This window comes from Erinaceus europaeus, chromosome 21 (genome assembly GCF_950295315.1).
Source record: "Erinaceus europaeus chromosome 21, mEriEur2.1, whole genome shotgun sequence".
In the NCBI taxonomy this organism is placed as follows: Eukaryota; Metazoa; Chordata; class Mammalia; order Eulipotyphla; family Erinaceidae; genus Erinaceus; species Erinaceus europaeus.
Genome location: NC_080182.1, coordinates 21,797,457 through 21,869,545, shown reverse-complemented (window position 1 = coordinate 21,869,545; position 72,089 = coordinate 21,797,457). Strand labels below are relative to the sequence as shown.

The following is a 72,089-nucleotide window of genomic DNA, read 5'->3' as shown; positions in this document are numbered from 1 at the left end:
TTTTGTTCCAGTGCCGCACTGTTTTAACTTACTGCTTTGTAGTATAAACTGAAGTCGCGAATTGTGCTACTTCCATTTTTCTTCTTTTTCCTCAGGAGTCTTCCTGTCATTCATGTTTATTTCATATTATTTATTAATAGTTACTTCTATATTAGTTATTATTTCTTAAGGTATTTATTTTAATAGCGCAGAAAGAAATTAGGGGTTGGGCAGATTAAGAAGCCTGCAACATTGTTTCACCACACATGAAGCTTCCCCCCTTAGGTCTGGACCAGGGGTTTGAACCTGAGTCTTTGTGCATAGTAATGTGTGCACTAAGCTGGGTGCACCACCAACTGAAGCCCACCCCACCCAAAATAAATTCTTTTAAATATATCTATATATTCATTTATTTATTTTTAAAGAGATGGGGGGCAGGTGGTGGCACACCCAGTTGAGTATGCACACTGCCATGCACAGGGACCTGGTGAACCCTCAGTCTCCGCCTGTAAGAGAAGCTTTACAAGTAGAGGTGCAGGACTGCAGGTGTTTCTCCTTTTCTCTTCCTCTCTGTCTCCCCTTTCAAGTTCTCTATATACTATCAAATAAGAAGAAAGAAAAATAAGATTAAATAATAAAAAAAATAAGAATCAGAGAAACCATTGCACAACTCTGGCATAAGATGGTGTTGAGGTTTGAATCTATGCAGGTTAAATACTCTTTATCAGACTGAGCTATCTCCATAACCCCAATTAGCTACAATTAGTTCTTATTTAGAAATTCTACATTACTTGAAATATTGAAAATTAGGTTGAAACTGATAGCAGGGTTTGTGGTTTTTTTTTTTTTTTTAATCCTTAAATTATTTCATATAAGGGGAAGAAGTAGAATAACTTGCAGAGCATCTCAGTGCCAGAGTGGTAACCTGTGTTGCTTTTAAAAATATTTTTATTTATAAAAAGGAGACTGACAAAAACCATAGGATAAGAGGGGTACAGCTCCACATAGCTCACATCACTGGAACTCTGTGTCCTGTGTTGCTTTTTTTCTTTCCTCTCTGCATCATATGAAACTCTTGTCTCTCTCGCTCTCCCTTTTTTTAAAAATATTTATTTATTTCCTTTTGTTGCCCTTGTTGTTATTATTGTTGTTGTTGTTGATGTCGTCATTGTTGGATAGGACAGAGAGAAATGGAGAGAGGAGGGGAAGACAGAGAAGGGGGAGAGAAAGATAAACACCTGCAGACCTGCTTCACTCCCCTGCAGTTGGGGAGCTGGGGGCTGGAACCGGGAACCTCATGCTGATCCTTGCACTTTGCACCACATGCACTTAACTCACTGCGTTACCGCCCGACTCCCAAGACTCTGTCTCTCTTATATGTAATCAATTAAAATGTTGGTGTGGTGGCATACCTGGTAGAACACTCATGTTACCATATTCAAGGACCTAGTTTCAAGCCGCTGGTCTCCACCTGCAGAGAAAGCTTCACTAACAGTGAAGTAGCGCTGTAGGTGTCTGTCTTTTACCCTCTCTCCCTGCCTGCCTCCCTCTTGTCCCCATTGAATTCTGTCTCTACATAAATTCTGTCTCTAAATAAGTAAATAAAATATTTTTTTAATAAAAAAAAATTCCTTCCTATTTTGTTTTTGTTTTCCAGAGAACTTATTGACTCTGGCTTATATAAGGTGGTGCCAGGGGTTGAATCGAGAATCTCTGAACCTCAGACGTGAAAGACTGGTGGATAACCACTGTGCTATCTCCTTGGCTCATACCCTAGAAAATTCTTACTTGTGTTGGCTTAAACTTGTTATAGAAAAATTGACCACTAAACATTGTTTCTGTTATGTGTTGTTATCCATTCATGTCAGTTTCACTTGAGAACTCCTTTTAGCAAAATAGCCCGGCAAAACAGAAATCTCGGTAGTTTTCTTTCTAGTTATAAAATAGGCTCTATTAATAAAGAATATTTCTTAGAGCAGTTTCAGGTTCATAACAAAATTTAGTTGAAAGTATAGAGTTTCTGATAATCCCTTTTCCACACATATATAAATGTCCTCCATAATTGGCATCCCACAGATTGGTAGTACACTTATTATACTGGACAGACCTATAGTGACGCATAACCCAAAGTCCATAGTTTACAGGAAGGTTCACTCTAGGTGTTATGGGTTAGACTTTGGTAAGTGTATAACAACTTGAATCTGCCATTACAGTATCATACAGAACATACAGATTTCTGCTCTGAAATCTTCCACTCTGCCTGTTCAGGTTCTCTTTGAAAGCAAGTTTTCATAGATCTCTTCATATGGTGATTAAATTGATATCCCCCCCCCCGTTTTGTTGCTGGGGTTCAGTGATTGCATTGTGATAGGGCAGAGAGAAATTGAAAGGAGTAGAAGAGATAGAGAGGGAGAAAAATAGAGACACCTGTAGCAGATCAGAAGAGAAAACACAATTAGAACCTGAACTGGAATTGGCCTATTGCACCAAGGTAAAAGACTCTGGGGTAGGTGGGGGGAGAATACAGGTTCAAAAAGGATGACAGAGGACCTAGTGGGGGTTGTATTGTTATGTGGAAAACTGGGAGATGTTATGCATGTACAAACTATTGTATTTACTATTGAATGTAAAACATTAATTCCCCAATAAAGAAATTAAAAAAAAAAAAGACACCTGTAGCACTCCTTCACTTGTAAATCTCCCTTCCTTCATTTGGGAACTGGGGGGCTTGAACCAGGGTCCTTGCACATAATTTGTACATTCAACTAGGTGTAGAACCACCAGCCTCCTATTTTAAATTTATTATATCTAAAATTCAGGCCTATGGTCCATAAGGTGGTGCCTGTGGGTAAAGCACTGGACTCTCAAACATGAGGTCCCAAGTTCAATCCCTGGCAGTACATGTACCAGAGTCATGTCTGGTTCTTTCTCTCTCTCCTTCTATCTTTCTAATTAATAAATAAACAAAATCATTAAAAAATAAAATAAATAAAATTTAGGCCTGCTGAAATGACTAGATATAAATTTAACTTCTTTTCATTTATAGTTCTTGAGCAAATTCAAATCCAAAACAGTTAAATATTAAATGTGTAAAAGATTCAGAATGAATATAATTCAAATTAGTAATATAACAAGTGATATTTTAGTGAAATTAAATGCCAGTGTTAATGCCTAGCTGTAAACAGAAAGAAGTATTTATGTGTTGTAGCTTTGCTTTTATTTCTATGTAAAGTGTGATTATGGGGATCATGTCATAAATACTACTAAAAGTCTAGACTCTTATTTTGATGGGCCTCTGAAAAAAATAGTACTGAAAAAAAACCACTCATTTAATTATAACTTTTTAAAGATTTATTTTATTTTATTATGATTTTAGATAGAGACAGAGTTAGAGCACAGAGCACCAAAGTTTCCTTCCGTGCAGTGGGGGCCTGGCGTAAACCTGGGCTATTTGTAGTGCAATCCAGCACACTAGCCAAGTGAATGTTTTTCTAGCCCTTAATGATAAATGTTGGGAGATGGCTCATAAAAAGAACCAGTCTGCCCAGTAGACTGGAATAAAATATTCTCTGCTCTGGGATGCTTTCTTTTGGGTTTGGCATGGCTACGTGCCTGTTTTCTTCTGTGTTCAACCCGTATCATTTGACCTCAATTTGGCACAAAAAGGTATGTATATATAATAGTGCAGAGGTGGGTACTACAACTTTGTAGCAGCATTCAGATATAAAAATGGTTACTCAGAAAATCCAAGACATAGCATACTTTCCCAAAAGCGTAGCATGAAGATGAAAACCAATTTAGAATAAGTTCTTGGGGCTATGCTATGACATGTCAGGGAGAGCACACAAATTACCATGCACAAGGATCCAGGATCAAGCCCCCGGCCCCTACCTGTAGGGGGGAAACTTGATGAGGGGTGCTGCAGGTATCTTTCTCCCTCTCTATTTCTCTCTGTGAGAAAGGAAAGATTAAAGGAGGGGGCCAGGTGGTGGTGCACCTGGTTAAGTGCTCACATTACAGAGCATAAGGGCATGGGTTCAAGCCCCTGATCCCCACCTGCAAGGGGGAAGCTTCATGAGTGTTGAAGCAGGGTTGCAGGTATCTCTCTGTCTCTTTCCCTCCCTATCTGCCCCTCTTCTCTCAATTTTGCTGTTTCCTATCTATCTAATAAATAAAAATACATTAAGGAAAAGATTAAAGGAAAGAATAAAGACTGGCAGGAGTGGTAGAGATGTTGTGTAGAGATGTTGTGTAAGCCAGAGCTGAGTAGTGCTCTGGTAAAGAGAGAAAGAGGAAGGAAGGAAGGAAGGAAGGAAGGAAGGAAGGAAGGAAGCCAGCCAGCCAGCCAGCCAGGCAGTGGTGCACATAGTACAAAGTACATGAAAGAAGCTCACATAATTAAATTTTTTTCACCAAAACATCAAGTGGCCTCATATTAAGCTTTCCAAAACAAGTTGTGCCAAGTTTAAGTTCTATTATTTCTTGCTATTAATGTTTATGTCTGTGTTTTGTTTTTATTCTAATTTCTGTTCCCATTACACTGTCCTTTCCCACCATTCTATTCCCAACACCTACCCCTCTCTCTAGCACATATTTCTTATGACTTCCAAGTTTGTTGCAGCTACAGTCACAATTCCCTATGCTGGGCAGTTTGGGTGTACTGTCTGTTTTCCATGAGTAACATGTGAATGGGCACATGATCCACACAGGTCTAATTAAGAGTCTTTACTTTCTTTCTTTCTTTTTTAATATTTATTTAGTCCCTTTTGTTGCCCTTGTTGTCTTATTGCTGTAGTTATTGTTGTTGTTATTGATGTCGTTGTTGTTGGATAGGACAGAGAAAAATGGAGAGAGGAGGGGAAGACAGGTGGAGAGAAAGAGAGACACCTGCAGACCTGCTTCACTGCCTGTGAAGCGCCTCCCCTGCAGGTGGGGAGCCGGGGCCTCGAACCGGGATCCTTATACCGGTCCTTGTGCTTTGCACCACTTGCGCTTAACCCACTGCTCTACCGCCCGACTCCCCTTTTTTTTTTCTATTGTTGTTGTAGTTGTTGTTGTTATTGATGTTGTCATTGTTGGACAGGACAGTGAGAAATGGGGAGAGGAAGGGAAGACGGGAGGAGAAAGATAGACACCTACAGACCTGCTATCACTTGTGAAGCCGCCCCCCTTCAGGTGGGGAGCCAGGGGCTCGAACTTGGATCCTTAAGCCAGTCTTTGCACTTTGCGCTTAACCCACTGTGCTACCACCCAGACCCTAAGAGTCATTACTTTCAAGCTGAAAGCCAGCAGTCTTCTGTTCCTTGTTGATTTAATATGGGATAACATAATAGCCAATCTTCCTGAAAAGTAACCATAGAGGAAACCATTTGTAATAGGATAGAATAAGATTTGAGAGGAATAGTCATGGGAAATAGAATGTTAGAGGTTAAGTTTGCATCTTCATATATAATAAACTGAGTTAGCCATCATCAGTTTACCGTTTTGGTCAAGGTTAGTTTCAGCTGGGTTATTACTTAGCATGAGAAAAATGTCTTTAAATAATGTGTATTATAATTTTAAATATTTATTTATTTTTACAGGTGAAGATGGAGCTGGGAAAACAAGCTTAATAAGAAAACTTCAGGGAATTGAGGAGTATAAGAAAGGCAGAGGATTAGAATATTTGTACTTAAATGTTCATGATGAAGACAGAGATGGTGAGTGTCACTTAGTTATGAGTTTCTTGAAGTACGCTGCTGCTCATTTAAGTCTTTGTTAAATGTACCTACAGTAGGTCATGCTAGTCAGTAAATTGTTATGTTAATTTTTATTTATAAAAAGGAAACACTGACAAAAACCATAGGACAAGAGGGGTACAACTCCACACAATTCCCACCACCAGAACTCCGGATCCCATCCCCTCCCCAGATAGTTTTCCTATTCTTTATCCCTCTGAGAGTATGGACCCAGGGTCATTATGGGGTACAGAAGGTGGAAGGTCTGGCTTCTGTAATTGCTTCCTCACTGAACATGGGCGTTGATAAGTCCATCCATACTCCCAGCCTGTCTCTCTTTCCCTAGTGGGGCGGATTTCTGGGGAATTGGACCTCCAGGACACATTGGTGGGATTGTCTGTCCAGGGAAGTCTGGTTGGCATCATGCTAGCATCTGGAACCTGGTGGCTGAAAAAAAGAGTTAACATATAGAGCAAAAAAAATTGTTGACTAATCAGGAGTCAGACAGTTGTGCGGTGCAGACAAAGCACAAGGACTGGCTAGGATTCCGGTTCAAGCCCCCGGCACCCCACCTGCAAGGGAGTCGCTTCACAGGCAGTGAAGCAGGTCTGCAGGAGTCTCTCTGTCTCTCTTCCTCTCTATCTCCCCCGTCTCTCTCAATTTCTCTCTGTCTCTATGCAATAACAAGTAAATAAATTTAAAAATTTGTTGACTAATCATGAACCTAAAGACTGGAAAAGTTCATATGAAGAGTTGGGGGGGGTCTCTGTTTTGTAGATAGTTAGTAGTCCTGTTTTAGTTTTATTCCAAAGAGCCCATCACTATACTAGTTTTGTTGTTGTTTTCCTAAGCCTGATATCTGATAATTGTATTTTATGATTGTTCTGCTGACTTTTCTTTTTACCATCTCATGTTTTGGGTTAAAAATAATGACCAACTTCCCAGCTTTTCTCATCTGATCAGCTTTTTTTTTCTTCTGAATATCACTTTCTTCTCATTTTTATATGTAATATTTTGAATAAACATGGCTCTACTAATGCTAAGAATAAAAAGCATGATATTCAGTCTGTGGTTTGGGATTGAGAAACATGAAGTAGAGGGTGTTGATATCCTTTGTGAGTAGCTAAAAATAATTTTCTGGAATATTCACTAGATTTTCTTTTACTAAATTGGTAGATATGACCTAAATAGTTGAACATTGTCAAAGCCAGGAGACATCTCCTGTGGAGATACCATAAGACACCAAGTAATTTTGTTAGTCAGATGATAAAATGACTATCTTGTTGCCTTGGTAACCCTTTCTTGTCTGTTTTAGATCAAACAAGATGTAATATATGGATTCTAGATGGAGACCTGTATCATAAAGGCCTCCTTAAATTTTCACTGGATGCCATTTCATTGAAGGACACTCTAGTTATGCTCATTGTTGATATGTCAAAGCCTTGGACTGCTTTGGATTCTTTACAGAAATGGGCAGGTGTTATTAGAGAACATATTGATAAATTGAAAATTCCTCCTGAAGAAATGAAAGAAATGGAACAAAAGTGTGAGTTTCCTAGAAATATTACTGTAAATTTCAGGTGAAAAATACTTTAACTATTAACATTATAATCTTTAAAGTTTTTTGCTGTGAGTACTATTTTTTGAACAAGTTAACTGATATGTTAAGGCTTTAACGTAGCTTTAAATGTTTCCAGTTTAAACATGGTAGATTCTTTAGTAGAAAGTGCCTTTTCTCCTTTGCCAAAAAGTCCATATGTGTTCCTTTCAGAAAGTAGTTTTTCAGGATAAAAAAAAAATTTTTAATCTTTTCAGCTGCTCATTTTCAGCACCTACATTTTTTTGATAAGTATAGCAATCATATCAACCCCATCAAAAGGAAATATGTTCAAAAAGATATTAACAACATAAACTTCAAGTTGTTAAGTGGGCTTTGTAATTTACATAATACATGGATTTGTTCCACTATTACATGAAAATTGGAGATTATAAAAATGATAGGGGTCACTTCTAACAGATTGTAAGCCAGTTGCCACAGTTCTTAATTTCACTGAGAGATCACTATTTGCCAGTGTTATTATATATTGCTTAACAAAATATAAAGATGGGGGGGCTAGGTGGTGGTATACCAAGTTAAGTGCACATAGTTCACTATCTGCAGGGGGGATGCTTCACAAGTGGGGAAGCAGGTCTGCAGGTATCTGTATTTTTCTCTTCCTCTCTGTCCCCCCTCCCCTCTCAATTTTTCTCTGTCCTACCTAAGAAAATGAAAAGAATGGCTACCAGGAGCAATGAATTTGTAGTGGTGGCACTGAGTCCCAGTGATAACCCTGGAGGCAAAAAAAAAAAAAAAGATACAATGCTGCTTTTTTTTTTTTTTTCCATTTCTAGCTGTTAATAACTTTTAGAGGGAAATAGACAACTTACTGGCATTTACATATATAAGGAAATAGTAAAAATTTAAGAGACTATTCTAAATCATTGCAAAAGATGTCAGATTGCTTTAAATTTGTATTTTTCTTTTCCTGTTGGCCACTGTCTATAAGTTGTTTTTTCTTTACTAAATTCTGCTAGAATAGTGGTTGTCAGTGTGTGGTTCCAGGTTCTTATACCAATAGTATAAGTCTGACCAGGAGCTTGCCAGAAATACACATTTCTTGGGACCCAACCCAGACTATTAAATCAGAAACCTAGCTGCATGCTAAACTTGAGGACCACTGTTTGATTTTAGTTTCTGATCTGAAGGGTAACAGTTACAAAAACCACCCTTATATTCTGGAAGAATTATGTTCAACAGTTCAGGATTCCCTTTTACTTAATCCCATCTTAAGTTTAGGACAGTTTTCCTCCAAATGAGTCACATTCCAAAGGGTAACTTTGTAATTGACATAGAGTCTTTATCTTTAGAAAATGAAAATATATTTTAAAATACTGTCCAGTTCTTTTGATTTCTAAGCTGTAATCAGACTTTGATTTTTTTCTTGTTTTTTTCAATGTTATTAAATTTTATATTTTGTATGATATTCCTTTTAGTAATTCAGTTCTGTGTTGTGAATAATTTGCTTCCAAAATTGTTTTGCATTTATACATGAAAATCAGCCCCATATGGAAACCCCTGTGTGTGTACCATTGATTGTTTCCTTGAGAATTTCTGGAAGAATAATTCCCAAGTCAGAATGAACATTGCTAAGGCTCTTGATATATGATACAAGTTAATTTTATTTAGGTGAAGGTTTTGACACTTCTTAGTTCTAAATGTCATCAGTTTGGGGAATATCCCATTAATTCTTACAAGGGTTACAGAATGAATGTTACAAGATTATTATTATTGTTGTTGTTATTATTGCAACTTGGTGGCTAAAAAAACATTAACATATAAAGAAAAGCAAATTGTTTAATAATCAGGAACCTAAAGGTAAGAATATAGCAGATGAAAATTGGGGTTTTCATTTGAAAGGAGCAATGAAGTCTATTTTAGGTCAGATCAAACAAGTTTACAGTTAACTGTATTTATATATATTATACCTAGATAGTGGGGAAGGGGTGCTAACAAAAGTTTTTAGAATAAGGAAATTCATTATTAAATCACTAAAAAAAAAATTTCATACTCCCAACACACATACATTTATACTTTCTATGCTCTTTGTGAATTACAGAAGGCAAACAACAGTAGACAGAAAATTAGGTAGGCAAAGCTAAATTGTCATTTATCCAAAGTGATTTTCAGACTGAACCAGACCTTTGCTGAACCCATTCTGCCCCCTTCAATTAATGTAGGTCCTGAAATTTTTCAAACCATTTTTTTGTTTTTTCTATTGTAAATGGCAAAGTATAACTGTGGTTAAGTGTTCATGAAATACAGAACTGCCTCCTGAAATAAAGCAATTTTAAAAAATTATGTCTTAAATTACTTACTTTGACTTTCAGTGATTAGAGACTTCCAAGAATACGTAGAACCAGGGGAAGATTTCCCAGCTTCTCCTCAGAGAAGAAATACACAGGAAGACAAAGACGACAGTGTGGTTTTACCTCTGGGTGCAGATACACTTACACATAACTTGGGCATTCCAGTACTAGTAGTTTGCACAAAGGTTAGTTTGCTTCCTAGAGATTTTGCTGTTGATATGAATGACTTGTTTTCCAGGTTCCTTTTAAAGTTGACATAGGAATTTTTCTAGATAATTTTTATAAGTAGAAATAGTAGTTTAAAATATTAAAAACTATCATTTCTTATTTGTGACTACATTTTACTTTTTCAGTCTCAATTAGAGTTCATTATAGAATCTGGTAGAAATAGTTACAGGTAAGAAAAATCTTTTTAGGCAGGGGTAGATAGCATAATGGTTATGCAAACAGATGGTCATGCCTGAGATTCCAAGGATTCCAAAGTCCCAGGTTCAGTCCTCTGTACCACTATAAGCCAGAGCTGATACAAAAAAAAAAAAATTATGCATTTAATGTAAAAGACATACTAGTCCATTAAATTGATTAAAATAATTAAAAATAATTTTTGAAAAGATAGCTTTGAAAAGGTGACTCATTGTGTAGAGTGAATTCTTTGAATGCATGACTCTGGTCTCAAAATAAATCTTTACAAGTGTTAAGTAAAATGAACTTTATTGAATGTTGGCACAGTGGCTAGAGTGCAATAGAACATAGAAGGCAGTGATTTGTTTTTTAAATAAATAAAGATATTCATTGTCTTAAGGCTTCAACTAAAATTCTAGATGTATTAAGGCTTCAGCTATCTCTAGATAGTTTATAGTAATCGATATTCTAGATTCTACTATTTAGTCAGTGGTAATGTTATAGTATTCTTCCACCCAAAATTTAACCATTTAAATTGTCTTATTTTTGCTTAGTATTAATCTTGTATTATTGTTTTAAATTTAACCCAACAGTGTGATGCAATTAGTGTATTGGAGAAAGAACATGACTACAGAGATGAACACTTTGATTTCATTCAGTCACATATCCGGAAATTTTGTTTACAGTGTATCCTTTTAATCTAATTGATGCTCCATTTTAAGAATTTGTTCCTAAGATTATTGAGGGGGCTCACAGTGGGTGGAGCACCAAACTTGAATGAGGTTTCAAGTTCTATCTCTGCCAAAGTGACCATTTGATTCTTTTAATATGTAGAAATTAAATTGATGAGCTTTAGGAATATCATAAACACTTTTTCCTACCAAATCATTTATATCTGGGTATTCTGTGATGTAAAGGCAAGTATTAAATGTTTAGCTTTGATTTGCTATGCTTAATAATAATTACCAGTCTTATGTGGAAAATCCAAATGAGATATGGACTGGGAGGTGGCGCAGTGGATAAAGTGTTGGACTCTCAAGCATGAGATTTTGAGTTCAGTCCCTGGCAGCACATGTACCAGTGATATCTGGTTCTCTCCTATCACTTTTCATGAATAAATAAAGTATTTTTTAAAAAATATTTTATTTAATTTTGAGAGAGATGCAGAAAGAGAGAAACACCAGAGCACTGCACCTGGGACTTCGGAGCCTCAGGCATGAGAGTCTCTGCATAACCATTATGCTATCTACCCCCTCCCATAAATAACATCTTTAAAAGAAAAAAATTTCAAATGAGTTGGTATTGGGAAAATTCTTTTTTTTTTTTACAATTTACAGAATTATGGCTATACCACCAACCAACCATTTTTAGAGTTATTAGACTTCTGGGCAAAAGTCTGGCTTTTTCTTAAAGTTATTTTATTAGTAATTTAATAATGATTGACAAGATTGTGAGATAGGAGTGGTACAACTCCATACACTTCCCACCACCAGAATCCCATGTCCTACCCCCTCCATTGGAACCTTCCCTATTCTTTATCCCTCTGGGACCATGGACCCAGGACTGTTCTGGGGTGCAGAAGGTGGAAGGTCTGGCTTCTCTAATTGCTTCTCCACTGTATATGGATGTTGACAGGTTGATCCATACCCCCAGCCTGCTTCTATTTTTCCATAGTGGGTCAGGGCTCTGGAGAAGTGGGATTCAGGACATATTGGTGTGGTCATCTGTGGGAATTCATGTTGGTGTCATGGTAGCATCTGCAGCTTGGCGGCTGGGGATAATTCTAATTAAAAATTAGTACTACAGGACCACTAAAAAATGAAAGGGAAAGAATATATATAGGGAGTTGGGCGGTAGCGCAGCAGGTTAAGCACAGGTGGCGCAAAGCACGAGGACTGGCGTAAGGATCCCGGTTCGAGCTCCTGGCTCCCCACCTTCAGGGGAGTCACTTCACAAGCAGTGAAGCAGGTCTGCAGGTGTCGATCTTTCTCTTCCCCTCTCTGTCTTTCCCTCCTCTCTCCATTTCTTTGTCCTATCCAACAACAACAACATCAGTAACAACAATAACTGCAACAATAGAACAAGGGCAACAAAAGGGAATAAATAAATTTTTTTTTAAAGAATATATATAATTTGTAGATATAGATAGTAACAGAATCAGCCTATATCAGTGACCTTGGGAAAACTGCTACAGTTTCCAATGGAGGGAATGGGACACAGAACTGTGGTAGTGGTAACTGTGGAATTATATCATCTTACAGTTTTATAAATGATTATTAAATCACTAATAAAAAAGGGGACTGGATGGTGGCACACCGGGTTGAATGCACATATTGCAGTGTGCAAAGACTCAGATTCAGGTCCCCAGTCTCCACCTGCAGGGGTAAAGCTTCACAAGTGATGAAGCTGGTCTGCAGGTGTCTATCTGTCTCTCTTCCTATCTCCCCTTCCCTCTCTGTATCTGTTTGCCTCTATCAAATAAAGATAATAACAAATTTTAAAAAATAAAGTAGTACTTGGGGGTGTCTGAGCAGTGAGGGAATATCAGTGTTTAGATTTGTGTGTTCTTGTTTAATATGTTTAGTATGTGACCATCTCCATAAGTAGTATAATGCAAAAATCTGACTGTGCCCATCTGAAATTTACTGATAAGGGACAGTCTGTGGTAAGGCTAGAGATCTCTACTTTTTTTTTCTTCTTCAAAGAAAGTGATAAGAGTTGTTTATAAGTCTGAGTTATTTCTGTTATAAACTAAAAACACATGGAACGATAAAGTAGTTGTCAGATGTAATAAATGCAGCAATCATAACTAGATAAAAAAAATTCAGCACTTAATTCTGGTCACTTATAGTACTAAACAGTATCTCTTAAAGAATTTTGGTCCATACTTCCAGGGGGATAAATAATAGGGAAGCTTCCAGTGGAGGATATGGGAGATGAGACATGGAACTCTGGTGGAGGGAACTGGAATTGTACCCCTGTTATCTTAGAATCTTGTTAATCACTATTAAATCACTAAGAAAAAACAAAACACTTTTTTTGGTTATCCTTATAAAAAGTAGAACATTTGAGAACAGCCTCTGTAAGCACTTATTTAATGCTGTACTAGAAAATGTAATCAGAAAGCAACCTGTCCACAGACCTTTACTTGTAGACCTATTGTGGAACCAGTTGATTTTTTTTTTCTAAAGACATTTTTTTTAATCTTTATTTATTTCCTTTTGTTGCCCTTGTTTTATTGTTGTAGTTATTGATGTCGTCATTGTTGGATAGGACAGAGAGAAATGGAGAGAGGAGGGGAAGACAAAGGGGGAGAGAAAGAGAAACACCTGCACACCTTCCTCACCACCTGTGAAGCGACTCCCCTGCAGGTGGGGAGCCGGGGGCTCAAACCAGGATCCTCTCAACGGTCTTTGCGCTTTGCACCACCTGTGCTTAACCCTCTGCACTACTGCCCGACTCCTCAGTTGATTTTTTAAAGAATAAAAATGTAAGACAGTATTTCAATTTAGTGTGACCTGTTTGCTGCAGGTATCTTTCTCTCCTTTGTTTCTCCTCTCACTTTTTCTCCATCCTATGCAAATAAAGGGGGGATGAGGCCACTCAGAGAGGTGGATTCATCATGCAGGCACTGAGCCCTAGTAATGGCCTTGATGACAATTAAAAATAAATAAATAAATTTTAGAAAAGATCATCTGTCTCAATTCAGGAATTACATGATTCCCAGCATTTCTTCTTGACCAAAGTCACCACCTCTAAGGACACAGTGACATGTACTAGACAACACTCCTTAACAGTGGTCATAAAATAATCTGGAAAAAAAAAAAAAGAATGTCTGATAACCACTAGCCACTGTGTGACTACACTATGCGTCGGGCCAACATTGTCCTTTTTTCCATATGCCTCTCTTGATCTTTTTTGATCTTTTTTGGATCTTTTGATCCATCACATTTCTTGCGTCAAAAGTTAGGATTTGCTTTAACTAACACATCCTTATGTAAGATTGTTGCTTTAAATTTTAGTCGTGTTTTTTTTTTTTTTTTTTGCTTTGGTTATTCTTAAAAGCTTCCTGATGAAAACTGCAAGAGACAGTACAAGCTATTTTTGTTGAAAATTTAAACAAAATAGTTGTTATTAAATAATACCCCTCCTTCATGAAGTTTAGGGAGATTGTAAATCAAAAAGTGTGTTTTTGTGTGCTTTAAAAACAAGAAGTAGAATTGTTAGTATTAAATTTACCTTTTAAAATTTTTTTTTTTCCCTTTTGTTGCCCTTGTTTATTATTGTTGTAGTTATTATTGTTATTAATGTCATCGTTGTTGGATAGGACAGAGAGAAATGGAAAGAGGAGGAGAAGGGGGGGGAGAGAAAGACCTGCAGACCTGCTTCACCACCTGTGAAGTGACTCCCCTGCTGGTGGGGAGCCGGGGGCTTGAACCCGGATCCTTAAGCCAATTCTTGCGCTTCACACCACATGTGCTTAACCCACTGTGCTACCGCCTGACACCCTTAAATTTACCTTTCTTAATGAGATTTGCTGTCCTAAGTGAAATCAACTATATGAAGATTGTTTTATATGCATTTAGCCTGTATAAGCATTTAATATTTTTGAAATTCTTAATTTACATATAATATGCCTTCCAAATTACTTTTGGAAAGAAGATGCATGTAAATGCATATGTTTTATAGTACCTGTTCAAGAAATTTGTCCAAAATTTCTTTAATGATGATATTATTCAGATGGTGCCGCACTTATTTACACTTCAGTAAAAGAAAATAAAAATATAGATTTGGTATATAAGTACATCGTTCAAAAACTATATGGATTTCCATATAAGATTCCTGCAGTTGTTGTGGAGAAAGATGCAGTATTTATGTAAGTATACTCTTAAATATATCATCATTTTTAGTTTTGAGGTAGAACCAACCCATCATTCCATGATGAGTAAGAATTTGTTTCTAGCAACCTGGGAAGTAATGCAGTTGATAAAGCATTGGGCTCACAGGCATAAGGTCCCCAACATTGCATATGCCAGAGTGATACTAATTCCCTGTTTCTCTTATAAATAAATAAATAGGACTGGGAGATAGCATAATGGTTATGCAAAAAGACTTTCAAGCCTGAGGCTTTAAGGCCCCAGGTTCAGTCCCCTGCACCACCATAAGCCAGAGCTGAGCAGTGCTCTGATCTCTCTCTGTATCTTTCCATCTACGCCTCTCTTACTAAGCAAAATAAAATAATTAAATGAATAATTTTAAAAGAGTCTGGTTCTAAATTTCTTAAGTTGTAAGGTGCTTTGATCTGGTTTTCATTATCTGTTAGATTTATAGCTGGCCTGAGTTCTTTCTGACTTCGCTGCTAGAGCTATACAGGGAGCACATGTATCAGTCTGTCTACCCTTTAATTGTGATTAGTTTACCACATAAAGGTTCCCGTTGGGGCCAGGTGGTGGCGCACCTGGTTAAGTGGACACACTATAGTGTGCAAGGACCGGGTTCAAGCCTCTGGTCCCCACTTGCAGAGGGAAAGCTTCATGAGTGGTGATGTAGAGCTGCAGGTGTCTCTCTGTCTCTCCCCTATCTCTTTCCCCACTCTCAATCTCTCTGTCTTTATCCAATAATATATCAAATAAATTTTTTAAAAGTTCCTGTGTATAATTTTAGATATGCTTTTTAAAAATTATCTGAAAGAGCAGAAAGAGAGTTCATCTGGTAAAGTGCATACTTTACCATGTTCGCACAGTTGAGTTTGAACTCCTGGCCACTGAGGAGTGCATGCATTGAGAAGCTTTAAGAGTACCTGCAGGGGAGTCGCTTCACAGGCGGTAAAGCAGGTCTGCAGGTGTCTATCTTTCTCTCCTCCTCTCTGTCTTCCCCTCCTCTCTCCATTTCTCTCTGTCCTATCCAACAACGACAACAACAATAATAACTACAACAATAAAACAACAAGGGCAACAAAAGGGAATAAATAAATAAAATAAAAAAGAGTAGTAGAGCAGTGTTGTTTTCTTCTCCTATCCACTTCTCTCTCTCTCTCCCCTACTCTCATTCTTTTAAAAAAGATGTCAACTAGGAAGTGATAAAATTATAGAATGGTGAAATTACAGAGCCCCAGTGATAACCCTGGCAGCAGAAAGAACGTTATCTGCATGAAATTGGGTGGCAGTAATTGCCGTCCTCCCCCCAAAACTATAATGTGATTATGGATTCTTTGCAAGAATTATTATGTAAGTGCTTAAGAATTTATCATTTGTGTTTCTTTCCAGTCCAGCAGGGTGGGACAATGATAAGAAAATAGGAATATTACATGAAAATTTTCAAACATTAAAAGCAGAAGATAATTTTGAAGACATAATCACTAAACCTCCTGTTCGAAAGGTAACAAGTTTTGATATGTAGTCTCAATATTTATACTTCTAAACTGAGGAGGATATCCGTAAAGTTAAGATTGTAGGGAGACAGGTAATGGCATCATTTCCTATCAGAGGGGTTTCTGAGTAACATTTTAATGTTTCTAATGTACAATTCAAAATTAAGGTATTACCAAATATAAAATGACTATTCAATCATTAGCCTCTGGTATATTTACATTAGTAAATATTAGTGCAGATTCTATCCTCTAATGGAAATCATACATTGGCATGAATTAATGTATGAATCTTAAATAGTTTGAGGACTGGGAAGATAGCAGAGTAGGTATGCAAAAGACTTTTCATGCCTGAGGCTCTTAAGTCCCAGGTTCAGTCCCCAGCACCACCATAAACTAGAGCGGAACAATGCTTTGATTTAAAAAAAAAAAAAGTTGGAGAAATTCACAGCATCTATCAAATCTAGAACTCAGCTGAAAACCAAGAATGCATTGCTAGACTGACTTTACTAGCTTCCACTTATTGAGGCAGATCTTGGATCTTCTCCACAGGCATTAATCTTCTCCACTAGCCTTCCACTATCCAGGAGGTTCCAGTTTCCTATATTCAATTTTAGTCTTGACTGTTACATGTCCTTCTTATGACTATTAAATCAGGTTCCAGAAGGTACCCTTCTTTCATGTTTTTATTTCATGTTAAGCATTAGATGATGCTCTGTATTTAGATATTGTAGATGTTTATGCAGTTTTATAGAAATGAGTGCGTATAGTGCTACTTACTAACTTTAAATTGGAACATGTTTCAGGAAACTTAATTTTGATTTAACATAAATTGTTCTTATTTAAGAAACCAAGCATTTACACTGAACATTGTGGGTAGTTCTTCTTCTAGCGTTTGCCCTTCTTCCGTAGCCAGTCAACAGCAAAGCTGTCAGGAGCTGCTTGTTGCTGGCTTTGAAAGTGACTGGGATCCATGTGGATTCAGTCAGCTAGGAAGGATCGTCAGTTTCCCCAATGAATGGGTACTCACGGGATGCACCACGAGAAGGTCGATCCAATGCAACCCATTGTGGGTAGTTAGAAATAAGAAAAGTAATGTCAGACGAGAAATCAGTTGTAGTGGTACACACAGGCATGCACATGCACTCATGGGCACACCCAACAAGTACTTGTAGAAAGACACAAAGAAACATATAAGCACAGTCTGGACAGTATGTTGCGACCTGCAAAATTTGCAAACAACCCAAATCTGGTCATGGGATAGCAAGCGAGAACCTGTGAGGTTCAGTGTCCCATAGTGGATTAGTAATGAACTTGGGAAGTGAGTTAACATTTATTTCAATTTTAAAAAGAACAAATAAAAGAAGTAACAATTTTCCTATTTTAGCAACAACATTTTGTTATCTTTTACTCATTCCACAAATACCAATTGAGCACCCACTCAGTTTAGGCAGTTAAGTGCTAAATAGGAAGTGATGCAGAAGTAAATTAATACATATGCCATCTCTGGAGGGTGATAAGTGCTGTGAAAATAAGGCAGGTAGGGAGAAAGTAGGGGGCTGTTTGAAGAAATTATGGAAAGTCTCTGTTAAGGCAGGGGGGGAGTAAATATATTCTAGGGCAGAAATTGGGAGGTAGGCACAGTGGGTAAGGCACTTGATTCTCAAGCATAAGGTCCTGAGTTCAATCCCTGGCAGCACATGTACCAGAGTGATGTTTGGTTCTTTCTCTCCCTGTCTCCTATCTTTCTCACTATAAATAAATAAAATCTTTTTTAAAAAAAATTCAGTTCCTCAGTCATGGTGGCCATATTTCAGGTGCTCAGTTAACACAGGTGATAGTAACTGCCACATTAGATAGTACAGAGAGAGAACATTTCTGTTATTGCAGGTTGTGATTACTCATCCCTTTCAGACTTGGGTAGAGTAGCTTGCTAGTATAAATAGGTGTTGTCCATATTCTTGAATTTAAAAGAAAAAAGATTTGTCTAATCTAGAGAATAAATTGTTGATGACTTCAGCATTTATTCATTGATCATTTCAGTTTGTGCATGAGAAGGAAATTGTGACAGAAGATGATCAAGTATTTCTTATGAAGCTACAGGTATGAAATTGCATCAGAAGCGGACTTGCATGTATCTTCTTTAAGAGCACAGCAATAGGGGCTGGGGAAGTAGCATGATGGTTGCGCAAATGACTTTCATGACTGAGGCTCTGAGGTCCTAGCGTCACCATAAACCAGAGCTGAGCAGTGCTCTGGTAAAAAATGATAAATAGATAAAAACATAATTAATACATGCTGTGAATGTCTAACAGAATTCTTTTGTGCTTCTTTAGACCCTTTTGGCTAAGCAACCACCAACTGCAGCTGGAAGGCCTGTGGTTAGTATTACAGATTTTGACAAAATTACTGGGATCTATTGTCTTACTCTTAATTATATATATCATCATAGGGATTTACTCTTATAAAATCTTGAATTCAGAATTCTTCGGAAATTTGTGAGCCTTTAAAAGATAGACTTTACCCTCAGGCAGGAGTAGATAGCATAATGATTGAATCCGGGTCCTTTTGGTTGTAACGTGAGCTCTACTAGGTGCACCACCACCCAGCCACCCTGGTGGACTTTTTGTTTTTTCTTCTTCTCCTCTTCCACCTCCCGCCCCCCCACTCCTGCGTGTCTCCCTGTCCCCTTTCCTCCCCCTTTTTCAGATAGATGGGAAGAGGTAGATGGAGAGAGATAGAAAGAGAAGAGATACCACAACTCTCCTCATGAAGAGGAGAGTCCCTTATGCATACTGCTCTGATGTGATGTCTGAGGGCACAAGCCTGGGTCTTAAGAGTATGGTAAAGTATGTGTGTATTGGTTGAGCTATCTTCTGCATCTGTACTGCACCATTGAATATGTGTTATTTTATAAATCCCCATATCAGCCCTATGAAACAGATGGGGAAATGGAGGCTTCAGTGGATATTGTGGTTTGCCCGAGATTATACATTTTGCATAGATAAATTTACCAGATTATATGTATAATAGTATATGTAAGTCCACGCTGGCACCCATACTTGAGTCCCAGTCTTGTACTCATAGCCACACTTTACTTATTCATTTATTCCCACTGAAGGGGAAAAAAATAAGTATTCTAAAGTAGGAGGGGCCTCTCATATATTCTAATAATGAAGAAATGGTTGTTAAATATTTTTGTCAATGACTTGCAGTATAAGAAGTACCAGTAGAGGGGCTGGGTGGTGACGTACCCAGTTGAGCACACCCATGACTATGTAAAAGGACCCAGGTTCAAGCACCTGGTCCCCCATTCTCCTCCTTCTCTCTCAATTTTTCTCTGTCTCTATTCACAATAAATTGAAAAGTAAGAATGAATAATGTATCAGTAGAACAATTAGAGTACTGTTGGGAAGTAATTGTCTTTTTGTACCAATAAGTTTTATGAAGTTAGAAGTTTCAGGTTTTAATAATTTTGGTTTTCCTGATTTTACATAGGATGCCTCGCCAAGAGTCCCAGGAGGCTCACCTCGAACACCAAACAGATCTGTGTCCTCCAATGTGGCCAGTGTATCTCCCATTCCTGCAGGATCAAAAAAGATTGATCCAAACATGAAAGGTACATCTTTCTCTCTTTCATGGACAAAGCAGCACAATACATCTTACAGTAGAAAGAAATCTACCTAGAATTCCACCTTCACCATACTTGGCATTAGATGTTTATGTTGTAGTTAATCATCTTGTGAAACCATTTACAGTACGGTTAATACATTTCATGTAAGCTCATGAAAGCTTGTGTTAATCCTTCTCCAATGCTAGGTCATTGAAGAAATCCACAAAATTTGTTTATTTTGTGAGAGAGACCAGAGCACTGCTCAGGCAATTGTGATGCTGAGGGTGAAACTAGGGCTTCACACATCTAAGTCCTGTACTCTACCCATTAAGCCACCTCCCCATCTGATAAGAATTTTTTATTTCTGTTAACTAAAAACAACCTGTAATGTGAAAATCAAGTGTGAATTTCTTGCAGGTGGGGTGGTAACGCAGTGGCTCAAGCACAAACCTTGTACACAGAAGGTCTTGCATTCTGGTTTTTTTATTATTATTGTTATTATTATTTTGCCCCCCCCAGGGTTATTGCTGGGGCTCAGTGCCTACACCATGAACCCACTGCTCCTGGAGGCCCTTTTTTTCCCCTTTTGTTGCCCTTGTTGTAGTCTCATTGTGGTTATTATTGTTATTGTTGATGTCGTTCGTTGTTGGATAGGACAGAGAAATGGAGAAAAGAGGGGAAGACGGGGGGGAGAGAAAGACAGACACCCACAGACCTGCTTCACCACCTGTGAAGCATCTCCCCTGCAGGTGGGGAGCCGGGGGGCTCGAACCTGGATCCCCTATGCTGGTCCTTGCGCTTTGTGCCACCTGCGCTTAACCCGCTGTGCTACCGCCCGACCCCTGGCCTTGCATTCTTTCTCAGTCACCAAATAGATTGGAGTAGTGCTCTGGTTTCTGATGCTCTCTCATTCATAAAAATAAATCTTTTTAAAAAAACCAAAAAAATAAATGTATGCATAATGGTTACTTCCATAGGCGTCATCTCAATAAATGATTTTAGTAGATCAAAATCTGTGCATTTTTGAGCCTTTTCACAATATTTTTCAAATGGATTCTTCACTTTTAGTGTCATCATTGGATGTTGCCATTTTACCATAAATCAAAATTCTTTGAATACTAACTCATAAGAGCTTTTATTCCCCTATTTTTAAAAAATTTTATAAAAGTACTTATTATTGGATAAGAGATAGAAATTGAAAAGGAAGGAGGAGATAGAGAGGGAGAGAGACAGAGATACCTGCAGCCTAGCCTCACCATTCATGAAGCTTTCCTCCTGCAGGTGGGGACCAGTGGCTTGAACCTGGGTCCTTGTGCACTGTAATGTGAGCGTGCTTAACCAGGTGCACCACTGCCTGGCCCCCTCCTCTATTACTTTCTATTTGCATTCTCTACCTTGTATTATTTACTACTACTCTTTGCCCGTTTATCTCCTGGAAATTCTGATTTTCATATAGGACTACATAACTTTTTATAGTATTGCAAGTAAATATTAATAATTATCTTCAACTCCTAAAGAATCTCATAATTTGTTTCATATATGAGTAAATTAGCGAAGTTAGACAACTTCCAGAGGTCATATTAGACTTTAATTTCTATAATAATGATATATAGAAAAACCTAATGCTTTGAGTGAAAGTTTTTGCTTTGTGTTTTTACAGCTGGAGCTACAAGTGAAGGTGTCCTGGCAAATTTCTTCAATAGCTTGCTAAGTAAAAAGACTGGCTCTCCAGGTGGTCCAGGTGTTGGAGGTGGAAGCCCTGGAGGTGGGGCTGGAGGGGGAAGCAGTGGTTTACCACCATCAGCCAAAAAGTCAGGTAAACCTGAGGCTTTTGTATTTTATAAAACTTCATCTTCCTCTACAAGGAAATCTTGAGCCTGTCCATACTTAACTCCTTCAGTTGCAGGCAACCACTTGTTTCTTCTCTATGGATGTGCCTGTTCCGAAATTATGTTTTTCCACCAGAGCGCTGCTCAGCTCTGGCTTATGGTAGTGTGGGGTACTGAACCTGAGACCTCAGAGCCTCTGGCATGAGGGTCTTTGCATAACCATTATGCAGTTTCTCCTGTCCCTTGTCCCAGGATTTGTTTTGAATGGAATCATGTTATGATATATACCTTCTTAATATATTGTTTTCAAGGTTTACTTATATTGTGGCATATATTAATACTTCATTTTTTAAAGATTTTTTAAATATATATTTATTTTCCCTTTTGTTGCCCATTTTTATTGTTGTAGTTGAGAGAGGAGGGGAAGACAGGGGGAGAGAAAAAGAGATACCTGCAGACCTCCCCTACAGGTGGGGAGCCAGGGGCTCGAACTGGGATCCTTATGCTGGTCCTTGCACTTCACACCACGTGTGCTTAACCTGCTACACTGCCGCCCAACCTCCCACTTCATTTCTTTTTATTGTTGATTAAAATTCCATTTTGTTGACATGCCATATATGCCAGGGTTCAAGTCCCCACACCCCACCTGCAGAGGGGACTCTTCATGAGCAGTGAAGCAGATCTGCTGCAGGTGTGTCTCTTCCTCTCTGTCTCCCTCTTAATGTCTCTATATCCTGTCAAATAAATTAAAAACTAAAAAAAAGAAAGAAAGAAAAATGGACACCAGCAGCAGTAATATGTTTGTAATGCCAGCACCCAGCCCCAGTGATACTCCTGGCATCAATAAAAAATAATATCTTACTGTTTTCTCTATTTTCTCCTGGCGGTATGCCTTCCTAAAAATTATATAAAATATGTAATATATAAATAATACATGCTAGTTTTACTTCTGCTTGGTAATGGTTTAAAATAAGGGGATCACTTAAAATAATTTAAATAAGTTAAGGATGTTTATGTAACATAGTGTATTCCATAAAGTTAATGAAACTTGACAGTTTTTTAAAAATATTTTTATTATCTTTATTGGATATAAAAATCAACAAAGTGGGAGATAGAAAAGGGGAGAGACAGAGAGACAATTGCAGCACTGCTTCACCACTTGCAAAGCTTTCCCCCTGCAGGTGGGGGCCAGGGGCTCGAACCCTGGTCTTTGAATATTGTAACGTGCAGTCAACCAAGTGTGCCACCACCCAGACCCTACTGTTGACAATTTTAAATGAAGAAATATTAGTGGAAAAGCTCTTTGTCTCAGTCTTGCTCCTTTTCCTTCAATGTAGGCCCGAAGCCCGTCATAGCAGACGTCCATGCAGAACTAGACAGGATTTCACGAAAACCAGTTGCAGTTTCTTCTACAACACCTACATCTCCTACGGAAGGAGAAGCTTCTTGAAGATACCAAATAAAGCTATCTCTTCAGTTTTCTGGGATAATGTAAACTTGCCTCTGCCATTTCCTTCAAAAACGGAATTAGGGAGCTTGAGTGCTTTTTTGGATGGACTAAACATTTTTTTGTTTGTTTTGGTTACCCATTTTTTATAAAAGGGAGCTATAAAGAAGAAAACGTATTCTACACTCTGTATGTAGGGTTTCTGTTTGCATTGCCACTTTGCATAAAGACGTAATTTTGGATTTTGAAAAACTCAATTTAGAGATGTGAAATAAAGCTGAGTGATCATATTCTAAAAACTATTTAAGACTTAGGAGGGTTTAAGGAAGGGCAGAAAACAATACGCTTTGGGCATTTGACTGAATTTGGATGTTGAAGCTTATTTTATTTATGACAATTAAAATCATTTTTTAAAATTATGTGTTAGTTTTGCCAACACAGAGAAGATGATCAGCGTCAGATTTTCCACACTAACGTAAACATGCCAGGACACATGTTAAGGAAGCTGTCATATAACATTAGTCATTGTCTCAATCCATGATCCTGAAAATTGTCATCAAAATATGAATGAATAATGTTGACCAAGATTTGTTTGTTTAACTGAGAAGAAAAGGAAGCACACTGCCTAAATGTGTTAAAGAAAAATGCAGAGGTTACTAAAATGTAAAGAAGTAACAGCCTTTGAATTTGTCAATATATGTATATCTTTCTATATATATGGCCCTGCCTTAATATGCCCCCCTTTTTGTTTGTGACTTTCAACTGTAATCAGTTAATAAAGTATTTATTCTCTGCATTCAGGTACAAATAACTTGTTGCATTCTTATATATCACAACTTTTATTTATCAGATAATTTTTTGAAGTATTTGGCTTAATAGGAATATTTTGATCTGCAGAATCTTATGACAGCATGCTTAGTAGGTAAAAATATAAGCTTCCAGTTGCTGGCATATAGCTTGATTGGTAGAGTACATGCTTTACCATGTGCAAGGACCCAGGTTCAAGCCCTGACCACCGCATGGAAGCTCCTTTGCAAGGGATGCTTCGTGAGCAGCAACACAATGCTGTGGTGTTTTGCATTCTCTTGCTTCTTCCTCTTTCACTCCCTGCCTCTTTTTTTTTTTTTAAGATGTATTTATTTTTGAGGGAGACGAAGAGAGATCAGAGCATTGCTCATTTCTGACTTCTGGTCTTGCTGAGGGGGATTGAACCTGAGACCTTTGAGTCTCAAGCATATAAGCACACTTATTTAATGAGAAGGTAAGAGGAGGTAGATAGCATAATGGATGGAGGTAGATAGCATAATGGTTATTCAAAGAGACTCATTCCTGAGGCTCCAAAGTCTCAGGTTCAATCCCCTGCACCACCATAAGCCAGAGCTGAGCAGTGCTTTTGTGAAATAAGTAAATAAATAAAGAATTTAGTGTTTGGGTGGTGACACACCAGGTACAGTGCACATGTCATGCACTAGGACCCGGCTTCAAGCTCGCAGTCACCACTGCAGGAGAGAAGCTGTTATGTACAGTAGGGTAGTGCTGCAGGTATCTCTTTCTACTTACCCCCTTCTCCCTCTCCTCTATCAAAAAGAATGGAAGAAGAGAAAATGGCTAATGGAAACAGTCATGAAATTGTGCAGCCACCAGACCATAACAAGAACCATGTGTGTGTGTTGAAGCAGGTCTGCAGGTATCTCTTTTTAAATTATCTTTATTCAACACACGGCGCGCAGAATGTTGGTCACATACACTGACATACAACTCTTTTTAAAATACTTTGTAAATTTTTTTCAAATATTATATTTATTAATGAGAGATAGGAAGAGAGAAAGAACCAGATGCCATGTACCAGAGTACATGGACTGCCGGGGATTGAACTCAGGACCTCAGGCTTGAGAGTCCACTGCTTTATCCACTGCACCACCTCCTGGACCACTTTAAATATTTAAATTACTTTTTTATTTTTTTTTGAGGGGAAGAAGTGATAGGGAGAGAAGAAACACCTGCAGTATTTGTTTTACTGCTTGTGAAGCTTCTCCCCTGCAGGTGATGAGCAAGGGCTCGGCTCAGACCTGAGTCCTTGCACATAATACTGTGTGCACTTAACCAAGTGTACCGCCACCCAACCCCATTATTTTGTTAATGGCGGGGATAGGGGGAGTAGCACATCATTACTGGCCCTTGGGGTAACAGGGATTGAACTTAAGATCTCATGCTTCATGGGAGTCGGGCTGTAGTGCAGCAGGCTAAGCGCAGGTGGCGCAAAGCACAAGGACTGGCATAAGGATCCCGGTTCGAACCCCGGCTCCCCACCTGCAAGGGAGTCGCTTCACAGGCGGTGAAGCAAGTCTGCAGGTGTCTTTCTCTCCTCTCTGTCTTCCCCTCCCTCTCTCCATTTCTCTCTGTCCTTTCCAACGACAACAACAATAATAACTACAACAATAAAAAAAAACAAACAAGGGCAACAAAAGGGAATAAATAAAATAAATATAAAAAAAATGTTTAAAAAACCAAAAAAAAAAAAAAAAGATCTTATGCTTCAGAGTCCAGTACTATCTACTGCACCACCTCCCAAGCCCATAGCTCGCCCATAGCTTACTCTTAAAGTAAGAACCTGTTACTCATTTTACCTTTTCAGTATTCAGTTTTCCTTTCAATTCTTGTTTTGGAACTCTCATAAGGGCAATTTGATAATTGTTTTTTTTTTTAAATTGAAGTTCAACTAAAGAAAACATCTATATTTGATGTGTTGAGTTCAGATAATTGGGGGGGGGGAAGGGAATGGTTGATACCCTTAAATTGGTCATTGTGGTTACTTTACAAACTACTACATCTTCCAAATATTTTTCTCAGCAAAATCTTTTTTCTTCCTCCAGTCACTGGGGCTCAGTCCCACCACTACAAATCCACTGCTTCTAGTGGCTTCCCCCACCCCTTGACAGAACAGACAAATTGAGAGGGAAGGGTAGATAGAGAAAGAGAGAGTAGTCTGGGAGGTGGCACAGTGGATAAAGCACAGGACTCAAGTTTGAGGTCCCTAATTCAATTCCTGGCAGCACATGTACCAGAATAATATCTGGTTCTTTCTCCTATCATTCTTCATGAATACATAAATAAAATATTTTCAAGAGAGAGAAAGGGAGAGAAATGGTCCAGGAGGTGGCATAGTGGAGAATGCATTGGAATCTCAGGCATGAAGTCCCGAGGTCAGTCCCCAGAAGCACATGTACCAAAGTGATGTCTGGTTCTTTCTCCTCTAAAATTTCTCATGAATAAATAAGATCTTAAAAAAAAAAAAGAGAGAGAAAGAGACATCTGCAGACCTATTTCACTGATTGTGAAATAACCCCCCCACACACAGGTGGGGAGCTGGGGGCTCAAACTGGGATCCTTGCACAGGTCCTCGAGCTTCATACTATGTGTGCTTAACCCAGTGTGCCACCACCCAACCCCCTCAACAAAATCTTTAAAGATACCTCTGCTGCTGCTACCTAGCATAATCTTGTGTGTGTGTGTGTGTGTGTGTGTGTGTGTGTGTGTTTTGACTAGGACAGAGAACTTGAGAGAGATGGCGGGATAAAGAAAGGGAGAGAAATACACCTGCTTCACCACTTATGAAGCAACCCCCTTGCAGGTATGGAGTCAGGTCTCCAGCTGGGTCCTTGCGTCCTTGCACTTTGTACTGTGCACTTAGGGAGAGCACCACTGTCTGACCCTCCCCATCGCAGCTTAATCTTTTCATTAGTGGGGCAGAACCTGGGACTATAGAGCCTCAGGTGCGAGAGTCTCTTTGCATAACCACTAACTAGTCTATCTCCTCAGCCTCTTCCTTCATCTTCCAAACATGTCCAGATAGTTTTTGCCCCCTAAAATACTCAGAATCAGTGAAAGTTAAATGAAAAGTATTATATTCTTAAAGATTTTGGAACCTCCCCAGAGCCCTGCCCCACTAGGGAAAGATAGAAACAGGCTGGGAATATGGATTGACCTGCTAATGCCCATGTCCAGCAGAGAAGCAATTACAGAAGCCAGACCTTCCACCTTCTGCACCCCATAAAAAAAGAGAGAAAGAAAGAAAAGAAAGGAAGAAACTCATAGCACAGTATACACAGAAAAGTTAGAACAAAGATATTCTTAGCATTATTTTGCCATTGTTGCCCTCTGGTGGTATAATTGAAATATGAAATTGAAGACACTATTGGTGTATGTAGCTTCGTTGAGAAAGGAACTGTGATGAGCTATCACTCCTAGAACATCTCTGGTGCAAACTCATCTTTGCTTATCTGAAACAGTCATCCATTATTGTGTGTTGAAAAATGCCAGGGCTGGGGGGAAGAAATGTTGATAAGGAAATTTTAAGACTTTCTTTGCCTTCCATTATATACTTCCTAAGTTCTTTTGCTCTATAAGCACTGTTTTAAAAATATTTTATTTATGTATGTATTTATTGAATATAGACACCTGGTTAAGTATACACAAAACAGTGTGCAAGGATATCGGTTCAAGCCCCCACCCTTCACCTGCAGGGGCAAGCTTCACAAGTGATGAAGCAGGTCTGCAGGTGTCTTTTCTCTCTCCACTATCTCCTCCTCCCCTCTAGATTTCTCTCTGTCTCTATTCAATAAATAAATAATAATAAAAGTTTAAAAAGAATTATAAAAAAGAGATTTCCCCCTGAAGATAGGGACCAAGGACTTGAACTTGGATCCTTAGCGTGGTCGCATGTGTGCTCAACCACCTGACCCTTTATGAGCACTCTTAAATTTATTATTATTTTATTTCAATGAAAGAGAGAGAGAGAGATACCGAGGGAAAGAAACAGAGAAAGACATCAGAGCACTGCTCAGCTCTGGCTCCTGGTGGTGCTGGAGATTTAAGCTGGGACCTAGGAACCTCAGGAATGAAAGTGTTTTTGCATAGCTATTGTGCAATCTCTCTGGCCCTCTAAGCAATTCTATTTTTGAAATAGATTTATTTTATTGATTACACAATAGGCAGAGAAAGTAAAGAGACAAGCAAAGAACCACTTTGGCACATGCATTGCTGGGAATTGAAACAGGGACTTCAAGCATGAAAATTAAATACTGAGGCTTGAGTTGTGGTGAACCTGGTTAAGCACACACATTACAGTGTGCAAAGACATGAGTTCAAGCCTCTAGTTCCCACGTGCAGGGGAGTGGTGAAGCAGTGCTGTGGTGTCTCTTTCGGTTTCTATCTCCCCCTTCCCTCTAGATTTCTCTGTCTCTATACAGAGTTAGTTACCAAATTAATTAAATAATTAAATAAATAGGAGCACTTTAAAAAGGAAGTCCAAATACTGAGGCCAGGTAGTGGTGTTCTTGGTTGAGTGCACATGGTACCATACACAAAGGCCTGAATTCAAGCCCCTGATTCCCACCTGTGGAGTATCCTATGGGGGATTCTGGAGAATGAAACTGTGCTACATTTCCCTCTCTCCCTATCTCCTCCCTCCCTCTCAATTTCTCTCATCCTATTAAATAAAAGGAAAAAATGGCCACTAGGGCAATGGATTTTTTTGTGCAGGCACTAAGCCCCAGCAAAAACCCTGGGGGTATGGGACAAATTCTGCTGAATGACTACTTTGTTTTTGTTTTGTTTTAAGTTTTGTTGGAATATGGTTAAGTTGTGGCATTCACTTATGTATCGTTATGGCTATTTTCACTTGATTCAGCAACTGAATTGAGCTGAGCAACTGTGACAGAGATATGATTTCAGAGGGCTGGGCACTGGTGCACCTGGTTAAGTGCACATATCAGCAAGCACACAGACCTAGGTTCGAGCCCCTGCTCCCCACCTACAGGGGGAACACTTCATGAGCAGTGAAGCAGGTCTGCAGGTGTCCCTTACACTCCCCTTTTCTGTATCCCCTCCCTTCTCAATTTCTCTCTGTCCTGTACAATAAATAAAAAAAAATAGGGGAAAAAAGAGATATTACTTCATTAACTATTTACCATCTAGTCCTTTACAGAAAATATTACCCAACCTTTGGACTACAGCATCATCTACCAGATCATTGTAAGGGCTAGCAATAGTCTTAGAAAAGGTAATTTATAATATATAAATATAAATATACATGCAGTGCGGGGCTGGGCTTAAACCTGCGTCACACACATGGTAAAGCAGTGTATTATCCAGGTGAAATGATTTGTTGGCCCACTGTTTATTACTGAGTTGGATCCAGAGTCTGTAAAGATAGGTGCTTATAACTGAATACAATCATGCTGTGATTTTTGAAAATATATTTTAATTTTTTTATTACTGAATAGAGACAGAGAAATTGAGAGGGGAGGGGTGATAGGGAGAGAGCCAGAGAGACACCTGCAGCCACGCTTCAACACTGTGAAACTCTCCCTCTGCAGGTGGAGACCAGGGGCTTGAACAGGGAACCTTGTGCACTGTAATGTGTGCACTTAATACATTAAAGCTACATTAGACACAAAGGCTACAATTTTTTTGTCCTTTAGTCAATAAAATTTGTCTAGACATAGCTTAGAATCACATTCTAACATGTTCCCTTCATTGTGATACACAGCTATCTATATACGTATGCACGTATACATATTAATTTGTGCACACACACCGTGGCTTCTCATATCTTCCTTTCAGCTATTCTTTAGTTCTTCTGATTAGTGATAAATAAACTTTTGAAGAGTGCTCACTATGCTTATATTAGAGTCAAGTTTTTAACTGCTAATAGCAGGTGTTTTGACACTGTTAAGGGAGCATTCCTTCCTACATTCCCTGTCACTGTTGTTATCTCCCTTCAATTTCCTGGTTACATGGACTTGAACCCTTGGTACCTGTTCCAATTCCTCCCACATCTTCAAATAAGCCACTGTTCATATCCTTCATAAGACACACACACACACACACACACACACACACACACGTTCCCTTGAAGTCTAAACCCCTGACACTATAAGAGTTTAAGCTCCATACCCTTTTCTGTAAACTTTTCTTTCTTTCTTCCTTTCTTTCCTTTTTTAAATATTTATTTATTCCCTTTTGTTGCCCTTGTTGTAGTTATCAATGTTGTTGTTATTGATGTGGTTGTTGTTGGATAGGACAAAGAGAAATGGAGAGAGGAGGGGAAGACAGAGGGGGAGAGAAAGATAGACACCTGCAGACCTGCTTCACTGCCTGTGAAGAGACTCACCTGCAGGTGGGAGCAAAACAAAACAAACAACAACAATAAAACAGAACTGAGGGCACTTATGTATCCTAAGATGGAATAGGGTAACCTGAGATTGTCCTCCTTCACCCCAATTTTTTCTAAGAAGTCACTCCAACCTGTATTTAATTTAATCTATCTCTTTGGGTTGGGTGGTGTTGCACTCAGTGGGGAGCACATGTTACCATGTACAAAGCCTTGAGTGCAAGTCCCTGGTCCCCACATACAGGGCAAAGGCTGCAGGAGTAGTGAAGCAATGTTGCAGGTGTTTCTCTTTCTCCCTCTTTATCTCCCCTTCCTCTCTCAATTTTTTTTTCTATCAAATATAAGAAAAGTAAATAAAAATAAATAAACCTGTATCTCTTTTATGGCACACATTACTTTCTGTTTTATGACATGATCCTTTGTAAACATTTCTTTGGCTTTATTGTAGGAATGTATTTATGACTCATTTTTGTTTCTACCTTATCACCCAACTGTAAGGTTTTCTGAGTAGGAGCTATTGGAAAATTGCAGCCAAAAATCAACCCCAATAATGATCCTGGGTCTGTACTCCCGGAGAGATAAAGAATAGGAACGCTAAGGAGTTGGGCTGTAGTGCAGTGGGCTAAGCGCACATGGCGCGAAGTGCAAGGACCGGCTTAAGGATCGAGCCCCTGGCTCCCCACCTGCAGGGGAGTCGCCTCACAGGCAGTGAAGCAGGTCTGCAGGTGTCTATCTTTCTCTCCCCCCCCTCTGTTTTCCTCTCCTCTCTCCATTTCTCTCTTTCCCATCTAACAATGACAACTCCAATAACAACAACAATATTACAACAATAAAAGGAAAAAAAGGGCAAAAAAAGGGAAAATAAATAAGTATTTTTTAAAAAGAATAGGAAAGCTTGTGGTCTGGGAGACAGTGCAGTGGATAAAACACTGGACTTTTCAAGTATGAGGTCCTGAGTTCAATCCCTGGAAGCACATGTACCAGAGTGATGTCTGGTTCTTTCTCTCCTCCTGTGTTTCTCATTACTAAATAAATAAAATCTTAAAAAAAACAAACAAACAGGAAAACTTTCAATGAAGGGGATAGGATGCAGAACTCTGGTGGTGGGAACTGTATTGAATTGTGCCCTTTTTATCCAATGGACTTGTTGACCATAATTAAATCAATAATAAAAAAATAAATCTCAACTGAGCAACTAGCACCAGATTCTTTTTAAAATCTCAAAAAAAGCTCACTAATGATATCCTCTCTCTCTCTCTCTGCCTCCAACCTTATCGCCAGGGCTCAGTGCCAGCACTACAAATCCACTGTTCCCAGCAGCTATTTTTCCTTTATTTTTTCCTTCTAATTTTTATTAGATAAGAAAAAGCAACACTGAGAGAAGACAAGGGGATAGAGAGAGGAAGAGAAAGGTGGACTCCTGCAGTCCTCCCCTCCAGGTGGGAAATGGACGCTCAAACCCGGGTCTTTGAGTTTGGTAATATGTATGCCACTGCTTGGTCCCCCTGAATGATATTTTCTTAATCTCTCTGTGTTAATATTATTTTAAGTTAATATTAACTTAAAAATATTATTTAATATTAAAGGAGGGGGAAAAAGAGTGCTCTTCAAAAGTTAAACAAATATTTTCTTCTATTTGATGTATCCTTTTAACATAAGTAAGGCTTCCCATTTCAATGTGGCAAGTGCTAGTATCTGGAGGGAGGTGTACCAGGTGGAGCACACACATTGCTGTGTGCAAGGATCTAGGTTAGAGCCCCCAGTTTCCACATGTAGTTGGGGAAACTTTATGAATGTGAGTGGTGGAATCGCACTGCAGGTCTCTCTCTGTTTCTGTATCTACCATACATAAATTAATAAATAAATTAATTAAATACTTTAAAAAATATCCTTGCAGCTTTCTCCTAAAGAAACTGACCATTCCAAGTGGGACAGATTTCTTAGCTCTTTCTAACTCACCGCTCTGTTTTCAACAAGAGAAAATAGTTTAAGTATTTGAGAAAATATCTATTCTATATCCCTGAACAAGAAGACAAGGTAACAACTTCCCAGCTGACTTCTGAAATCATACATGGCTACTATGCCTCCTCTCAGACAGCTGCTCTTTATTTTTATTCTTAAAAAGCTTTTAAAAAAAGATTATTTGTTTATGTGGTTAAGGAAAGAATCAGAGCATTGCTCTGCAAATGAAATGTCAAAAATTGAACTCATTACCTCATGTTTGAGAGCCCAACACTTAATCCACTGATCCACCTCCCAGACTGTTCCCACTAGTCTTTAATTTGTCAAAAGAACAAGTATGCACACTTTAAAATGTATATATTTTTCTCCACCAGGGCTGTCACAGGAACTCAGTGTCTGCATAATGAATCTAACACTCTCAGTCATTTATTTAAATTTGATAGAACAGAGAGAAATTGAGAATGGGAGGGATAGAGCGATACCTGTAGACCTGCTTCACTGCTCATGAAGTGTCCCCTCTGCATGTGGAGAGCAGGGGCTCGAATCCAGGTCCTTATACACGTTAATGTATGTGCTTAACCAAGTGCACCACCACCCAGCCCCCAATTCATATCTTTTAACTGAGAAGGACATTAGGTACCCACAAATCAATCAGGACAAAGGAAGTCACAACACACCTGCTTCCTTCTATCTCAGGGCTTTTGTTTCCATTTATAATAGTGCTCCTCCATTTCTCATGAGTTTGTTACAAAAACATATTCACAATCTGGGAAAAATAGCATAATAGACATGCAAAAAGACTTTCATATCACAAGATCCCAAACACATTTTTTAGGAGAATAGAAAAAATGCTACAAATGTTTATCTGGAACCAGAAAAGACCTAGAATTGCCAAAACAATCTTGAGAAAAAAGAACAGAACCGGAGGCATCACACTCCCAGATCTCAAACTGTATTATAGGGCCATTGTCATCAAAACTGCTTGGTACTGGACCATGAATAGACACACTGACCAGTGGAATAGAATTAAGAGCCCAGAAATGAGGCCCCACACATATGGACATCTAATCTTTGACAAAGGGGCCCAGACTATTACATGGGGAAAGCAGAGTCTCTTCAACAAATGGTGTTGGAAACAATGGGTTGAAACATGCAGAAGAATGAAACTGAATCACTGTATTTCACCAAATACAAAAGTAAATTCCAAGTGGATCAAGGACTTGGATGTTAGACCACAAACTATCAGATACTTAGAGGAAAATATTGGCAGAACTTTTTTCCGCATAAATTTTAAAGACATCTTCAATGAAACGAATCCAATTACAAAGAAGACTAAGGCAAGTATAAACCTATGGGACTACATCAAATTAAAAAGCTTCTTCACAGAAAAAGAAACCACTACCCAAATCAAGAGACCCCTCACAGAATGGGAGAAGATCTTTACATGCCATACATCAGATAAGAGTTTAATAACCAACATATATAAAGAGCTTGCCAGACTCAACAACAAGACAACAAATAACCCCATCCAAAAATGGGGGGAGGACTTGGACAGAATATTCACCAGAGAAGAGATCCAAAAGGCTGAGAAACACATGAAAAAATGCTCCAAGTCTCTGATTGTCAGAGAAATGCAAATCAAGACAACAATGAGATATCACTTCACTCCTGTGAGAATGTCATACATCAGAAAAGGTAACAGCAGCAAATGCTGGAAAGGGTGTGGGGTCAAAGGAACCCTCCTGCACTGCTGGTGGGAATGTCAATTGGTCCATCCTCTGTGGAGAACAGCCTGGAGAACTCTCAGAAGGCTAGAAATGGACCTACCCTATGACCCTGCAATTCCCCTCCTGGGGATATATCCTAAGGAACCCAACACATCCATCCAAAAAGATCTGTGTACACATATGTTCTTGGCAGCACAATTTGTAATAGCCAAAACCTGGAAGCCACCCAGGTGTCCAACAACAGATGAGTGGCTGAGCAAGTTGTGGTATATATACACAATGGAATACTACTCAGCTGTAAAAAATGGTGACTTCACCGTTTTCAGCCGATCTTGGATGGACCTTGAAAAAATAATGTTGAGTGAAATAAGTCAGAAACAGACAGATGAATATGGGAAGATCTCACTCTCAGGTCAAAGTTGAAAAACAAGATTAGAAAAGAAAACACAAGTAGAACCTGAAATGGAATTGGCGTATTGCACCAAAGTAAAAGACTCTGGGGTGGGGGGGTGGGGAGAATACAGGTCCATGTAAGATGATGAATGACATAGTGGGGGTTGTATTGTTAAATGGGAAACTGGGGAATATTATGCATGTACAAACTATTGTATTTACTGTTGAATGTAAAGCATTAATTCCCCAATAAAGAAATAAAAAAAAAAGACTTTCATATCAGATGTTCCAAGTTCAGTCCCTGACACCACCATAGAAACCAGGCCTGAGCAGGTGTTCTCGTTAAAAGGAAAAAAAAATCCCCAAGTTCGTTCTCCTACTCCATTCAGAAACACTAATTTAGAGTCTCCAAGAATATGTGTTTATTTACTTATTATCCCTGACTTAAATGCTTTCTGTCAGCTTTTTTAGATAGAGAATGAGGGAGAGAGAACAAAATACCATACCACCAAAAGATTCCCCCAGTACAATGTGGTTTAAACCTGGGTCTCATGTTTGACAAAGAAGTCACGCTACCCATGTGAGCTATTTTGTCAGCCCAGAATCTTAATTTTTAATGAACTTCCTATAGAAATCTTAATTCCCTGAAGTTTGTGAATCACAGGTTAAATTTTCCTCCTCCCCCTCTCCTCCCACTCCCCTCCTCCTCCCACTCCCCTTCCTCCTCCTTCTTTTGCCAGAGCACTGCACAGTTCTGGCTTTTGGAGATGTTGGGGATTGAATCTGAGACCTCAGAGCCCCAGGCACGAAACTTTCTTACATAACCATTATGATGTCTCTCTCCAGTTCCTTCACTGATTAAGTTTTTACCCTCTCCTGAATTCAGAGAGTAGAGACCCCTAGACAATTGTTTGCATGAATCTTTAACCAAGAAGGCTGAGGGGGGAAAAAATCAGTCTGTTCTTCTCTGGGCTCTTCAAAGATTGGACAGTAAATAAACAGATAGACAGAAAAAAAAAAGAGTAAAAACTAGGGAGTCAGGCAGTAGCGCAGCGGGTTAAGTGCACGTGGCACAAAGTGCAAGGACCGAAGTAAGGATCCCGGTTCGAACCCCCGGCTCCCCACCTGCAGGGGAGTCCCTTCACAGGCGGTGAGCAGGTCTGCAGGTGTCTTTCTCTCCCCCTCTGCCTTCCCCTCTTCTCTCCATTTCTCTCTGTCCTATCTAACAATGACATTAACAACAATAAGGGCAACAAAAGGGAAAATAAATAAATATAATTTTTAAAAAAGTAAAAACTATATATTTACAGAGCACTGCACAGTTCTGACTTATGGTGGCATGATGGGTTGAGAATTTTTAATAACATGTACACATGGGAAAGACTCAGCAATCCTGGTTAAGTCATTCATGTGTTTTTCTTTTCTTTCCTTTTTATTTTACAAAAGCACTGCTTAGCTCTGCTTTTTTATATTTATTTATTTCCTTTTGTTGCTCTTATTGTTTTATTGTTGTAGTTCTTATTGTTGTTGGATAGGACAGAGAGAAATGGAGAGAGGAGGGGAAGACAGAGAGGGGGTGAGAAAGATAGATACCAGCAGACCTGCTTCACCGCTTGTGAAGCGACTCCCCTGCAGGTGGGGAGCCGGGGGCTCAAACTGGGGCACCAGTCCTTCGCCGGTCCTTGTGCTTTGTGCCACCTGCTCTTAAGCCACTGCACTACCACCCAACTCCCTCAGCTCTGGTTTATGTTGTGTAGGGGACTGAACCTGGGACGTCTTTTCATGTGTGAGAGTCTTTTTCATCACCATTATGTTATCTCCCCTGTCCATCTACATGGTTTTCAAACTTTGCTTAAATCCTAGTTAGATTAAAAGTCAGATCAGCCACATGATTCAACAATTCCCTTCCTAGGTATCTAGCCACGTACATATACATTAATCTGAAAAGATATATACACACCTATGTTCACTGCAGCACTATTTCCACCCAACAGACAATGTATGGAAACCACCCAAGATAAGTGGACAAGGAAGCTGTGTGTGACATTGTAACTGGCTAGCTATGAGTTCTTCCCTTGAAACTGGAAATAAGAATTTCCAGATATGAGATCTACTGAATGAAATGATTTGGAGGATAGATTAGAAGGAAATACAGATTCAGGAGGAACAGCCACAGGCTCATGTGTCACATGAGCTTCATACTGGCTGATTTCTTTGAACTCTCTTCTTACCCAACAATCACATTAACATAAACATGTCACTTGGGATGGAAGAAAGTCTGTTTGGGAGGCTGGAGGAAGACCTAGTTTTTCCAGTTTCACAGGCTTTTTGCGAATGCAATATCCCCTTTTGGTTTGGAGAAAAGCAAGATGTTCAAGAGATGGATCTTCATAAATAACCTGCTCCCCTGAGGCTGTTGGCAATATTGCTGTCCTGGGATCCTGTTGGTGACTAAATCACTTCAGGGAGAAGGGAGAGGAGTGAGGGGTGAGGAGAAGGAGACTCCACATACATGGCTTTTACTGCTGGTTTTTTTTTTTGTTTTTTTTTTTGTCTTGTCATTACTGGGGCTTCACTGCTCTGGGCTGACTTTCTCAGAGGGGGGAGAGAAACCACAGCACTGAAGCTCCCTCCAATGTCGTAAGGTGCTGGGCTTTCACATGACAAAGCAACACACAACCCAAGTGAGATACTTTGCTGGTCCTTAATTTTTTTCCTCCTCTTGACCTAGGATATAACTCAGTGCACGTAGCATAGAACTCTCAGACATAAAGAAGTCCTGAGTTTAATCTTTTGTATCATGTGTGCCAGAGTGATTCTCTGATTCTTGCTCTTTCTCAGCTCTCTCTCTTTTCCTGTTTCCCTCTTTCATTAATAAATAAACATCAACTATCTTCTCTTGTATAAATTGAATAACACAACTCTCCTATACCCCCCATCTCTCTAGCTGTTCTGCCTCCATATCATACGACAGAAACATTCTTCATCATAACCTCTTATATAGTGATTTCTCTTTTCAAAAAGGAAATTATAGTGTGAGTATACACTATAGAATACTACTCAGGGAGTCAGGCAATAGCGCAGCGGGTTAAGCACAGGTGGCACAAAGCACAGGGACGAGTGTAAGGATCCCAGTTCGAGCCCCCAGCTCCCCACCTGCAGGCGGGTCACTTCACAAGCAGTGAAGCAGGTCTGCAGGTGTCTATCTTTCTCTCTCCCTCTCTGTCTTCCCCTCCTCTCTCCATTTCTCTCTGTCCTATCTAACAACAATGACATCAATAACAACAACAATAATAAATTCAACAACAATAAAAAACCAACAAGGGCAACAAAAGGGAAAATAAATAAATATACAAAAAATTTTAAAAGAATACTACTCATTACTACTCTGCTATAAGAAGAGATGAAATTCCCCCACACCTATGGACATCTAATCTTTGACAAAGGGGCTCAGACTATTAAATGGGGAAACCAGAGTCTCTTCAACAAATGGTGTTGGAAACAATAGGTTGAAACATGCAGAAGAATGAAACTGAACCACTGTATTTCACTAAATACAAAAGTAAATTCCAAGTGGATCAAGGACTTGGATGTTAGACCACAAACTATCAGATACTTAGAGGAAAATATTGGCATAACTCTTTTCTGCATAAATTTTAAAGATATCTTCAATGAAACAAATCCAATTACAAAGAAGACTAAGGCAAGTATAAACCTATGGGACTACATCAAATTAAAAAGCTTCTTCACAGAAAAAGAAACCACTACCCAAACCAAGAGACCCCTCAACAGAATGGGAGAAGATCTTTACATGCCATACATCAGACAAGAGTTTAATAACCAACATATATAAAGAGCTTGCCAAACTCAATAACAAGAAAACAAATAACCCCATCCAAAAATAGGGGGAGGACATGGACAGAATATTCACCACAGAAGAGATCCAAAAGGCTGAGAAACACATGAAAAAATGCTCCAAGTCTCTGATTGTCAGAGAAATGCAAATAAAGACAACAATGAGATATCACTTCACTCCTGTGAGAATGTCATATATCAGAAAAGGTAACAGCAGCAAATGCTGGAAAGGGTGTGGGGTCAAAGGAACCCTCCTGCACTGCTGGTGGGAATGTCAATTGGTCCATCCTCTGTAGAGAACAGCCTGGAGAACTCTCAGAAGGCTAGAAATGGACCTACCCTATGACCCTGCAATTCCCCTCCTGGGGATATATCCTAAGGAACCCAACATACTCATCCAAAAAGATTTGTGTGTACCTATGTTCATAGCAGCACAATTTGTAATAGCCAAAACCTGGAAGCCACCCAGGTGTCCAACAACAGATGAGTGGCTGAGCAAGTTGTGGTATATATACACAATGGAAGACTACTCAGCTATAAAAAATGGTGACTTCACCGTTTTCAGCCGATCTTGGATGGACCTTGAAAAAATAATGTTGAGTGAAATAAGTCAGAAACAGAAGGATAAATATGGGATGATCTCACTCTCAGGCCGAAGTTGAAAAACAAGATCAGAAAAGAAAACACAAGTAGAACCTGAACTGGAATTGGCATACTGCACCAAAGTAAAAGACTCTGGGGTGGGGGTGGGTGGGTGGGGAGAATACAGGTCCAAAAAGGATGACAGAGGACCTAGTGGGGGTTGTATTGTTATATGGGAAACTGGGGAATGTTATGCATGTACAAACTATTGTACTTACTGTTGAATGTAAAACATTAATTCCCCAATAAAAAAATAATAAAAAAGAAAGAAAAAAAAAGAAGAAGAGATCAAATCTTGCCTTTCACAACAACATGGGTAAAGGGTCATGCTAAACAAAAGAATTTTTAAAATGCGAGAGAGAAAAAACAACAGATAATCTCATTTAAAAGTGGAATATAAGAAACAAAGCAACCCCACAATAAATAAATAAAAAAAGAAAAGAAACAAAGCAAGGCAATAGAGCAGGTGAAATGCCTGCAGGTATAGTGGGAGGGGGTGGGGGAAGGGGGACTGAAGGTGAGAAGGCCCTCTGCTTGCTGGGGAGATGGCACTTTTGGTGGTGGCTGGGGTGTGCTAGCACTTATTTTGACATGGTGTGAAACTGTACCCCTGAAATACCAACAGCCCTACAGAGCACTATTTCCTCAGTTTAAAAAAGAAATAAAAAATAAAAGAGGAAAAATAAAACAACAAAGGCTTTTAGCTAAGAACAAAGGTTGGGGTGAAAGTGGAAGGTCAGTTAGGGCAGTTACCCCAGAAAGATTAAACAGAAGATACAGATGATGATGATGGTGATGATGATGATTACTAGGGTACTGCTCAGCTCCGGCTTCTGGTGGTGTTGGGGATCGGACCTAAGATCTCAGAGTCTCAGGCATGAAAGTCTATTGCATAAACCACTGGCCAACCCATCTTGTCTAAGAGTGCAGATTTAAATTCCATGCCCTCCCTCCAGGTAAGAGGATTAGATACAATGAGGAAGAAGCCTTTACAAAGTCAGCTCTCCCTTTATAAATGCAAATATTAGGGGCCATTGGTGACACACCAGGTTAAGGCACATAATATGAAGCAAGGACCTGCTCAAGGATCCTGGTTCAAGACCCCCATCCCGGGGGTCTACCTGCAGGGGGTTCTACTTCACAAGCGGTGAAGCAAGTTACCAGGTGTCTATCTTTCTCTCTCCTCTCTTAATTTCTCTCTGTCTGTCCTATCGAAAAAATGGCCCCAGGAGCAGTGGATTTGTAGTGCAGGCAACCAAGCCCTAGCAATAATCCTGGGGGACAATTTTTTTTTAAATGCAAATGTCTTTTTTCAAAAGCAACCTTGACCCAGTCTTCAGTGTTTCTTTCATGAAAGCACTCTTTTGTCAGTCACCTAGAAGGAAGCCTGCCCACTTTTCCAGCTCAAGTTCTGCACCTTTTTTCCTTTAGAACTTTTACTCAGTCTTTTAGTTTGTTTCTGTTATTACTATTTTGTTGTTAATTGCCACCGGGGTTCTCACTGGGCTTGATGCTTGAACTGTGGATCAACCACTCCCAGTGACCATTTTTTTCCTTTTTTTTTTTTCTTTCTATTTTATCAGATAGGATAGAGAGAAATTGAGAGGGCAGGGGGAGATAAAGAAGAATAGAAAGAGAGAGATGTCTGCAGACCTGCTTTACTCTCCCCTGCATCCCCCTGCAGGTAGGAAATGGAGGTTTGAATCTGGGTCCTTGCTCATAGTAATATGTGCACTCAACCAGGTGCATCTCTGCCAGGTCCCTCAGTCTTTTATTTTGAAAATGCTCAAACATTAAAAGTTGAATAATGGTACAATGAGCACCCATGGAAAACATTAATGTCATTACAGTTGGTCATACATGCTTTCTCTCCCTCCTCTTTACCTTCTCTTCTTCCTTCCTTCCTCCCTTTCTTCCCTCCCTCCCTCCTTTCCTTCTTTCCTTTTTATCATTCATTTTATTGCCACCAGAATTATTACTAGGGTTCAGTGTCTGCACCACAAATCCACCACAAATGCTACTCTTTCCTCCCTCCATTACTCTTTTGGATAGCAATAGGGAGAAACTGAGAGGGAAGATGTGACAGAGATACAGAAAGATGGGTCAGGTGGTGGCAGTGTAAAGAGCTGGGTTCAAGCCCCAGTCCCCACCTGCAGGAGGGAAGCTTTGCAAATGGTAAAGCAGAGCTGCAGGTGTCTCTCTATCTCTCTCCCTCTCTATCTTCCTTCCCATTCCCTCTTTATTTCTGTATTAAATAAATAAAATTTTTAAAGGACAGATATAGAATAACACCTGCAGCACTGCTTCACAACATATGAAGCTTCTCCCCTGACGGTGGGGACCAGGGATTTGAACAGGGGTCCCTGAGCAAGGTAATATATTCTCTCAACTTGTGCATCACTGCCTGACCCTGTTATACAATATTTCAAATCATTAAACCATCTTAGTTTTTTAGGTGAATTTCAAAGCAGAATTCAGACATTATTATCATTCAATTTCTGATGGCGGTGATTTGAAGATTCCAGGCCAAGGAATCCCAGCAGCCTTTGGGAAGACACTGTAGAGTCATCTTATCTGACAGGATTGATAGCTGCTTGGCCTTGAAAGGGCATTTACAATGGATTTGGTCAAGACAGAAATAGTTTTGGCTGGTGGTACTAACCCCACCCTGCCCCACACACTTCCCACAGAGTAGTATCTGAGTATCTCTGAATGGGAGGTTTTGTTATTATAAGAAAGGGAGGTCTGAGAGCCTGGGGAAGAGAAGATAAATGAATGAATGTTGCCAGTGGCAACAGTAACTCCCTCTCCTCCTCCAAAGGTTTGATGCCCTGTATAAAGATAGTTTAGAGACTAGATTTGTTAGGTGAGTGGTTATTAGCTAGGCTGCACTAATCAGACTGCCTAAGCCTGAATTCCAGCTGCCTCTTAGGAAATATGACCTTGGACTTGATACTCAGGTTTCTTGACCTCAGCTCTCTCACTTGCAAAATAGATTGTTAAAAAGAAAGACAAGGGCCAGGTGATGGCAAAATTGGTAAAGTGCACAAGATAACATGTGATAGGATAGGGGTATGAGCCCTGGCTCCCCACATGCAGGAGAGGAAGCTTCATGAGTAGTGGAGCAGGCTGTATCTCTCTCTCTCTCTCTCTATTTCTCTCTGAGTCTGTCATAATAAAAATAAGAAGAGAAACTGGCTACTGGGAGTAGTGAATTCATTATGTAGACACGATAATGTTAATGGCCAAAAAAACACAAAACAAAACAAAAAAAAAACAACCAAAAACCAACCAAACAAACAAAAAACCGGAAAAGATAGAAGGCAGGAAGAAATAAGCTTAAAATGGTGTTCCTGCTGGACCCACCAAGAGTAATTGCAGTTTGGGACTCTTCCAAAATGGAATTTTGTGCTACCTGGGATTTATGCATTGCACAATTCTACTGTTTCTGGCAGATTTTTTTTTATTCTCAGAGAGGGAGGGTAGGAGGGAGGGAGGGAGGGAGGGAGGGAGAGAGGGAGAGAGAGAGAAAAAGAGAGAGAGAGAGAGAGAAACTATAGTATTGCTCCCTTTACACTGTCTGAACTGGAAGACGCTTTGAAGAGGGTTAAACCGGGAACAGCTGCTGGCTATGATAACATCACCCCAGAACTCATTCTTAACCTGGGCCCCGCGGCAAAGAAGTGGCTCACTTCATTCCTGTCCCACATCTTGGAATCTGAGTCTATGACCAAAGTTTGGCGTCATGCGAAGATTATAGCGGTTTTGAAACCAAAGAAAGACCCAACACTGGCCGCCAGCTATAGACCAATTTCTCTCCTCTCTGTGTGTTACAAACTCCTTGAGAGGCTGCTTCTGTCACGTATTTCTCATCTTACAGAGAAATTCCTATCACCCGCCCAAGCTGGTTTCCGCCCAGGAAGATCTACCTGCGAACAAGCCCTGGCCCTCTCAACTTACATTGAAAATGGATTCCAGAAGAATTTAAAGACGGGTGCTGTCTTTGTTGATCTCACAGCAGCCTATGACACGGTCTGGCACCGTGGTCTCCTAGTCAAGATCTCAAGATGCCTGCCTCCATGGGTGGCCAACACTATATCGTTTCTTCTCCAAAACAGAAGATTCCGGGTGCATCTGGGTGACAAGTCTAGCAGATGGAGACTTGTCTCAAGTGGCCTCCCCCAGGGCTCTGTTCTGGCTCCTACGCTATTTAATATTTACATCAATGACCTCCCAGAAACTTCTTCAAGGAAGTTCATCTACGCCGATGACATCTGCTGTGCAACTCAGGCATCCAAGTTCGACATCCTCAAGGAAACACTCACGAAAGACATGTCTCTGATATCTGATTACTGTAAAAAATGGCGACTAATCCCTAGCACTGCAAAAACGGTATCATCTGTTTTCCATCTACACCATGCCTCGGCCTCACGTGAGCTTAATGTGCAGCTTGGCGATACGAGAATCCGGCATGAAGCCCAGCCAGTCTATCTTGGCGTTACTCTCGATCGCACTCTGTCATTTCACGAACATCTCATAAAAACTGCAGCAAAGGTGGGCGCGAGGAATCACATCATTGCAAGACTGGCCAGCTCCTCATGGGGCGTGAGTGCTTCCACACTACGATCATCATCTCTGGCATTATGCTATTCCACTGCAGAATACTGTGCCCCAGGATGGTTCCGTAGCCCCCATGTCCACTTGGTCGATTCCAAATTATATTCCTCCATGAGGATCATTTCTGGAACCATCCGTTCCACCCCGGTTCCATGGCTGCCAGTTCTTAGCAACATCGCCCCGCCAGATATTCGTCGGGATGCGGCATCATCTAAGTTCATTTCCCACGTCTACGCTCGACCGGACCTGCCAATATACGCGGATATCTTCGCCCACCCTGTCCAACGCTTGACGTCTTGTCACCCAATCCGGTCCCCTACGCCTACACTGAACTTCTCTGTTCCAGTCTCTTGGAAACAGAGTTGGCAGTCAGCTGAGGTAAAGAACAAACACCTCATCACAGACACCTGCAAGCGTCAACCCAGCTTTGACCTAGCACGTTATGATCGGGCCCTCCTCAATCGCTAGAACAGGCCATGGCCGGTGCGCCGCTATGTTCCATCACTGGGGAGCCAGAGACGACCCGAACTGCCCCTGCGGCTACAGACAGGCTATGACCCACATAGTCAATGACTGCCACCTCTCCAGATTCAAAGGAGGTCTCGATACTTTACATCAGGCTCAACCTGATGCTGTTGACTGGCTACGGAAGAAGGGCAAACGCTAGAAGAAGAAATTGCTCCAAAGCAGTGAAGCTTCCCCCTTATACAATGCTCTCCTGTGGTAGCTGGGGACTTAACCCTGGTTCTCCAGCATGTACACTCCATCAAATGAACTATTTATTCCCTCTCACTTGCCAAAATGGAATTTTAAAATATTTATTTATTTATTTTTCTCTCTTGTTGCCTTTGTTTTTTTTTTTTACTGTTGTTATAGTTATTATTGTTGTTGTCGTTGTTAGATAGGACAGAGAGAAATCCAGAGAGGAGGGGAAGATAGAGAGGGGAGAGAAAAATAGACACCTGAAGACCTGCTTTACTGCCTGTGAAGCGACTCCCCTGCAGGTGGGGAGCTGGGGGCTCGAACCAGGATCTTTAAGCCGGTCCTTGTGCCTCTCACCACATGCACTTAACCCACTGCTCTACCGCCCGACTCCATTTATTTATTTATTTATTTTTATTTATGAAGGAGGAAGAGTTAGAGAAGAAGAGGAGGACCAGACCATTACTCTAGCATATGTGATGCTGGGGATTGAACCCAGTAACTCATATTTGTAAAACAAGCAATCCACTGACTATGCCACCTTCCAGGCCACCAAAGTGGAATTTTAAACAATCTGCTTGGGTTTTCCCATCCAGCTCTGGTAAGGTCACACGTCATCCTACAGTGGAAGCTGCCTTTACCTGAAATAATCATTCTGTGTTTGACCATATTTTCCCCTTCCTTCCTTCCTTCCTTCCTTCCTTCCTTCCTTCCTTCCATTACAGGTGCACCACCACCTGACCTCTATCTCTTTCTCTCTCTCTCTCTTACTAAAGAAACCTTTAAAGTGATTGGGGAAATAGCATAATGATTAACAAAAGACTTTCATGCCTGAGGCTCAGAAGTGCCAGATTCAATCCCGAGCACCACCACAAACCAAAGTTGAGTAGTGTTCTGGGTAAAAAACAAAACAAAACAAAAAGTTACTCAGACCTTTGGGTTTAAAAGTAAAAGCATTGGGAGTTGGGTGGTAGTGCAGAGGGTTAAGCTCATGTGGCGCAAAGCACAAGGACCGGCATAAGGATCCCAGTTCAAGCCCCCCTTCTCTGTCTTCCCCTCCTCTCTCCATTTCACTCTGTCCTATCCAACAACAATGACATCAATAACAACAACAATAAAACAATAAAACAACAAGGGCAACAAAGGGAATAAATAAAAAAAAAAAGTAAAAGCATGACATCCCAAATTCAATCTAGCATTGTAAGTGCCAGTGATGAACTAGCACCTTCAAAAATATATAAGCATCTTAGTTCACCAAGCCAACATCAACTACAGACCCATTACTGGTGCTAAGAAAGATTTATTAATTAAAATCCAGATGTCAAAGCAAATGAAATCCATGCTGATTTTGGAGATCATACCCAGATCTGACTTTCCCTTTGTGCATCCCATTATATAGCTTCCTGGGTCCAGGAATGATTCTTGTTGCCTGTTGGTCAGGTGATAAGCCCTATGCCCTTTGTTATTCAGTCGGGATATGCAGCCTCTACTATCCAGACGTCTATGTAAATGCCCCTTTCTGTACTGCAGACCTCAGCTACAACCTTTTCCTACAATAGTTTCTTTTTCCTCAACAAGTAGAAATGTAAATTAATTAAAGTCTTTTCCCAAACACTTCTTCCTGTCCTGCTTTGATACTGTGGTTTTCACTCTTTCATGTTAATATTAAATAAATTTCTTTTAAAAGGAAAGATTTAGGGGCACATTTGGTAAAGTACATACATTAGAGTGCACAAGGACCTGGGTTCAAGTCCTTGGACTCCACCTGCAGGAGGTAAGCTTCCTAAGTAGTGCTGCATATCTCTCCCTCTCTTTCTCTCTCCCACACGGCCTCTCCCTCCCCTCTCAATTTTCCTCTCTCTGTCTTATCAAGTAAAATAAAGAGAAAAATTAAAGAAAATATTTATTTTTAAAGGTTAAAGTTATTAAAATAGACAAGTCAAGAAATAGTCATCAAGGGAGGTGACAGACAGTAAAGAATCAACTGCCAGTGGCAAAATGGATAAAGCATTGGACTCTCAAGCATGAGGTCCCAAGTTCAATCCCCGGCAGCACATGTACCAGAGTGATGTCTGGTTCTTTCTCCCTCTTCTGTCTTTCTCATGAATAAATAAATAAATAAAATCTTAAAAACAAAAACAACTGCAGGGGGCCGGGTGGTAGCGCTGCAGGTTAAGCACACATGACGCAAAGCACAAGGACCGGTCTAAGTATCCCGGTTCCAGCCCCTGGCTCCCCACCTGTAGGGGGGGTCACCTCGCAAACGGTGAAGCAGTGTAGGTGTCTTTCTCAATCCCTCCTCTCTTGATATCTCTCGTCCTATACAACAACAACAATAACAATGGCAACAATAACAAGGGCAACAAAATGGAAAAAATGGCCTTTAGGAGCAGTGGATTCATAGTGCAGGCACCGAGCCCCGGTGATAAACTTTGAGGAAATAAAATAAAATAAAATAAAATAAAAATAAAAATAAAAATAAAATAAAATAAAATAAAATAGGGGCCGGGTGATGGTGCACCTGGTTGAGCCCATGTATTACAATGCTCAAGGACCTGGGTTCAAGCCCTGGGTCCCCAACTGCAGGGGAAAGCTTTATGAGTGGGGAAGTGTTGTATGTTTTCATATTGGTTTGGTCTCCTTCTCCCCACCTCTGGGAGAAATTGGTTTGGCCCTTGCCTCACTTTCTCCCTGCCCCCTATGCTAAATAGTTCGGGAGTTCTTGGTGCAGCAGCATGAGGGGATGGAGGACAGATCTATGTGGTGATTAGTTTAAGGGTCTCTATCTGCCGCCAGAGCAGAAAGACAAGAGAGCGTATGTTTGCCCGCTCGTGAATAAAAGCTTCACTGCCCAGCCGTGTGTCAGCGAGTCTCTGTCTACTGCCGCGAAGCTAGCCTGGCCTGCTGGAGCCCCCGAACGTTAACAACAAATGGCGCCCAACATGGGGCTGACCTGCGCATCTCTCAGATAAGTGAAGACAATTTGGCTACCTATGCACTATGGCCTTCTCTTCTGCTTGTGAAAAGATCTCCAAAGGCCTCTGCCCTTTCTTCACGAGACTGTTTCGCTGTTTCTGGAACATTTATCTCTGGACCACTCTGTGGTTTCAACCCCATACCGCATCCCAGACTGCGAAGCTAGCCCGGCCTGCTGGAGCCCCCAAACGTTAATGACAGTGAAGCAGGGCTGCAGGTGTCTCTCTGTCTCTCTATCACCCCCTCCCTCTTGATTTATGGCTGTCTCTATCCAATAAATAAAGATAATAATAAATAAAAAAACTGTTTAAAAATAAAATAAAATAAAATTGATTGGGAGGGGCCAGATATTGGCACACCTGTTGAGTGCACATGTTACTATGTGCAAGGACTTGGGTTCAAGCTCCCAGTCCCCACTTGGAGGGGGAAAGCTTCATAAGTGGTGGAGCAGTGCTGTAGGTGTTTCTCTCATTATCTATCTCCCTCTTCCTCTCAATTTCTGGCTGCCTCTAGCTAGTAAATAAATTAAGTATAGTAAAAAACAAAATTAATTTGGTTAATGATCAGGAAGATAGTTCAGTGGGTAAAACACCTTCTAGTATGAGGTCCTGGCACTGCTTGTATCAGAGTGGTTGGTACTCAGGTATCTCTCTTATTGTTCTCTCTCAATAAGTAGAATACTTTTTTTTTTTTTTTTTGCATCCAGGATTATCGCTGGGGCTCGGTGCCTGCGCTATAAATCCAGTGCTCCTGGAGGCTGTTTTTTTCTCTTTTGTTGCTCATGTTGTTTATTGTTGTTGTTATTATTGTTGTTGTTGTTATTGCTGTCGGTGTTGGATAGGACAAAGAGCAATGGAGAGAGGAGGGGAAGACAGAGGGGGAGAGAAAGATAGACACCTGCAGACCTGCTTCACCTGCAGGTGGGGAGCTGGGGTTCGAACCGGGATCCTTGCCCGGTCCTTGTGCTTCATGCCATGTGCTGCGCTACAGTCCAGCCTCCAGTAAAATAACTTAAAAAACTTGGTTTGACTTGTCATTTATGATATGCCTACATTATCCTGCTGGGGACAAAAGTGTGCCTGACATGTTAACGCTGTCAAGTTCAGTAGCTAAAGTATCATTACATTCCTTGATTAGTGTCCATAAATTCCCAGACAATTAACATACGTGACCAGAGCAACTGATGAACAGGGAAGAGACAAGTAAACTCAATGATTTTGACAAGTGAGCCAAAGAAAAACGGATTTAGAGAAACACAGGAGGGCGAATTCTGAAAGTTCTTTCTGACAACCAACTATATTTATAATGAAATCCAACTTCATCTCCCTACGAGGCCCCTACCTCCTCAGGCCTCTGCCTGCCTCTCCCACTCGCCCCCTTCCTTAGCTCTAGTCACAGCAGCCTTTGCTTTCAGAATGAGCTCTGCTCCGTTCTCATAGGTGAACTTTAAAAAATATTTTTATTTATTTTATTGGATAGAATCAAGATAGAAATTGAGAGGCGACAGACAGAAAGACACCTTGCAGGTAGGGACCAGGACCTTGCACCTAAGACCTTGCGTACTGTAATGTGTGCTTTTAACCAGGTGCGCCAACGCCTGGCCCCCTCATAGATGAATTTATTGACCGCCTGGCCCCCTCATAGGTGAATTTATTGACCAGAAAGAATCATATTCATCTTCCCCAGGTGTCAGCTGAATCATATTCATCTTCCCCAGGTGTCAGCTGAATCATACTCAACTTCCCCAGGTGTCAGCTGAAAGGGTGCAGGCCAGGGAAAGGGGCGTGGCCGTGAGGGGGCGTGGCCAGAGGAGGGCCAGGGCGGAGTCGCCGGAAGCAGGGGCGGAGGCCCAGGAAGTGACGGCCCCCAGCTGGGATTCGTGGAAGTCCCCGACGGCTGCTCTGCCCCGCGGTCTCGGCGTTCCCCTACCCTGGGTGATGGAGAACGGATCGGTCTACGGTCCCACTACGGAGGCGAACCCGGGCTCTGCCAGGGGGGCCCGGCGTGGCTTCGCCGCGTACTGCTACCTCGGACGGCTGCAGTTGCCTCAACGCGTGTTGAAACTCCTGCAGCTGGTGAGTCCGCGGGAGACGCGGGGGGCTGGCGGTTGCGGGGGTTCGAGCCCCGGCGGCGGATGGGGCGCGGCTCGGGAGGTTGGCCGTCCGGCCGGCCGGACGGGCGTGGGGTGGGAGGGCTGCCGAGACGCTTCTGCTCAGCCTGGAGGATCAGGAAGCGGCCGTTTCCACACCCGAGTTCCTTCTCTCTTGTGTCTGGGGCGGAGGGCGCTCCCGTCCGCACCCTTTCGGTGGGGCGGATTCTCCAGCCGCCGCGTCTCCCTTCGGCCCCGGGACCGAGAGGCTCCGCGGCGCCGCCGAGCGCGTCAGGCGCGGCCAGGAAATGCGGAGGCGACCGGAGCCTGCGGCCGCACTGCTCTCGGCCCACCCTCCTCGTCCCCCCGCCGCTGCTCCACTTTATCTCTGAGTGTCTGCACTCAGACCGCTTTGGCCATTTTTTTATCTTCTTCTTTCTTGGGTTCCTGCGGATTTCCTGAAACGAAAGTGGAGCGGTATGTGGGGAGTGTGTATTACATATTCAAGTTATATGTAAAACCTTGTAAATGCTGTAAGTGTCCACTGTGTATGTGTTTTGTGTCCAATAAATGGGCTTTCCGGAATTTATTTTTTAATCTTTATTGGATAGAGACAGTCAGAAATCGAGGGAGGAGATAGGGAGAGAGGCAGAGGGACCGTCCCTTGCAGCACTGCTTCACCACTCGCAAAGCTTTCCCCCTGCAGGTGGGGCCGGGGGGCTCGAACCTAGGCCCTTTCAACCCGGTGCCCGGAGTTTTAAGTTGACCAGAGGGGAATATGCGATTGAGCAATACGTGTGCGCACGGCTCACAGCAAAGCAAGGTAGCAGGGCAAAGTTATGCATCTTTGTCCATTTACTTAAATTTCAGTCTCACTCAGGCATTTTAGTTATCTTAAACATTTTGGTGAAAACGTCAAGACATCGTTTTGAAAAATATTTTGTTATTGTTATTGTTGTTAATGAAAGAAAGAGATACCAGAGTACTGCTCAGCTCTGGCTTATGGTGGTGCTGGGGATCGAACCTAGGATGTCAGAGCCTCAGTCGTGAAAGTCTTTTGGCATCACCATTATGCTGTCTCCCCAGCCCCCAAAACATCTTTTGAGTTTTGAATTTAAATTGAGCTGAACTCCTAGGTTCTGTTTTTCTTAATTGTGAGCAGTATTGTCTGCAAAAGGGAAAATCAAGACTGTTCAGCATGTTCTGTTTTTTTTTTTTCTTCCTTTTCTTTTTTTTGGAAACCATCCCAAATAAAAATAACCAAATTGGTTTTTTTGGGAAGAACTTAAATTCTTAGAACGCATATAAGCAGAATCAAGATTCTCAGAACTCAGATGACCTACTTTCACTAAACAGGGAAAGAAAAAAAAAAGATTTCAGAAAACTGACACTGCTACTAGCCATCAAAATGGTCACATCTGGGAGTAATTGCAAAGCCACTAGAAGGCAAGTGATAGTGTGTTTTGTGGGACCCAAGCAATGTGGCCTGGCCCTCTGTCCAATCTCCGAAGTAGTTCACACTGGCAACCTCTAGGTTCTTACCAGCCCCACCCCCTATTGTTCTCAGCAAGACTGTTTCTTCCATCAAGTCTTTCCTTCTATTTCTCTTGTCAGCTCTCACAAGGCTTTTTACATATTCAGTTGTGTTTCTCTGCAGCTAAAAATCTTATTACACAAATAGTAGAAATCGTTACAATAGATAGGAATATTCATGGGCTGGCAAAATAGCTCACCTGGTGAGTGTGCTGCTTGCCCAGTACACAACCCAGGTTGGAACCTGGTGCCTCAACACATCAGAGGAAGTTGGTGCTGTGGTCTCTTTCACACCCTGTATCTGAAAAGTATTGGAGCATTGAAGCCCTGGCAGTGGCCAAAAATAAATAAAACAATAAAAAAGAAATGCCAACTTGAAGTTTATGCTCCTCAGGAGATGCTGGAATACTTGTTACTACTAAATCTCCTGTTCTCAGCTGTGTTTAGTTTTACCTTCTAATAAGAAATGGCATAACAAAAGTAAACATTTTCATTATTTTGGAATTAGATGGCATGATGGTTATGCAGAAACTTTCATGCCTGAGGCTCCAAGGCCCAGGTTCAGTCCTTCTCACCATTATAAACCAGAGCTGAGTATTGCTCTTATAAACCAACAACAATAAAAATTCATTATTTTGCTTGTAGCTTCCTAAACTGTAGTTTCATGTCTTTGTAATAGAATATGACTAGGAATATGGCAGGTTTTCTACTTGGATGGAAGAAGAGAGGAAGATAAATTTTCCTTGTAATAGTTGTTGGATTAGTTTGGTTCATTCATTCGTTCATTCATTCCTTCATTTCCCAAAGGGAGAAGGAGGGAAAGAGTTAAAAAAAAGTTTGGGTGGGGAGGGCAGTGGCATAATAGGTTAAGCTTAAAAAAATTTTTTTTCTGGTCTCTTTTCAAAATCCATTTATTTATTTATTTATTTATTTTAGATTTTTATTTATTTATGAGGGAAATAGAGAAAAAGAAAGAGAACCAGTTCACCACTCTGGGTACATTGGGTACATGTGCCATTGGGGTTTGAACTCAGGACCTCATGTTTGAGAGTCCAATGCTTTAATGCTTTATCTACTACCCACCTCCTGGACCATTTTTGGAGCACGTGTGATGTTACAAAAAAAGAGAAAAAACAGTCCCTTCTGGCTCCAAGTGTAAGGACTGGCGTAATGATCCTTGTTCGAGCCCTGGTTCCCCACTTGCAGGGGCTCACTTCACAAGTGGTGAAGCAGGTCTGCAGGTATCTATCTTTCTTTCTTCCTGTCTTCCCCTCCTCTCTCTATTTCTGTCCTATCCAGCAACAGTGACAGCAGTAACAACAACAACAACGATAAACAACAAGGGCAACAAAAGGGAAAAAATGGCCTCCAGGAGCGGTGGATTCGTAGTGCAGGCACTGAGCCCCAGCAATAACTCTGGAGGCAAAAAAAACCAACAAAAATACCCCAAAAACCCCAAACATTCTTTATATCCTTGTATCCTGGTGAGATGGCATAGTGAATAATGTGTTTAAATCTCAAATATGAGGTCCCTCTTGATTTTTGACAACTTTACTTTTATTAATTAGAACACTCTTTTGATGCTGGGAGTTAAATCTGGGACCTTTGGTGCTTCAGACCTGAGTCCTTTTTTTGGGGGAGGGGGATAGGACAGAGAAACTGAGAGGGGGGAGATAGAGAGGGAAAGAGAAAGATAGACATCTGCAGACCTGCTTCACTGCTTGTGAAGTGACCCTTCTGCAGGTGGGTCACTTCACAAGCAGTGAAGCAGGTCTGCAGATGTCTCAATTTGTCTGTTTCTATCCAAATTTTTTTTAAAAATACATATTTAAAAAGTGATTATCAGTATTATAGTTTTTCAGTAAAGAAACAACTGTAATGGAAACACTCACAATTAGAAGAGGAGGTACTTAGCGAAGACCTGCAAATTCGATGGCATTCAGAATAGTGGTAGTGTTTTTTAGGTATATTATTGTGAATCCATAAAGCTTACCATACTTTCAGACTCCCAAAAAGAAAGGAACTTATGTTGTTAAAATTAAAAACTAGACACTACTTGGGCCGTATCTACAGCCTGTGAAATCATTTAGATTTGGCCCTGCCAAAAAAGGCAACCAGAACTTTGTTAAATATATACACATATATTTAAATATTTTTATTTATTATTGGATAGAGACAGAAATTGAGAGAGGAGAGGGGAAACAGAGAGAAAGACAGAGATACCTGCAGCCCTGTTTAGTCACTCATGAAGCTTCCCCCCATGCGGGTGGGGGAACGGGAGCTTGAACTCAGGTCCTTGAGCACTCTTAATATGTGTGCTTAACCAGTTGTAACACTGCCTGGCCCCATCCAGAACTTTGCTCAGAGCATTAGTACTAATTTTTTTTAAAAAATTTTATTATATTTTAAATTTTATTTTCCCTTTTGTTGCCCTTGTTGTTTTTTATTGTTGTTGTAGTTATTATTGTTGTTGTTGTTAGATAGGACAGAGAGAAATGGAGAGAGGAGGGGAAGACAGAGAGGGGGAGAGAAAGACAGACACCTGCTGACTTGCTTCACCGCCAGTGAAGCAACCCCCCTGCAGGTGGGGAGCCGGGGGCTCAAACCGAGATCCTCACACTGGTCCTTGTGCTTTGCGCCACGTGCGCTTAACCCACTGCGCTACCGCCCAACTCCCAGTACTAATTTTTAAATTGTGTGACCCACAGATGTTATAAATATCCGAATGGCCGTTGGCAGGAAAAAAGGTTTCCCATCCCTGATTTAGGACATTTATAACTTAGACCCCTAGGAGGGTGAATTGGATTTTCTCTTGAGTTTCTTCTCTTTCAAGATTTTCACAAGTCTGTGAAGCTCTGTGGGGTTCAGTTCCTGATACAGACACTAAGGTTAGAGATAAGAATTAACATTTTGGGGGTCAGGTGGTAGCGCAGCAGGTTAAGCCACGTGACGCAAAGCTCAAGGAGTGGCATAAGGATCCTGGTTCAAGCCCCTGGCTCCCCACCTACAGGGGAGTCACTTCACAGGCGGTGAAGCAGGTCTGCAGGTGTCTATCTTTCTCTTCCCCCTCTGTCTTCCCCTCCTCCATTTCTCACTGTAATATCCAATAGCAGTGACATCAGTAACAACAATAGTAATAACCACAACAATGGTAAAACAACCAGAGTAACAAAAGAAAAAAAAAAAGAATTAACATTTTAACCCATGAGTTAACTTGTTTTACATTTGTGTCTACTACCCAGCTATGCCCTTAATTTTTGTCAAAGGTTTATAAAAAAAAAAATCATACATCTATTACCATCTATCCTTCCAGAGCTGAAGAAATACGTGAGTGGCCAGGTGGTGGTGTACCTGGTTAAGTGCACATGCTGCACTGCACAAGGACCTGGGTTCAAACTTCCAGCCCCCACCTGCAGGGGGAAGGCTTCACAAGTGGTGAAGCAGTGCTGCAGGTGTCTCTCTGGCTCTCTTCCTCTCTGTTTCCCCACTCCCCTCTATTTCTGTCTCTACCCAAGTAAATAAATAAAAATTAAAAAGAAATATGTGATAATTCAACGGAAAGAATTATTGCAGTTCTAGATCTATGCAGTCAGTTTATTCACTTATCTCTCTTTTTAAAATATATTTTATTTATTTTGATGAGAGAGAAAGACCAGATCACTGCTCAGCTCTAGCTTATGATAGTGCCAGGGATTGAACCTAGAACTTTTGAGGCCTCGAGCATGAAAGTTGTTTTCCATAACTATTATGCTGGCCTTGAGCCCTCACTTAGCTCTTTTTCCTTAGATTGACCCTATGCTTTGTTTTGTAAGGTTGATGTTGTTGGCATTTCTTTACATATTTATTTATTCCCTTTTGTTGCCCTTGTTTTATTGTTGTAGTTATTATTGTTGTTATTGATGTTGTTGTTGGATAGGACAGAGAGAAATCGAGAGAGGAGGGGAAGACGGGGAGAGAAAGACACCTGTAGACCTGCTTCACCGCTTGTGAAGTGACTCCCCTGCAGGTGGAGAGCCCAGGGGCTCGAACCGGGATCCTTATGCTGGTCCTTGAGCTTTATGTTATTGTTATTTTTGAAGGAGTTTATGTGGAAGCATTAACATTTGGCAACCCAGTTGTTGGGAAATGGTGCAATGATCTGAATATAAATGACATTCTCACTGCAGAAATCTAATGGATTTATGTTCTCAGACCTCATGGCTACACTGTATTATGATTATAATGACTCTTCAGGCAAGCAGTTTGATTTGGAATTCACCAGTGATTTTATTTAAATTATATAGTTAATTCTGAGCCAGGACACATTTCTAAATAAGTTATCTTGTGTTGGTGTTCTTACTGTGTAAACACAAAACTTGACTTGTGCTATACTAAATTGAAATGCTCTGCTTTTACAATGAGGATGATTCATAATGTCATCAAATTATATTGTTGAACCTTTGCAAGAATAAATTTTTTTTTAAGAAGGGAGATCTCACTCCAGATTGATGAATTTGTTTACTTGAACTTTACATATGACCCAAAGGTTCATCATAGTAACCTTTATTAAGGTTCATTAACTTACAAATTAGTATAATTTCATAGAGGGAACCTTCTAATTAGTAGCAAGCTTGAGAAAGTTCTTTTTATAAAATTCTTTTTAGTAGTAGACTGTTAAAGATAAGTGGAGACTAAGTATCTGATTATTTAATTTATAAAGGATAATTAAAAATTGTAATTTTTAAAATTTATTTTCCCTTTTGCTACCCTTTTATTGTTGTAGTTATAGTTGTTGTTATTGATGTCGTCATCGTTGTTGGATAGGACAGAGGAATGGAGAGAGGTGGGGAAGATGGGGAGAGAAAGATAGACACCTGCAGACCTGCTTCACCGCTTGTGAAGCGAGCCCCCTGCAGGTGGGGAGCCAGGGGCTTGAACCGGGATCCTTACACCGGTCCTTGTGCTTTGCACCTCGTGCACTGAACCCACTGTGCTACTGCCCGACCCCCAGAATTATCATTTTTTTATGAGAGAGAACAGAACACTGCTCTGTTACTTATGATGCTACATTTTTGTCTTTTGCCTGGTTTTTATGTGATGTTGGGGAATTGCATCTAGAACCTCATACTTCTATCACCCAGCCTTAACATGATTTATTTCTAACATCTTATTTATTTTATTTTAATGAGAGAGGTTTATTTTATTTTATGCAAAGTAGAGATAGAAACATACCCACCCATCCACCAGCGCACTGCTCAGGTCTGGCTTATGGTGGTGCTGGGGATTGAACTCTCAGGCATGAGAGTCTTCTGCATAATTATTATATTGTCTCCCTAGCCTTATTTATTTATTTGTTTATTTATTTATAGTTAACCAGAGTGTATTGACTTAGGTTAGGCCTGGGATTTGTGATTGTTTTAAGGAAGACTGGAATTTCAGAAAAGGTAGTGAAACTGAAATGGAAAGACATAGCTTAGTCATTTTCTGGTTTTAAAATCACCAAATGATCAGAACTGAAAGTCTTCAGACTCCCAGATATGTTGGCCATAGTAACTTGGTTTTAATGTGTGAGATAGTGCAAAAAGAGAATTGCACAAATGTTGCTGTGACTTTAAAAAAACAAGTTGTATAGAAAAACCTACACAAACACCCACTGCTGTTAAAAAGAAGCTAATAAATGGTTTGGGGAGAAGCATGCACAAAGTGGGAGTCAGGAGACCTGGGTTCTTGTCCTCTGCTAATTTCAGATTTACATTCTCAGGGATTAATTTCAGCATCTGTAACAATGATGAGTGGGAAGGTCCACACACTCTAAAGGCGCTCCCTACTCTAAGAGCTCAGCAACTCCCTTAATTATATTTGGACAGAATTTTATGTCATTAGAAGGAGCTGTATTGGTCACAGAGCTGTAAAGTATCTAACTTAATCATCAGTAAGCAATATTTAGTATGATGACTTCATGCTAAATTCAAAACATTATTTACCAGAAACTAAGCCTTTTCACTTTAGTAGACCACATTCACTATTGCCTCCTTCAACCAATGAAATCAACCTTTTTGCTCTTTTATCCTTACTTACTTTTATTTATTTAAAGACACAAAGAATGTGTGAAAGAGACCATAGCACTGGAGTTTATTTCAGTGTGGTGGGAGCCAGGCTTAAACCTGGGTTGTGTACATGTGTCCTTGATCGCCTTGATATTTTATGCTGTTTTTTTTTTTTAATCATTTCTTTCTTCATTTCTTGAAATTCTTCCCTCCCCTAACTTTCACATTTTTTTAAATACTAGTGTCTGCTTGCACAGTATTCATCTGACAGATGTTATTAAAATAACACACACACACAGCACATCATTTGATTAAAAGTTTGAAGTGTTTACTTGCTTTTAAGGAGATTACTAAGAAGAGTTCGGCTTATTGTGACTTGTTTGTGGTGCTGGCTGCTGTTTGTTCTCCCACTCCTGCACTGTGCTGTTTCTCCAAGCCCCACCCACTCCCCAGTTTGTCTTGTCTTCTAACCAACTAAAACCAGGTTGACAGTCCCTGTTGCCTTTATCTGAGAAGCCAGTACTCTGGTAAGATCATTACATAACCACACTCAGCATCTTAACCATTTCTCTTTTCACTCCCCATCCAGTTTGGTCAGTTGTCTTTTAGGCTTGCCATGAAAATCATTACTATTTCTGACATTTATTTGTTTATTTGGGTTGGAGCTGGGGGATGGCAGGGACCAGAGCATAAATCTGGCACATGTATGCCAGGGATTGAGTTTGAGACCTCATAGTTGGTAGTCTAGTGCTTCATCCACTGAACCACCTCTCAGGCTGCACCATACAAATTCTTGCCTTCCTTAATCTGTTCTCCTGCTCCCAGTAGCCTCTTCCTGTGCACCTATCCAGATAGTATGTGTCTGTTTGCCCTGGTTTGAATCTTGCTTTTCCATTCATCCTCTTCCAGCTACTTTTAGGCCAGATGGACTTAAACATTTTTCTGTTATTTTCTGAATTTACACATAATGCATATTCAGTTATGAGACATACACTATATTGTGTTCTTATTTCACATTGATCTCACTGCTTTGCCATTCTATATATTGCAGTGTTGTATACATCATATGCAAAGTGTTGTACTGGAGACTATGTAGTACGATGGGAAATGTAAAGGAAGGTTAGTAGCTTCAGAGATGGATAGTCAAAAGAGTATTTCTTTATTATTGGGGGGGGGGGAGAGAGAGAGAATGAATACATACTAGAGCATCACTTTGACACATGCTATGCCAAGCATCAAGCTTGGGACTTCACGCTTGAACACCCTGCGCATTATCCACTGTGCCACCTCCCAGGCTGCAGTTTCTAGACTTTACAGGGGGATCAGAACTAGTAAATGTCCGAATTTGATCATTGTATCCCTTTACTCTTTTACGACATACATACAGAATCTGTCTGTTGCAGCTCCAGAGGTAACACAGTGGATAAAAACATTGGACTCATAAGCATGAGGTCTTTGAGTTCAGTTCCTTGCATGTCATAAGGCAGAGAGTGATACTATGATTCTTTCTCTGGTTATGAGAAATTACACCCATCTGCCAACAACTATTGTGTAAACCTTTAACCTCCCTATAAAGTGATAAAAAAGAATTTATTACTTATTTCTAAAGTAAGACTTAAGATCAATAAGGATATTATTAAGTTTGGGCTCAGGCTTGTAAAGATTTGACATTGACTGCTTCGGGTTGGCCGAGTCCTGCCCTTTACCAAGGGCAGTAAGTATTTGTACTACAGATAAGATTTTCTTCTTACAGGCCTCCTCTTGTATAAGAGTGGTTCAGGGTCAGCTGTTTTCCTTCAGTAAGAGCTTTAGGCTGATACTTTCTCATAGTTAATTGTTTCATTTATCTAGATACTTATTTGTTGGTTGGTGTGTTTGTTTTCATAGAGAAGTCCCAAGATTCAGCATGGAGACAAGAACATAGCAAATAGATATTAGGCACTTAGTATTTTAGTATACTTTATACATATAAAAACTCATGCTTAGTTACAATTTCAGGGTGCTGACTAACTCAACCTCTGTTCAGTGACCTTCCAGGGTTAGTCTTGATGTGTCACATTGCATCCAGTTGTCTAATGATTGTGAATGCCTCATTTAACATCTGTCTGAAGGAACTGTGTGGGATATTCTGAACTTTGTCATACTAATATCCAGGATATCATAGCAGTAAGACCTGCTTTTTTTTTTTTTTCCTGCTTTTGTCTTAACATAGAGATTTTTTCCGGTTGTAGGCATATATGAATTTCTTATTGCTTCTAGGAGAGAGGGCAAGTCCCTTAGAGACTTAGATATCCATTTAGACTTAGCAGCCCAGGATATGGATAAAAGCTTGGACTTGCAAGCTCGACCTGACCTTGTGTCTGGGGAGGGATCTTAGTGGTGAGCAGTGGGCTTGTAAGTCCCCAGTACTTCCATAATGTGCTAGAGCTGAGCGATGCTCTGGCCTCTCTTAAAAATACATCTGTTTTCCTTGTGAAAAAATTTTATTTTGAAATAATTATAGAATCATAGGACATTTTAAAAAATATGCACAGGCAGACCCTGTTCACTCACTATTGTGCATATAGGTTGTTTTTAATGTTTTATAGTAAATACAGTTGTTGGTATGTCTCAGTTTTCTGCAAAACACTCTCAGCCTAGCTTAGGTCCTTCCCCACCATCATGCACCAGGGCTGAAAGTCACCCCATGTGTGCAATTTCCATGTGTAATGTTCTTTCTTTTTTTTTTTTAAATTTATTTTTTATTTAAGAAAGGATAAATTAACAAAACCATAGGGTAGGAGGGGTACAACTCCACACAATTCCCACCACCCAATTTCCATATCCCATCCTCTTCCCTGATAGCTTTCCCATTCTCTATCCCTCTGGGAGCATGGACCCAGGGTTGTTGTGGGTTGTGGAAGGTCTGGCTTCTGTAATTGCTTCCCCACTGAACATGGACGTTGACTGGTCGATCCATACTCCCAGTCTGCCTCTCTCTTTCCCTAGTAGGGTGTGTCTCTGGGGAAGCGGAGCTCCAGGGCACATTGGTGGGGTCTTCAGTCCAGGGGAGCCTGGCTGGCATCCTGATGGCATCTGGAACCTGGTGGCTGAAAAGAGAGTTAACATACAAAGCCAAACAAATTGTTGAGCAATCCATGTGTAATTTTCTAGAGTCATCAGCACCATCAAGATACAGAGCTGTTCCGTCACCACATGCTACAGGAACTTTGTATCCACACCTTCCCCTTCTTCCCAGGCCACCACTAATTTGTTCTCATTCTTCATGGAGAATGTTAGGCATTTAGTATTTTATTTTGTTAGTGTAATAAAGCAGCATATAATCTTTGAGATGGAAATTTTTCACTTTGTATAATTCTCTAAAGATTCTTCAGGTTGTTGCATTTGTTAAGCTTGATCTTTTTTATTGCCAGTTAGTATTGTGTGATATTGATGTATCAGTTATGACCCACATAGTCAACGACTGCCACCTCTCCAGATTCAAAGGAGGTCTCGAAACTTTACGTCAGGCTCAGCCTGACGCTGTTGACTGGCTATGAAAGAAGGGCAAACGCTAGAAGAAGAATCAGTTTGTTTAACTATTGAGTAAATCTGGGTTTCTTGCAGTTTGGGGCTATTTTGAATAAAGTTATTGTGAACATTAATGTACCAGTTTTGCATATATATGTTTTGATTTATGCAAGTCATACACAAAATATAAAAATGAAATTGCTAGATTATTACAGTTGCATACTTAATTTTTATTTACCTGTTTTAACCAGAGCACTGTTATGATCAAGTTAGGGATTGAACCTGGGATTTCAGAGTCTCAGGCATGAAAGTAGTTTGCATAATCATTATGCTGTTTCCCCAGCCTGCATATTTCATTTAATTTTATTCATAACAACTTTATTTGCTTATTTTAGTAAGAGAGATACATAAAAAAAAGAGAGGAAGGGAAGGACCAGACCACTGCTCAGCTCTAGCTTCTGGAGGTGCTGGGACTTCTGGAACCTCAGAACCTCAGGCATGAAAAGTCTTTTGCATATAATCTTTATGCTGTCTCACCAGCCGTCATACTTTATTTTTTTTTAAGATTTTATTTATTTATTAATGAGAAAGATAGGAGGAGAGAGAAAGAACCAGACATTACTCTGATACATGTGCTGCCTGGGATCGAACTCAGGACCTCATGCTTGAGAGTCTAAAGCTTTATCACTGCACCACCTCCCAGACCACTTTTTTTTATATACTTTATTTTTTTAAAGAAACAGTTTAAATGTTTTCCAGACTAGCTAGACCGTTGATCTCTATTTAAAAAATTTCATAGGATACTTTATTATATGCTAAGAAATGTATCTACTGATTTTGATAGTAGTTTGTTGCCATTATAATATCTTGAATGCTTACTTGGATGAGATGACGTTTTCCCCAGAGGCTTTGACTTGGACCATCAGTCATTTTGATGGTTTTAATGCTCAAAAGGAAATACCCTCAGCTTCTATAAAACCCACACAAAACTGTCCAAGTGAACTTCTGCTCCCTCCTACTTCTAGAGAATAGTTAGCCCAAATGTAAGCCCTGAGTCCTATTTTTAGAGAACCTCTTTATCTTTCTCTGCCTTCAGACCAGTTGACTTACTTGTTTCTGCCTGAGCTCTATTCTCTTCCTTCTTAAAAGTTTCTTCCTTTTGGCTTCATCCACTACTAACTCATCTGGCCTTTTTTTTTAATTTAATTTTTTATTTATAAAAAGGAAACATTGACTAAAACCATAGGATAAGAGGGGTACAACTTCACACAGTTCCCACCACCAGAACTCTGTATCCCATTCCCTCCCCTGATAGCTTTCCTATTCTTTATCCCTCTGGGAGTATGGACCCAGGGTCATTGTGGGATGCAGAAGGTGGAAGGTCTGGCTTCTGTAATTGCTTCCCTGCTGAACATGGGCATTGACAGGTGGTGGTGCACCTGGTTGAGTGCACATGTTCCAGTGTATAAGGACCCAGGTTGAAGCCCCCAATCCCCACATGCAGTAGGAAAGTTTTGCAAGTGGTGAAGCAGTACTGCAGGTGTTTCTCTGATTCTCTCCTTCTCTATGTCCCCCTCCCTCTTGATTTCTAGCTGTCTCTGTCCAATAAATATAAGATAATAAAAAAATTTTTTTAAAAGGGCCGGGTGGTGGCACACCTGGTTGGTGCACATGTTTAACCTGAATTTATTCTCTCCCTTATACACTTACCTCTAAAAAGAAACAGGGAGTTGGGTGGTAGCACAGCGGGTTAAGCGCACATGGTGCAAAGCACAAGGACCAGTGTAAGGATTCCAGTTCCAGCCCCTGGCTCCCCACATGCAGGGGGTCGCTTCACAGGCGTTGAAGCAGGTCTGCAGGTGTTTGTCTTTCTCTCCCCTTCTCTGTCTTCCCCTCCTCTTTCCATTTCTCTCTGTCCTATCCAACAATGACAACATCAATAACAACAGTAATAACAACAACAATAAAACAAGGGCAACAAAAGGGAATAAATATTTTTAAAAATTTTAAAAAATAAAATTAAAATAAACAGCAGCAACAAACCAACTTTTTCTGCAGTGAGTCATCTGTGCTGCATACACTGTTAAAACCCGCCTGCATTGAATGAAGTTGTTCAGTGAAACTGGTAACCACTCTGCATTCACTATGCAAAGCATTCTGACTTGCCTGTCACAGAAAGGCCAGTAGCTCCCTCTTGAGTACTCAGACCCTCTTACCTATCACTGGTTGGCTTATGTCTTTTCCATATTGATTCATACTAATATAGTTTGTTTGTTTTTTGCCTCCAGGGTTATCACTGGGGCTCGGTGCCTACACTATGAATCCACCGTTCCTGTAGGCCATTTTCCCATTTTTGTTGCTCTTGTTGTTGGATAAGACAGAGAGAAATAAAGAGAGAAGGAGAAGACAGAAAGGGAGAGAACAATAGACACCTGCAGACCTGCTTCACAGCTTGTGAAGCGACCCCTGCAGGTGGGGAGCCTTGTGCTGGTCTGTCCTTTTGCTTTGCACCATGTGTGTTTAAACAGTTGCACGACTACCCAGCCCCCACTAATATGCTTTTTATGGTCAAAGATGCAGTTAAATAGTGCACAGACTAACATTGTGTGCTAAAAGGAATTGTTTTATGCCAACTAAGTTGTGTGCTTTGGGAAGGCTGAAATCTTTTGAAATGGGCCTTTTCAGTATGAACCTACTATGGAATTCCACATCATGTTTTCTGTATAAGTTACTTTCATCATTTAAGACTACTTCTGTTACAGGATAGTATTCAAAAGACTGATGAATAAATGGGCCTCTTTGTTTATAAATAAAAATGTTCTAACTTGAATGGACCTGAAAGATAATATGCTAAGTAATTCAGATGGAAAAAGCTAACACTGTATTATTTCACTCATGGAAGATGAAGAAACAAAACTAGTGAACAGATGAACTCTTAGACCTTAAGAACATGATAGTGATTATCAGAAAGAATAAACTGGGTAGAAGGGATCACTTTTATTGGGAAGAGTGGAAGACAGACTTCAGTGTTGAACATATGTAGTGTTGACTTATAATGCTGGATTCCAAAAACATATACAATGTTTTAAACTGTTGTTACTTCAATAAGAAATAAAAATGTTATTTTAGTACACACATCTTTTTGTTCCCTTTTCTAATCTTACGCCTTCTGTCTGATAAGGGCTTCTGCATCACTCAGAGATTAGCCTTCCTTCTCCATTATTGCTTCCCTAGTCACTATCTTTTCCTTGGTTTCATATGTCAGTTACCCAGCTGGATCCAGTCTGCTTACCGGTTTGGCCTATTGCTAATCCCTCCTCCATATTTTAGCCACTAGAACTACTCAAAGCACAAATCCTATCTAGTCACCACATCATTTCACCATCTTTAAGACCAGGCTCCTTGAACTGGAGGGCTTTTAGATCTGGGTTGCTTACTACCTCCCTATTCTCATATAGTTTCTGTTGCACTCCAGCCCCTTTTTAGAAACTTTATACTTTACCCATGCTGACCCAACTCACTTTACACAGTTCATCTGGGGGTGGGATATGTGTATGCATTGTGGTGGAGAGTACCAGGCTCTCTCACCTGTAGACCTCTATTTGTGGTACTCCTTTACCTGAATTATCTTCTTTTAAAAAAACATTTTATTGTGGCCCGGGAGGTGGCACAGTGGATAAAGCATCAGACTCTCAAACATGAGGTCCTGAGTTCAGTCCTCGGCAGCACATGTACCAGAGTGATGTCTGGCTTTTTCTTTCCATATTTCTCATTAATAAATAAACAAAATCTTAAAAAAAGAAACATTTTATTTTAATGACACATACACCCCCACCTGTGCAGAACTCTGTGCAGCTGTGGCTTGCTGTGGTAGTGGTGGGGATTAAACCTGAGACCTGTAACCTCAGACAAGAGACTTTTGCATAACTGTTATGCTGTCTCCCCAGCTCAGCCTAGAATATCTTCTTTTCTTATCTTCCACACTGTAACCTGACCCTTCAGGTCTAAACTTTCCTTCAGGAAGCCTTTCTTGACCCTCAAGTGCCTTTTCTGTGACCTTTTAAAACAACACCCAGACTTTTCCGTTTTAGCATTTAGCATATGATGATTATTTGTATACCCACACTCGCTTAAAAGCAGCCAAACTATTAACTGCCATGTAGTTAAGTTCATTTGGTGATCTTGTTCTCCATAATCTCCACTTACTATCCAAGGATGTGAATGGCATTTTCTAAATACTGTAGGCATCTCAAAAAAAAAAAGTTTGTAAATGTTTTGTATCTTTTCTAAAATATAAGTAAAATATTTTGTATCTTTTGTAGTTTCTGTCTCTGCTGGCATTTATATGTGAAGAAGTGGTATCACACTGTACTTTGTGTGGAGGACTTTACTTTTTTGAATTTGTAAGCTGCAGTGCCTTTCTTCTGAGTCTGCTTATACTGATTGTGTACTGCACGCCAATTTATGATAAAGTTGATGCTTACAAAGTAAAGTCATCGGTAAGTATAAAAAACTATAATCCTTCAGCGGGGAAGCAATTACAGAAGCCAGACCTTCTACCTTCTGCAACCCACAATGACCCTGGGTCCATGCTCCCAGAGGGATAGAGAATGGGAAAGTTATCAGGGGAGGGGGTGGGATATGGAGAATGGGTGGTGGGAATTGTGTGGAATTGTACCCCTCCTACCCTATGGTTTTGTTAATTAATGCTTTCTTAAATTAAAAAAAAACTATAATCCTTGTGTTAAGAATATAGCTATCCTGGAATCTTTTTTTTTAATATTTATTTACTTATTTATTCCCTTTTTGTTGCTCTTGTTGTTTTATTGTTGTAGTTATTATTGATGTCGCTGTTGTTGGATAGGACAGAGAGAAATGGAGAGAGGAGGGGAAGACAGAGATGGGGAGAGAAAGATAGACACCTGCAGACCTGCTTCACCGCCTGTGAAGCGACTCACCTGCAGGTGGAGAGCCGGGGGCTTGAACCGGGATCCTTATGCCGGTCCTTCTGCTTTGCGCCACATGCGCTTAACCCACTGTGCTACCACCCGACTCCCTGAAATCTTGGTTTTTAAAAAAATTTTATTTATATTTGATAGGACAGAAAAATTGTGAGAGGAGGGGGATAGATGGGGAGACAGACCTGTAGCACTGTTTCAGCATTTGTGAAGTTTCTCCTCTGCAGGTGAGGACTAAGGCCTTGAACCTGAGTCCTTATGCATGGTAATGTGTGCTTAATCAGGTGTACCACTACCTGGTACCTCTTGCTCTCTCTCTTTTTTTTTTTTTTGTCTCCAGGGGTATGACTGGGGCTCATTGCTGGCACTATGAAGCCACAGCTCCTGGCAGCCTTTTCTTTTTATGCCCCTTTTCCCATTATATTTCATAAACTCCAAGGTCCCAGGTTCAATCCCCATCACCACCATAAGCCAGGAGTTGAGCTGTACTCTGCTAATAAATAAATACTCTGGAATTTCTGCGTGGAGTACTTTGAGTTATTAGCTTTAGGATGACTGCATTTCAGAAGGCACAAAACTTAAAACCTTTTGGAGTTACTCAAACTGACGAGCTAGAATTACCTGTTTCCCTCTGAATCAGATATGTATGCCAAACACTCTTTTTGGTTGGCCCTGAGTGAGAGTCTTAGGTGTAGTAACCCCTGCCTACTTGGAAACTAATGAAAAACTTCATTGTGAACTGCATTAAGATAAGATATGGAAGATTTTGTATAGGAGATATGTTCATCACTCGAGCTTTTTTTGAATTACCCACTTGAAAAAGTTGAAAACAATAGATGGTTCTTTCTAGTCTTTCTCTTCCAGAGTTCTTTCAAAGCACTGGAGTTCTCTCAGAGAGACTGTTCTGTGTTAGGATACCCTGAAAGAAAATGGGGGGGGGAGGCCTTCTTTCTCTTTTCCCTTCTATTCCTTCCTCCCCCCCCCCCTTGTAAGCTGGTATTTATTAAATCCTCTGGTTTTGGATAATTTGAATATGCCCTGGAAAAGAGATTTCAAATACATATTGTTTGAGGAATTAGCCCTTACTGAAAAATTTATCTTGTGATTTCCTTCTTTCTTCATCTTTTCTTTTTTTTTTTTTCTTTTCCTCACCAGTGCTGCTCAGCTCTGGCTTATAGTGGTGCTAGGGATTGATCCTAGCAACTCAGAGCCTTAGGCATGAAGGTGTTTTTGCATAATCATTATGCTGTCTCCCCAACCTATGATATGCTCTCCAAATTTGTTCTGTCCAGTGTATGGATAGTGTGCCTCTACAGGGTAGATAATTAAATATGACACCTATTTAAAAGTTAGAAATTGGAAAGTAGTAAGTTTGAGTTGCATCAAGAAAAAAAAGCAAGTTACAAACATTTTTTAAAGTAAAAAAAAAAAACATTTGTTTCTATAACTTAACCACTCTTTATTTCTTATGTGTTTTATATGCATAGGATTTTTATATTACCTTGGGAACAGGATGTGTGTTTTTATTGGCATCCATTATTTTTGTTTCCACACACGACAAGACCTCAGCTGAATATGCTGCAATTGTAAGTATATTGCATTTCTACCTTTGCTTATTTTTACTCCCTTAGAAATAGGAAATTTAGAAAGTACTTGGTAAAGTATACATTACAGTAAGGTAGTTTTTCTTTTAACAGGTTTCTTTAGTGTAATTTTGAAAAGTAAATGAATGATAACCATAAGAACTGATAATTCACTTGGATAGTGGGCTTACTTTTCCATACACACAACTTGGGTTCAAGCCCAGCATTGAAGAAAGCTTTGGTGCTGTGGTGTCTTTTCCTTTCTGTGTCCGTTCATCTGTCCATCTATTCATCTGTCCATCCATTCATCCATTCATCTATCCACTTTTCTTCCTTCCTTCTTTTCTTTCTTTATCAGAAAAAGTCAGCCAAGAACTGTGAAGCCTTAACAACCAGTTTGTTTTTTTTTTTAAAAAAAGCCTTAAAAACCTAGAACCTATCTTTAGAAGTTGACTGTTTTCTTAGCAAAACCCCACTTACTTCACATATCAACATGTTATTGCTAAGGGTGGTGGTAGAATTGACTTTATTATCTTACATTGTTCTACCTTTTAGTTCAACAAAAGCATGCCTACATGCCAGGTGCTGTTCTAGATCTAGAGAGAGAATACACCAGAAAAATGATGCAAAGATCAAGCCTAATAAAAGAGATGATAAGCACTTTACCTGAAACCTTGGGGTGGGAAGATAGGTGGTTGTTTGTTTTAATGCAGAATTCAGAATAGTTTGAATTTCAGAAAGAAAACTAATCGTATGCACATAGTAAATTATATACCCTTTCAGTGAAACTGGGACAGTATCCTGTAATCCAGCAAATTAATATTTCTGAAGAAAAGCATGATTACATACAGTAAAAGCAGTAGGTAAAGACTCTAGTTTTGATCTGATACAATTTTTGAACCAGGTGCATCAGAGAACTGAGTTTTTGTAGTTTTTTGTACTTTAGCATTGCAAAAAAAGATCATGGACCTGACCTGATACCAGTGTTGTGAACATGAGCAACTAATAGCTGGATAGCAAATCCTTTTGCAAGTCAAGTTGACTTCCAGTTAATACTATGCTCATAGCAAAATCAGAGTTGTGATTACTGTGATTGTCAACTAATAGATCATTAAAACTGCTTTTTAAAAATATATACGTCTGTGGTCCGGGAGGTGGCTCAGTGGATAAAGCATTGGATTCTCAAGCATGAGGTCCCAAGTTCGATCCCCAGCAGCACATGTACGAGAGTGATGTCTGGTTCTTTCTCTCCTCCTCTCTCATGAATAAATAAATGAATTCTTAAAAATATATATAACTTCTGTATTTATTTACTTTTGCTAGGACAGGGAAATAGAGAATGAGAAAGTGAGACATCAACTACTTTCACCGCTCATGAAGTGGCGGGGGAGAGACTGGGGGGCTTGAACCCAGGCCCTTGTACTTGATAATGTGTGCTGAACCAGATGCTCCACTGCCTGGCCTTCCAAAACTGCTTTTTATGATAAAATAAAAATTGTTCATAGAGTTGCTTATCTATGATATATCTTTTATTTATGTGGACATGTTTTTTTTTTAGCCATATATACAAAAATAAAAATACTGAACCTTAACTCATAGTTTTGATACAAAGGACTACGGTAATTGTGATCAGTAAACTGTGAGTTCACAAAACATCTTACTATGATGTTCTGTGCAAGTAAAATGGAGTTTCAAAGTTGAGTTCAAGGTATAAAAACAAGTGTGGCATAAAATTCCCAGCTATTTAAAAGGAATTTAGTTGTATGTTAATGAGATGATATATGAGATTGTTATAGTACTTAGATATTGTTGACTGTTTAAGAGTGGTAGTTTTAAAATTTAATATTTATGACAAGCTGGAAATTACCTTTTGCAAATACTTAAATTATAAAAAAAAATTACAGATTGGAATAAGAGAGTTTCTTTCTGTTCATGTGGCTGGTTGGTTGGTTGGTTGGTTTTTAATGCTTTGCTGGGACCATAGCCCTCAGGAGTGCTTTTTTTTTTTTTTTTCTTTCTCTCTTTCTTTCTTCCTTTTTTTTAAAGAAGAAAGTTGTGGAGTATGTGGCTTTAAGGATTTGGAAAGATTGGGGGAGAGGTGAAATAACAATGCATTAGAGCACAGAATTTCCATGGTGAAGGCCCTAGAGGACCCAGAATTGCCGTATGTCAGATCTGAGCAGTACTCTGGTGTCATAAAAATAAATATTTTGAGAAAGAACATGAAGATCATTTGTCTGGACTGTATGTATGGAGCCTCTGCATGGACTGGAGCTCTCTCAGGTGCTCAGTGATGAGTTTCCAGACAAGGTGATATCTGGCCTGCATTTAAAGAATTCAGATTCAGTAAATTCAGTGTTAATGGCAGTGTGCTATGGCTACATCAAAATAAAGACTCCAGAGACTAGGATTTTGGGGGGTAGGATTGATGATTAACTTTTGAGTTGGATATGCTAGGGATCCCAGGTGAATTAGTGAATTCAAGTGACTGTACAGTAAAATGAAAACAAATGTATTTTTTTTAAATGGTTAGATGTGAAGGTTCAAAATACCATAGCAAACTACAGTAGAATAGTAGAATTCATGGAAATAGGCTAGACTTCAAAGAGACTTGACCTATAATCTTTATTTTCTGTTTGTATAGAGTACTTCTTTGTATCCATTTTTTGTTAAACATTCTCTGAATGTTTTGATCATATGTTAGAAGACTAAAATTAAGGAACTGATTTAAGGAAGAAGAAGTAGATAATGGTGTCATGTTGCTGTGTCATTACAGTGTGACAAATGGAATTTTTTTTAGGTAATTTAACTTAAATATATCTTCAAAATATTGGATAGAATTAAAATTTTTTTTTATTATCTTTATTTATTGGATAGAAACAGCCAGAAATTGAGAGGGAAGGAGGAGAGAGAGAGAGACATCTGCAGTCCTGCTTCACCACTAGCAAAGCTTTCCCCCCGCAGGTGGGGGTCAGGGGCTCAAACCCAGGTCCTTTTGCACTGTAACACGTCACTCAACCAGGTGTGCCACTACCCGGCGGCCCCTGGATAGACTTTTTTTAAAAAGGATTTATTTATTATGAGATCAACAAGGAGAGAGCATGAGAAAGGAGGTAGAGTGTGATAACTCTGGCATAAGGTGGTGCTAAGGATTCAACCTGTAGCCTCTGGGCCCTCTAGTAATGCAGGTTGGTGCTTTAACAATTTTTTTGTTTTGATATTAGTAATGTTTCCCATTTTCTTTTTTTTTTTTTTCCTCCAGGGTTATTGCTGGGCTCGGTGCCTGCACCATGAATCCACCGCTCCTGGAGGCCATTTTTCCCCCTTTTTGTTGCCCTAGTTGTTGCAGCCTCCTTGCAGTTATTATTGCCATTGTTGACGTTGCTTTGTTGTTGGATAGGACAGAGAGAAATGGAGAGAGGAGGGGAAGACAGAGAGAGAGGGGAGAGAAAGATAGACACCTGCAGACCTGTTTCACCACCCGTGAAGCGACTCCCCTGCAGGTGGGGAGTCGGGGGCTCGAACCGGGATCCTTACGCCGGTGCCTGCGCTTTGCGCGACATGCGCTTAACCCACTGCGCCACCGCCCAACTCCCTGTTTCCCATTTTCTTACAGGCTCTCACTTATCTCCTTTATCTGTCAGTCTAACTGCTGATCATAACCTCTTGTTTTGTACCACTTTTAAAATACATTTACTGGGGCCTGGGCAGTAGCGCAGCAGGTTAAGTGTACATGGTATAAAGCATAGGGACCAGCCTAAGGATTCTGGTTAGAGCCCCGGCTCCCCACTTGCAGGGGGGTCACTTCACAAGCGGTGAAGCAAGTCTGCAGGTGCCTGTCTTTCTCTCCCCCTCTTTGTCTTCCCCTCCTCTTTCAATTTCTCTCTGTCCTATTCAACAACAGCAGCAGCAATGGCAACAATAACAGCCACAAGGGCAACAAAATGGAAAAAAATGACCTTTCCAGTAGCAGTGGATTCATAGTGCAGGCACTAAGTCCCAGCAATGACCCTGGAGGAAAATATATATATTTACTTATTGTTATTATTTTATTTAATAGGACAGAGAGAAATTGAGAGGAAGGGGGAGATATAGAGGAGAAACAGAAACATCCAAAGCTATTCTTGACTCATCATGAAACTTTTTTTTTCCTCCAGAGCACTGCTCAGCTCTGGCTTAGGGTGGTGTGTGGGACTGAACCTGGGACCTTGAAGCCTCAGGCATTGGAGTCTGTTTGTGTAACCATTATGCTATCTCCCTGTTCATGAAACTACTTCTGCAGGTGGATCAGAGGCTTGAACCCAGGTCCTTGCACACAGTAACATGTACCCTCCACTGGGTGTTCCATCCTTCCACACATGCTAAGACATGGCCTTTACACACCAAGCCATCTCCCATACCCCAACTCCTGAAGAATAAAGTGTATAAGATTAAATTGATGAATTGTATTGCTTATATGAAACACTTTCAAAAGTCAAGCAGGAAATGTGAATTTTTATCTCAAAGTTCTTTATGTAATATTTCCCCCTTTTCCTCCTCAGGTGTTTGGATTTATGGCAAGTTTTTTGTTCCTGGCTGACTTTGCCTATATGTGGTATAAAAAGCGACAGGATGCACAGCAGACAAAGAATGAGACTAACAATAAGAATCTCACGGAGCCACTCAATACCTAAAGACTTAAGAGAACAAGTTTTACTTAAGCAGTGACTTTGTGGTGTCTGAGCTCCAATAGAAGCCTTTGTAGAATTTTTGTAATTCGTAAACCACTTTGGACAGCCAGGGGGAGGGACAGAAGCTGGTTTTATCAATAATGAACTTTGTATCAGTCACCACAAGTTAAGCCAGAGGGTTATTTTCTTTAAATATTTTCTGTTTGTATTTTTAGTGGTTGAAACTTGTAAAATTAGTGTTTTTTTTTTTTGGGGGGGGCAATTGTTTCTTCAAGTCATAACTTCACTGATTATGTTATTCTGTTATTGTTAACAGGCTTAACTTGCAAATTATGCTTTATAGCTGTACATACAGCTTGATTAAGTTCATCCATTTAGAAATTGTTCCACTTTAAAATTAACTTGTTTAGTT

The 72,089-nt window shown here is 40.1% G+C and overlaps 2 protein-coding genes across 2 annotated transcripts; both read left to right on the top strand.

The window, feature by feature from the left end:
• Positions 1 to 5,494: 5,494 nt before the first annotated feature.
• Positions 5,495 to 24,056, top strand: DYNC1LI1 (dynein cytoplasmic 1 light intermediate chain 1). Its single transcript, XM_060180491.1, has 11 exons — positions 5,495 to 5,678; positions 7,012 to 7,242; positions 9,624 to 9,787; positions 10,598 to 10,691; positions 14,745 to 14,880; positions 16,271 to 16,382; positions 18,415 to 18,474; positions 18,708 to 18,752; positions 19,870 to 19,990; positions 21,645 to 21,800; positions 23,151 to 24,056. Exons 1-11 carry the CDS (start codon positions 5,501 to 5,503, stop codon positions 23,261 to 23,263), a joined length of 1,410 nt encoding a protein of 469 aa, XP_060036474.1. The 5' UTR covers positions 5,495 to 5,500; the 3' UTR covers positions 23,264 to 24,056.
• Positions 24,057 to 48,862: 24,806 nt separating this feature from the next.
• On the top strand, positions 48,863 to 71,707 carry CMTM6 (CKLF like MARVEL transmembrane domain containing 6). Its single transcript, XM_007524052.3, has 5 exons — positions 48,863 to 48,994; positions 49,057 to 49,383; positions 64,789 to 64,965; positions 66,912 to 67,010; positions 71,549 to 71,707. Exons 2-5 carry the CDS (start codon positions 49,246 to 49,248, stop codon positions 71,678 to 71,680), a joined length of 546 nt encoding a protein of 181 aa, XP_007524114.1. The 5' UTR covers positions 48,863 to 48,994; positions 49,057 to 49,245; the 3' UTR covers positions 71,681 to 71,707.
• Positions 71,708 to 72,089: the final 382 nt, after the last annotated feature.

Bases quoted from the DNA above. Each gene is read 5' to 3' on its own strand.
- DYNC1LI1 (XM_060180491.1), top strand. From the start codon at position 5,501: ATGAGAAAAATGTCTTTAAATAATGTGTATTATAATTTTAAATATTTA. The intron at 7,243-9,623 runs GTGAGTTTCCTA...TTTGACTTTCAG, and splicing joins GAAAGAAATGGAACAAAAGT to TGATTAGAGACTTCCAAGAA. The intron at 16,383-18,414 runs GTAACAAGTTTT...TGATCATTTCAG, and splicing joins CTAAACCTCCTGTTCGAAAG to TTTGTGCATGAGAAGGAAAT.
- CMTM6 (XM_007524052.3), top strand. From the start codon at position 49,246: ATGGAGAACGGATCGGTCTACGGTCCCACTACGGAGGCGAACCCGGGC. The intron at 49,384-64,788 runs GTGAGTCCGCGG...TATCTTTTGTAG, and splicing joins TGTTGAAACTCCTGCAGCTG to TTTCTGTCTCTGCTGGCATT. The intron at 67,011-71,548 runs GTAAGTATATTG...TTTCCTCCTCAG, and splicing joins CAGCTGAATATGCTGCAATT to GTGTTTGGATTTATGGCAAG.